Raw genomic sequence first — 72,089 nt, 5'->3', positions numbered from 1 at the left:
TGATCACTTTCACCCAAATCACCTTCCACCTTCACATTCACAACCAGCTCCTCCCTGTTGGTCAGAATCAAGTCTAAAATGGCTGTCCCCCTGGTTACTTCCTCCATTTTCTGAAACAAAGCATTGTCCCCAGTATATTCCAGGAACTTATTGGATAATTTTGTGTTTTGCCATATTCCTTTTTCAACAGATGTCTGGGTAGGTAAAGTCCCCCATTATTATCAGGATTTGTGTTTTGGATATTTCTGTGATTTGTTCTAGAAATGCCTCATCTCCCTCCTCTTCCTGATTTGGTGGTGTCATAAGTATAAAGGGAAAGGTAACAGCCCTCCTGTGTACAATACTGTAGAATCCCTCCTGGCCAGAGACTCCAAAGTCCTTTTGCCTGTAAAGGGTTAAGAAGCTCAGGTAAGCTAGCTGACACCTGACCCAAAGGACCAATAAGGGGACAAGATACTTTCAAATCTTGGTGGGGGGAAGGCTTTTGTTTGTGCTCTTTGTTTTGGTGGTTGTTCGCTCTTGGGACTAAGAGGGACCAGACATCAATCCATGCTCTCCAAATCTTTCTGAACAAGTCTCTCATATTTCAAACTTGTAAGTACAGCCAGGCAAGGCGTATTAGTTTTATCTTTGTTTTCTCAACTTGTAAATGTTCCTTTTGCTAGAGTGTTTACCTCTGTTTGCTGTAACTTTGAACCTAAGGCTAGAGGGGGTTCCTCTGGGCTCTTTAAGTTTGATTACCCTGTAAAGTTATTTTCCATCCTGATTTTACCTTTCTTTCCTTAATTAAAAGCCTTCTTTTTAAGAACCTGATTGATTTTTCCTTGTTCTAAGATCCAAGGGGATTGATCTGGACTCACCAGGAATTGGTGGGGGGAAAGGGAAGGTGGGGGGGAATGATTAATTCCTCCTTGTTTTAAGTTCCAAGGGGTTTTGGATCAGTGTTCACCAGGGAATTGGTGGAAGTCTCTCTCAAGGCTACCCAGGGAAGGGACTTAGCACATTGGGAGTGGTGGCAGCAAAAGCAGATCTAAGCTGGTAGAGAAGCTTAGAGGTTTTCATGCAGTCCCTACATCTGTACCCTAAAGTTCAGAGTGGGGAAGGAACCTTGACAGGTGGTATGTAATAGACCCCTACCAGGACATCACCCCTGTTTTTTCCCCTCTTTTATCTTTACTCAGAGACTTTCAACTGGTCTGCTTCTCACCTCCTTCTGGACCTCAGAACAAGTGTACAATGCAATACTTCCTCTTTTTTTTTCCTGCCTGTCCTTCCTGAACAAGCTATAGGCCTCTATACCAATATTCCAGTCATGAGATTTAACCCATCAAGTATCTGTGATGCCAGTTAAGCTGAGTTATGACTTATGTACTAAAACTCCCAGTTCTTACTGTTTATTCCCCATTATTATCACTCCTTGCATTTGTGTATAGACATCTAAACAAAAAGTGAGAACTCTGTTATTCTCCGACAGATGTTAAGCAGATGCCCCCAGAGATTTCCCTCTTGTTTCTCCTATAATTCGACTGCAATTTTCCACATCTACTTCTCCTCAAATATCTAGTCCTCTATTAAGGTCACCTTTTTTTACCTGATGGCTTTTTTCACCTGCCCCCTCTGAACTTAGTTTTAAGCTCTTCTCATAAGGTTGGTGAGTCAGTGCATGAAGATGTTCTTCTCCTTCTTGGTCAGACGGACCCCATCTCTTCCCAGCAAACCTCCTTCCTGCAATAGCAGCCCATGGTAGAGGAAGTCAAACCCTCCCATAGACCCATCTTCATAACCCTATTATGTGGACATGCCTACCATTGAGTGTGTATTGAGCAGAAAGAACACTCAGTGCAAGAGACGAGGAGACTGAGTTAAACTGCAGATGTCAAGTTCACATACTTCCATTTTCAGTGACTAATCTCTTGAGCCGGTGGGGATGGCCACGGTACAAAAGTATTTCTGTAGATCAGCATGTGATTATTTGTATTGCAGTACAGCCTCATAGTCCCAGTCACAGACCAGGATCCCATTGCGCTAGGACCTGTACAAACATGGAACAAGATGGTCCTTAACTGTCATTAATGAACACATATTAACAGCACAACAAACAGACAAGAGGATAATAAAGCAAGCAAAAAAGCCCCCTTTGACCAGGTACCAGCATATGACTAATAGAATGCTACATATTTAGGGAATGTCAGGGCAGTTCACAGTCTGTCCCTCACGCTCCCAGGTCTCCTGCGCAGGCCCTGGCTGTGCTGCAGGGATGCTGCAGGTCGGACACTTGCTCTGGTGGTGGCCACACGCCCTCTGGCTCTAGGTGTCAGGACCCTTGTTCCCAGGGTCAGTCCCCCCGTCAGGGTTATGATCCCCCTCCACGTCTGGCCTGAAAGGCCTCTTGGCTGGGGGGCATCTCCCTGCGCTGCGCCTGCTGTCCAGGTTCCCCCCTCGCTCCCCACAGTGCTCACTGCTCCAGCTCCAGCCCCAGCACTGATGCTGTTCTGCCTCCAGTTCCCTGGGCTGCTTTTCTGGCCAACCAACCGCCCCCCCCCCCCCCCCCCCCACACACACACACACTGAGTTTCAGTAAGGGGCCAAGAGTAACCTTACACAAAACTGGGGCCGTACCGCCAACCCTGTTGATCTGAGACACAGTCCTTCCAACGTGAGGAGACATTAATGGGATGGAAACGTAGAATCATAGAAGATCAGCGTTGGAAGGGACCTCAGGAGGTCATCTAGTCCAACTCCCTGCTCAAAGCAGAACCAATCCCCAACTAAATCATGCCAGCCAGGGCTTTGTCAAGCCGGGCCTTAAAAACCTCTAAGGATGGAGATTCCACCACGTCCCTAGGGAACCCCTTCCAGTGCTTCACCCCCCTCCTAGTGAAATAGTGTTTCCTAATATCCAACCTAGACCTCCCCCACTTCAACTTGAGACCATTGCTCCTTGTTCTGTCACCTGCCACCACTGAGATCAGACTAGCTCCATCCTCTTTGGAACTCCCTTTCAGGTAGTTGAAGGCTGCTACCAAATCCCCCCTCACTTTTCTCTTCTGCAGACTAAATAAGCCCAGTTCCCTCAGCCTCTCCTTGTAAGTCATGTGCCCCAGCCCCCTAATCATTTTCGTTGCCCTCCACTGGACTCTCTCCAATTTGTCCACATCCTTTCTGTAGTGGGGGGCCTCAAAACTGGACGCAATATTCCAGATGTGGCCTAACCAGTGCCGAATACAGGGGAATAATCACTTCCCTCGATCTGCTGGCAATGCTCCTACGAATGCAGCCCAATATGCTGTTAGCCTTCTTGGCAACAAGGGCACACTGCTGACTCATATCAAGCTTCTCGTCCACTGTAATCCCCAGGTCCTTTTCTGCAGAACTGCTGCTTAGCCAGTCAGTCCCCAGCCTGTAGCAGTGCCTGGGATTCTTCTGTCCTAAGTCCAGGACTCCTAAGTGATTTCCTAGGCACCAAGTGTGAGGCTGACAGGCAAAGAGCCAGCTCTTGTCCTGGCTGCAGGCATTAGCTAAGAACCAATGACCTCAGAGCTGGAGATCAGACAAGGTTAGTTTTGCAGGTTAGTTTTGCTCAAAATAAGGATTAGTCTTATAAGAATGTGTTCAGTGTAGACTCTGTGAAATGCTTGTTTGTTGCTGCTGCATCAATCTCACTGGTAATGTCTGTATCCCAATTCATAAGATAAGTTTCAGTGTTTGCTCTGAAACTGGAAGCCCCCACAGTGAGGAGAGAAACATTACCCGGTGTGAAATACTAGTTTGCCGCAGGAGCTGTCATCTTCTGGCCAACAAAAGAAGGCCCATAGACACCAGACAAACCGTTGTGGAACATCAGAAGACAAAAGACTTTTTTGATTGCTCTGCCCCCCCATCCGCCAAAGAAGGGATGTGCACATGGACTCGTCCCATCACCTTGAACTGTGGGGGAAGGGAATAAAAATCCCTGACAAGAAGAAACGGCACCTTTGTGTCTGTTTGAACTCTGAAGGGCCAGAGACTTGAAACTGAAGCCAGAGATCCCCAGGGGCTGCCTCCTGGGGTGCCTTGAAAGATGCTTTGAATTGACAGATCACGACAATTCTGTCACTCTCAGGAGTTAGATGGTAACTCATTGGTTGTACATGTTCACTTGCTTTGACCTGTAAATGACACTCTTAGTCACCCATTTATATATCTTTTGCATAAGGCGGGAATCCTTTGTCCCTCTGGGTCCCCCCCCCCCCCCTCACCAATGGAAAAGCACTAGGTTAAAGATGGATTCCAGTTCAGGTGACATGATCACATGTCACTGTAAGACCCCAAGCCTTCATTCCTCCCAGCCTGACTCACAGGAAGGCTGCCTGCAAACAGGGGGCTGAGCCCACCTTTTCCCCTAGAGGCAGGGCTGCTGGACAGTTTGTATCGTGGGGGTGCTGAGAGCCGTTGAACCAAACTGTAAACCCCATTTAGGTAAACCCCATATAGGATGGAAACCACTTCAGCCAATAGGGGCTGTGGGAAGCTGCGGCCAGCACATCCCTCACCCTGCACTGCTTCCCGCAGCCTCCTTTGGCCTGCAGCGGCGAACCAGATAAAAGTGAAACGCTTTCCAGTGACTAAAACTGAACCTAGCAAGATACAGTCTTTGTTCAAGATGGCTTTTCTCACTCAAGGTCTTCCAGCAGGATGGTGGCTGTCCCTCCCACCCTCAGTCAGAATCTCCTCTAGAAGCCAAAGTGCTGGCTCCTTTCTTAGGTGAAAGAGATCATTTGGGGCTCTTTGTCCCTCTCTTTTTTAGTCCAGGGAACCTTTGCAATAGATCCTTCTGAAGGTTACACCTCAACATTTAGTCAAGCTGTGAGGAAGGTGACACTGAGCCTGGTGGCGAAGGAAGGGCCACGGATCCTTGGTGTGCGGCTGCTTCTGCTTCCACAGCCCGTCAGTGTGCTTCTTCTTGCTGCTGCTTTTCTGCCTTCCTCTCCTGGGCTCCTGCTTCCCAATTTTGGTGTTCACACTCTTTGGCTTCCTGCTCAGCTAAACAGTTCTGGCGTTCATGCTTCTGTCGTAATTTGTCACTCTCCAATTTGGCGCTCCTGGTTTTGCTTTACTTTTGTTCTGTTTCCTTTACCCAAAATAAACAAACAGAAAATAATAAAATTGTAACCTTTCCTTGGGCTGTTCTCAGTCCCTACACTTGAGAATCATGTAAGTGGTTCTCAACCAGGGGTACGTGTACACTGGAGGTACGCCGTGGTCTTCCAAGGGGTACATCAACTCATCTTTGCCTAGTTTTACATCAGGCTACATAAAAAGCACTAGTGAAGTCAGTACAAACTAAAATTTCATACAATGACTTGTTTATACAGCTCTATATATCATACACTGACATGTAAGTACAATATTTCTATTCCAATTGATTTATCTTATAATTATATGGCAAAAATTAGACAGTCAGCAATTTTTCAGTAATAGTGTGGCTGTGACACTTTTGTATTTTTATGTCTGATTTTGTAAGCAAGTAGTTTTTAAGTGAGGTGAAACTTGGGGTACACAAGACAAATCAGACTCCTGAAAGGGGTCCAGTAGTCTGGAAAGGTTGAGAGCCACTGACTTAAACTATTACCCCAGTGCTTGAGCTGTAAATCTCAGTTCAAATAGCAAGCAGTATGTAAATCCTGCATGACTACACCACTGTCCCAAAAAATTCTTCGTCTGCCCTCTCTGTAGCACTTTTCCATGTAACCTGAATGTAGCATTCATATTTAAAATAATGTTTCAACTATTGATTAGTTCAATAGAAATCATCAAAATTATTTGCGTAAACAGTAGCATGTATTAAAGCAAAGGTGTCATGATAGCTTCAAAGCTGTCGGGATAACATACGAGAGTGAGAACCATTTTGTATATTTCCACAAACATGGTCAAACTGAGCGCTGGCATTTCTATGATGGAGTTTGGGGAATGTAAAAGGAAAGGAGGTGTAGCTATTCTAGCCATATGATAGAGTTTTCCAAACTCTATTAACGCATACCAAGCCACATTGCTGCTGTACGAGTCTCCCTAAACCACTCAGGATGCTAGCTGGTTTAACTTAGTGTAGTATATAGGACTAGGATAGTATTTCTTTAAGTAGTTTGTGAGCACTCTACTGCTTCGAGACAGACTCGAATTTGAAGAAGGACTCAGAGATCCGACCCCATAGTGATAGGATTAGGGCTAGAAGACAAAGAGTTTGTCAGCACTGTAGTGTTATTCACTATTGTCTATATTTTAGAAGCCATCAGAAATCACTGAGAACCGCAGGATAAGTTAAGCTAGACCTTGGATGTTGGCACATAGTTAATAAACATGGTTATTTGGGAGCCAGCTATGCCCGAGCAGTGTCTTCATATGAATTTTGCTGCGTAACACGCAAAACACACAACTTTAATAATGTGTTTTATTATTTTTATTAACACAATGAAACAAATTTAGGTAAATGTTGACATTTTCCTGTTCTTAATTCACCAAACAACAAACTCCTTCATTTGTAACTAGTGTATAATGTCCCCAGACGGGGTGTACCAGACCCGCCGAGGCCCTGTGCTGGAGGCCTTGTGGCCCTGCCACTCCCTGCCCCAGAAAAGGGCAGCAGAGAGGGTCCTTCAAGCTGCCTAGAGTGGCTGTGTGGAACACAGCCAATCAGAAAGGGGATGAAAGGAGCAGCCAATCAGGGCCCAGCAGCATAGTATAAGCATAGGCGTGCGCAGCACATTTCTTTAGGGTGTGCACCCAGGGAGTCCCGCGCCCGTTCTGCCCCCATCCACTCCCTCCTACTTCCTGCCCCCTGACTGCCCCCCTCAGAACCTCCAACCCCCCCTGCTCCTTGTCCCCTGACTACCTCCTCCTGGGACCCCTGCCCCAACTGCCCCCCAGGACCTCACCCCCATCTAAGCCTCCCTGCTCCTTGTCCCCTGACTGCCCCGACCCTTATCCACACCCCTGCCCCCAGACAGGCCTCCGGGACTCCCACACCACTCCCTGCCCCCTGACAGCCCCCCGCCAGAACTCCCGACTCATCCAACCCCCCCCAGTTCCTTGTCCCCTGACCACCCCCTCCAGAGACCCCCCACCCTAACTGCCCCCCCAGGACCCTCCTTGCTCCCCGTCCCCTGACTGCCCTGACCCCTATCCATCCCCCACCCGTGACAGACCCCGGGACTCCCATGCCCCATCCAACCCCCTCTGCTCCCTGACTGCCCCCTCCAGAGACCCCCCCACTCCTAACCACCCCCCTGGGATCCCACCCCCTATCCAACCCACCCTGCTCCCTGTCCCTTGACTGCCCCCACCCCTTATCCAACCAGGGCTGGCTCCAGGTTTTCTGTTGTCCCAAGCGGCAAAAAAAAAAGCGCCGCAGCAGCGCAATCGCGCCGCTCCACTCTTCAGCGGCAATTCGGCAGCAGGTCCTTCGCTCCGAGAGGGACTTGCCGCCAAATTGCCGCTGAAGACCCAGACGTGCCACCCCAATAGCAGCCGGAGTGCCGCCCTTTAGTATCCTCCCCCCACCTGCCTAAGGATCTGGGATGGAGTGGCGGTGGAGGTGGGGGAGGGGGTCTGGGGTGCAGGCTCTGGGATGGAGTTTGGGTGCTGGGTGCAGGCTCCGGGCTGGGGCAGGGGGTCGGTGTACAGGAGGGGGTGAGGGCTGCAGGCTCTGGGAGGAAGTTTGAAAGTGGGAGGGGGTGCAGGCTCTGGGAGGGAGTTTGGGGGCAGGAGGGGGTGTGTGGGAAGGGGGAGGGGGTGCATGCTCTGGGAGGAAGTTTGGGGATAGGAGGGGATGCAGGGGTGAGGGCTGTGGGGTTGAGGATGAGGGGTTCATGATGCAGGAGGGGGCTCAGGGCTGGGCCAGAGGATTAGGGTGGATGAGGGCTGGGGCTGGGGATGAGGGGTTTGGGGCGTTGGAGAGGCTCAGGGTAAGGGCAGCCTGCCCTGCCATTGGGGTTGGGGGGCACTAGGACCCTGGGGCAGCAGACAGCAGTTGAGCAGGAATGTGCTACACCAGCAGCACAAGCAGGCACCGGAGAGGTGCTTTCTTTCAGGCAGGGATGCCCCGGGGTGAGGGTGGGGGGGGAGGCAGGCGAGACCCGGGAAGGCAGGGGAGGGGCCGGCGGCGACGAGGTGGCAGACGAGGTCCGGCCCGGGAAGGCAGGGGAGGGGCCGGCGGCTTGCTGCTGACGGGAGAGTGGAGCCATTTGCCCACCCGTGCATTAGGGTGGGCCCGTGCACACCCCGTGCGCACGCCTATGAGTATAAGATGAGCTGCAGGGCTATTCTGAAATCAGTTCCTTACTAGAGTTGGGGGAGTGCTGTGGGAGCTCTCGGACCTCAGACAGAGCAGTGCTGGTGGAAAGAAGGAGCTCTGGGCTGGTTGCTGCTGAGGAAGGGATGGGGATACTGGGAAGTGGCCCTGGGAATTAGAGCAGTGGTGTGGTGTAGATGAAGGGGCACGACGGACACTGCTATCTGCAGGGGTAGTGAACGGACCAGGGCCTTCCTCACCTGCCATTAGCCACTGGGGGAAGTGGCCTGGATTTTGAGATACCCCAGAAGGGGAACTGAACTCTTTAGTGGCCCAGTAGGAGAGCTGGGGCCTGAAACGCCCTCTGAGGACATTGCCTCCAGGGGGAAGCCCTGGAGTAAGGCCTGCTGTCAGAGTTGAAACCATTACTAGACTATGGGACTGATTAAGGATAAGGACCTAAGCCCAAGAAGGAGCTTTAGGGAGAGGAAGTGCAGGCACTGCATGCACTCAACCAGGGGTGCTCATGAGACATGGGTGCACCCCTCTACACTGAGTGAAAAAGTTATTGCTGGATTTGAAACCCACGGACTATTGCTTGTTGTTGATTTGTACGTACATATTGTGTGTTAAGGGACAAAGTAAACCCAAAATAAAAATGGGGTAACACATTTGTCAGGCCATAAATCAAGGTTCGGCACCAGGAGTGGCATAGCCTTCTCTCTCCATAACACAAGAAGGGTTACGTGGGGTGGCACTTTGTCACCTCCCACCTGGCTGCTCTGTGTTGGAGTATTGCATTAACAGGCAGTTAATAGTCCTTTGGCTTTGCAGCACAGGCCGGCCCGGGCGCTGGTGACCTTGCTGGACACGGGCTCTTGCCCTGAGAGATCTGTAACTCGCCGTGATTTCCATAGGAGCTGGGCCGGGCTCCTGTTGGTGCCAGGCTGGATGGTCGGGGGGCAGGTGTCAGGAGCGGGGCAGGGCCTGAGCGAAGCCAGCCCCGCGGTTAGAGGCAGGGAGCCCTTCACCGGCATTGCTTCGTGCAGCCGCTAGGCGTCCCCGCGCTGCACAGAGCCCCGGCCGCCAAGGTGTAGCGGCACGAAACACAACCCTCCCGTTTTGCAACTGGGTGCGGTTTCTGCCACGCAATGTGACAGTTTGGTAAACAGTTTGTTAACTTGCTACCGCCTGTCCATGGGGTTGCGAATCAGGAGGGATGGGGTATGTGGTCAAAAACAATCCCGATCTGCTTCCTGACCAGAATTTGTGAAAAGGGAGGTAAGGTTTGGGGGTACAGAGAATGCCCCTGAGCCCAAAGTGAGACCAGAGTGGCCCCTTTCATTTTTTCCACTGGCTTCCTCCTTGCTTATTTCCAATGACTTGGCTGCTCATGCACCTGTCACTGGTCCAGGGATGGTTGCAAAACGGGAGGGATGGGGTTTGTGGTCGAAAACACTCACGGTCTGCTTCCTCCTGGCTAATGTGCCAAATTGATCTATTGCATGATTGAGGCATGCTGTTTCACTTTTTTGTGTGTGAATCCGTGAAAAGGGAGGTAAGGTTTGGGGGAACGGAGCATGCCCCTGAGCCCAAGGTGAGACCAGAGTGGCCCCTTTCATTGAATTTGTGAAAAGGGAGGTAGGGTTTGGGGGTACGGAGCATGCCCCTGAGCCCAAGGTGAGACCACTTTCATTTTTTTACTTTACTCTTCCAATTTGCATCATATACATGGACACAAATACAGAGAACAATTTTTTTAAAGTAAAGAACATTTATTATTATAATCTGGTATATACATTAAAAATGTCTTTTGGTTGCATTATGTTTCGAACAAGAGGCATTTAAACAATTTTTTTGGTGGGTGGCGGGGTAAAGAAGTGAACTATGCACATTTTTTGCAGTTGTACTCTTTCTTGTCATCAGTCAGGTAGTCTTGATTGGTTCCTTCTGTAATGCAGGGCATATGTGCCCACCTCTTGCAAGAATCACAGTGTACCTTTGATAAGTAACAATTAAGAAATGAAATCACAGAAGTTATAATGTTACACATACTTTTCATTCACTCATGCTATTCCTTCCACATGTCAGCATTACCTAACGTATGTATGCCTATCAGCATGAAGAAAATGTTTACTGATGTGGATATTTTACAAGAATCATGATCCTTAGGCAGTTTATGGCATTTATTTCTCATATAATTCTATGTTTCTTACCATCGTGCAATCCTCACTTTCCTTTTCACAGTTGACGAGGTTGCAGTATATGCAGTAGTCTTCCACGTTTTCTTAAAAATATATATATCGTTATGAAATGATGAATACATTATGACCAAAACTGAAAATGCAAATCTTCATTTATTAATTAATGTCAACATTTTAATCCAGTCAATGGTTGGAACGTATCTTTTCCTTTTTTGTGACTCATATTTTCTCAAATTTTTAGTTTACTGCCCCTGTATCTAAAAATGCCAATTTCATTTAGCTGGCCGATCAATAGCAATCATCATTCACCTGATTCAAATTTTTGTGTACTTAAGGATATTATTGGTTCATAGTCACCATTACAGAACCAAACCTGTGAGATATCCCACTTTAGGGGTATTAAGATAACTGTCTGCTATGTGACATAATTCCACTCTTCATGTTATCTTCACATGTGCCTAATGAGACAACAGTACATGGTAGAAAGTAATTACCTGACTCCTTCATTAGAAGAATTGCTATATGTCTTCTAAACGCAATATTAGCCTCTTGTGTTGTTTCTACCATACTGATGTCTTTGTGCTGCAAATACGCTTCTGCAAACTAACAACACTGATATTTAGAATAAACATCATAATTACCAGAGGTGAAAGTGGGCCGGTTCAGCATACCGGTAAGACCCAGCCACTTGTACCGGCCCTTACACGGCTGACGTTACACTTCCGCTGTGGTAGTGCTTTATGCTTTAATGTCGCTGCCCCCTTTAGCACCCTCCCCCGCCCCCCCGCATCGGCGGCCCTGCCATAGGGTCCGGCAATGCTGTTCGATGCTCCTGGCAGGGCTGCCGACAGTGGGGGAGCAAAATGTGCCCTGGGTTCTGGCGATTTACAAGGGCCTGGTTCTCCTGGCCACTGCAGCAGCAGCTGTGAGGAAGGGCTGGCTGGTGGAATCTGGCCCCCCAGCACCGCACCTTCCGCTGGAGACCCCATCCCTTCTGGGGGCCACAAGCCCACCCCACACACCTTGGCAAGGACGCTGGTGCAGTGCCCACTGGTAATCTCCGGCATTTACTTTCACCCTGGATAATTACACAAACATAACAAATAATAATGGCAATTTGGTATTCAATACCTTTAAGATGAGTGGTCCGCAGTTGTGGCCATCACTTTGTCTGGGATGATGAACAATTTTACTATTCCAATCAGATGAGGATTTTCTAGTTAATCGTTTGATGAAGTTTCTGAAATTTTTAGAGAGTACATTAGCAGACTGCATAAATAAGCTTTGCTTTCCCTTTTTTCCCCCTCCGGTTTATGGACATAGATAAAAATCCATTCTATCTCTTTTTAATTAATTATGGAAATTACTTATTGCTCACATATATACACACTTGCTTTCATATTATTGTCTCACTCTTAAACAATGTATCACCTGATTTGCTGTGACCCATGTTGATAATAACACATTCTCAATCATGCAACATGCTACTGTTTCGTGTCCACATTCTGTTAAGTCGTTCCCCAGAGTCAAATCACACAAGTTCACTCAAAGTCCATTACTAGGCATATTCAGTACAAGTACATGCTGTTTCAATTTTTATTTGTAGCTAATAGGAAGATATTAGTCTCACAATTGTTACATTCCCTTCAAAAAAAATTTCAATGGAACAGTTAATGTCCACTGTAAAAGTAAGTATCTAATAAATCACCTCCAATTCCTCAGGCATGTTCCTTCATATCTCATCTCATCACACAAGGGGTCAATTATTAACAATTCTTTTTTTTTTCATCGAGGCTATCTGTGAGTTTAAATATATTCACAAATTATATTGGTAATGTGATTATTTCAAACATTTTATAATGATTTATCAAAAATCATTATGCAATGAACATATTTTCGTTTGTAATGTCTCAGTAACACAGAAGAGAAAAGCATATTGTGAAATCATTGATCAATTCATTACAGAATGTATTCTTCCAAGTTACACTCACAACATAACTTGACAGTAGAATTTTATTTTTAACATTCACATTCCACTTTCATTTGCATGCACTGAACTCACTGAAAACCCGCAACACGGGAAATTATATCACTGCTACCATAGTTGGGTTACAAATCTCTTATTTATTATAATATTTATTGACCATAATCCACAACTGCAATACAAAACATCGTACCACAAGAACCCAATGACCTGGTGTGTGGTAAGGAAGCAATAATATATCATTTTGAAGTAATTCACTCTGTATTTATTAAAAAAAAATAATTAGAAATGCAATTATAGTTTCCAGTGAAGCAAACAATGAAATGTACATTATACTGTATTTCCCAGTTTCATTACATGTATTGTTATTAGACTACTCCTCCACATCAAACACACCATTATTTGCTGTTGCACACTGTGTTTAACCCACTGAATGAAATTGTGCTTTGCTCATGCTATGTATGAAAGTGTGTTAGCATTTACCTTCACTTTCATTTGTGGAGCTCTGCCTGAGAGAATGACAGTAGAAACTACTGATGAGATGGCTTGTACCTGTTGACATTCAACGAAGTTATTAATGCATTAATAATTGTGTCACGTTAAGAACATAATGAATTTAATATAGACAGACATGCAAGGGATCCTTAATGTTATAAATCAGATATGTATATATAAGAGAGTTCTATAAAAAAAAATGATTTGTAATCAATGTGCTCTGTCTTACTTAATGTAAAAACCAACTAAGCTGTTCGCTTACTTGTGTTCAATTAATGGACCCACTGAACTGTACAGCAAAACTAATGTGGCCCTCTATTGTATGTCCGATAAGCACCTCCAAATACATTTCAGTAAATGTTTGGCAGCAGTAAATACACAGAAATGTTGCAATTTCAGGTTTATTTTGATATTTCAAGGATATTTGGTCTTCAATATGTTGTGCCACATATTCACGTGATTGTTTACTTACTGAATCTATGTATACTTTCATGAACCATCACAGTAAGTAGCCTACCTTTCCATCTGCTTTCTCGACCACACAGCTCAAATATGCATCAATAACCTACAACACATGATGAAAGAAAAGGCACAATTTCAATAATATTTGATGAGTTAATCCCATTAACAAATACATGTTTAGTGTTACTTAAATGTACCTCATCACTTATCCAGCTTCTCGGTTTCAGGCAATGAAATGAGGAGCCATACAATTTTATGTTTCTCACTTTGGCCTCCAGTCTCTCTGTGTGTTTGTCGGTCATTACAAATTTGACTAGGAAAAACATATTAACACATATTACATGCATGGTAATACAGTTTCCTTTTGCTGTTTTACTACTGTGAATGCCGCCATTTTGTACATGAAAACCTTTAACATAGTTCCATTTATGAAGTACGTTAATCTGTTTAAGAAATGTGCAGTAACCAATTACCTTTCAGAATCCATTGCTTGTTTTCCACGTCCTCCATAAGCACGTCATCAAAAATGTCATCCGCATCACTTGTATCATTCTTTGAAACATCTTGCCCTATATACTCCTCTTCTTCCATTGCTGTGACCTCTATGTTTTTTAATGTGCTGTCTTGAGATACAGTACCAACCACTTTTCTAATTTCTTCTGTGGGTATTTCTGGTTCAGTGTCACCAACTGCAATTTCAGTTCCGATTTTTCCCTCTGATGTGCTTTCAGCAGCTAATGTTGGTGGCTCTTTGAATGGTTTTAAGTGTGCAATACTGAACATGGTTCCTAACTGTTTCCCTGAGATGGTTTCTAATTTCACTCTCTTACCCTCAATGGTCGTAATTTTGTATGGTCCCCGATAGTTAGATTCCAGTACTGCTCCTTTTCTTGTTCTCTTTCTAGCGTTCAGTAAGAGAACAGAGTCACCAACAGCAAAGGTTATTTCCCCATATTTAGAATTCTTTCTTTTAGCATAATGTCTTTGTTGCTTTTCTTGTGCTTTAGAAATGTTACTTAGGGCCAGTGCAATGTCAGCGTCATGTCTCGATTTCATATTGATGCTGTAGTCCTTGCAGAAATCTTCCCCAAGTGTATTCAGATCTGGGATCTTTGTAAAATAATGGAGAAGGGGTTGTATTTGTAAAATGAAGACACAGTTAATGCCATGTGTACATGAAAGGTGCTGGTAATAACATACACTTACCGTGTAATTCTCTGAGACTTCTTCTGGAAACCGTGGGTCTTCACAAAACATTAGTCGAAATGGTGAAATTTTTGTTGTTGCGTGTACTTTAGTCCGCAAAGAAAACAAAATGGGGTCAAATAATTTATCCCAATTACTCCCGTCGTCATCAACCATCTTCCGCAATCCTCTGTAACAAATGCAAATTGATTTGATTAAAAAAAAAAAAAAAGGAACAAGTACAGTCTTGGTTGAAACATATCATACATAATCCAAAAGGTGTAATACATAATGAAAAAGACGTTCAAGGCAACACATTGATTTTGAAGATTTTTTTGTGAATTGCATCTTCTAGCATTGGACACTCTACTTGCCATTAGTTCTGTAATATTCCCACCCATTCACTTACCTTTTTATGGATTTATTAGCGTTTTCAACCAATCCATCTTTCACAAAGATACTTGTTAAACTGAAAGAAAATAAGTTACACCATAAACTTACATATAGACTTGTGTTAAGGAATGTTCCTTTTCGTATTTGCCACTACTTTTATGTGTAATTAGCAACCGGAATAGCCCATGTTTTCATATTTGTTTTGGAAACAAGTAGTTGTGTGTTTCTTTGTTAGATATGAAGACACCAAAAAATAATGTTATAGCAACACTGACAGTGACCAACAGCAGTTTATAAAAAAAAGGTTGGTGATTGTTTGAGATCAATGAGTGACCTGATAGTGAGTTTGACCACATAGTACAAATAACCAGAAAAAAAACAGTCATTACCTTATTATTGAATTCCGAACCCTGATCTGTCAGTATCTGCTCTGGGCATCCACGTCGAACAATCAATTTGTACATGTTCTCTACCACCTCGTATGCTGACTTACTTCTAAGTGGAAAGGCTTCCACCCATCTTGACAGATAATCTATGGCTGTCAGTATATACTGGTATCCATCCTTTGTTACTGGTAATGGTCCTATTAAATCCATTCCCACCAATTCCCAGATCCGAGTGACCTACATACAAGGGTACCAGTTACAGTCATACTACACATGTTTATTACTAAATGTTCTCAATAAACCCATATGTCATAAGCAGAGTACACAGTGTAATATGGTTACAACAGCCATAGAATCAGAATGAAAGCCCACTTTTAAATACAGAAGAGAAAGAAAGAAAAACAAACAAAAAGAAGTACAGGAATGGGTTATGGAAAACAATACAAGAGTAAAGCTGAAGACATATCCCCAGCCAGTGCAAAGGTGCATTAGAGGTAATTGCTGCACTATGCTGTGCCACTTGTACGCATTGGACTCCTTTCAAAATCAAAGCCTCATTGTATTGCAGAAATAACAATGGATAATGATAAACAATAATGTGTCCGATTTCAAAATTCACCTTTATGCTTTTCAAGGTGGTATCCATATTTAATTCCTTTCCCTGTTTCTGGCAAGTAAGACATTGTGCAACCTGTTTTTGATGGAAAAATATGATGACATGAACATTTCGTTATGGAAATAGTATCGCAAGGGAACTGAGTTCACATTTGCACACCAAATATACTTTTATACATTTTGAACTTCTATTTCAATTGTAAATAGCACTCTTCAGGATTTAGTTTCATTACTTTACATACCCAATTGGCAATGTCTCTTGTCATCCCTGGCCAATAGTATTTTGATGTCAGCACATTCCTCGTTTTGAATATTCCTAGATGTCCACCCAATGGACTGTCATGGTAACTTGTAAAGAGTTGTAGGGCTTCTTTCATGGTATGCACAACGACAACCTTTCTTCCTTTTGCTGAATGGAACAATGTCCCCTCTGTTGATCATAGAAGATGGAGCACGGAGGATGATTAAGGTTTATTGGGGCCCTGGGCCAGAGCAATTGTTGGGCCCCTACCCACCCTGTCCGCTGGCTGCATCACATATAGCCCTATCCCTTTAGTCCTCTTCCCCAGGATCTCTGCCATGTTCCACGTAGGCTCCCCAACATTTTGCCTGCCCCACAACTCCTTTGCTCATTTCCCACCCACCCCGCTCTTCCACACAGCCCCAGGACTGGAGAAGCTCTGTCCCTGTGTCACGGCCCCAGGGCTGTACCAAGGTGTGAGAGCACCTCCAGTCCCAGGGCTGTGGCAGGGGTTTGGATGCTGCGGTTCTTTAGGGGACCAGGAGCGGGGTGCTGTGGATTCTCCTGCCCCACCAGGCACTTCTGCTGGAGAGGGGTTCGGGCATAGGGGCTTCCCATGTTGCCACGTGGCTTCTGCCAGGACTGGGGTGGGGGCAACGTGTTGCACTTAAGATATAACCGGTTATTTGCAAAGCCATTCATTAATTATAAGGCATATGCCTATCAAAGACATCTATATACAGTATGGTTCATAATCCCTTGAGTACAAGGATTACATTTCAGTGTATAGTTAGAAATTTTTGCTCATTGAACATATAGTGATTGTTGGTGGTGCTTGCAGCAGACGATAACATACTTAAGAAATGAAGCAAAGTCATGTGGTTTTTTTGGTAAAATTTATACTCATTTCTCATATAACTGCAAAGCACACTGCATTTCTTGCACCACTGGCATTGATAGCAAGGGAGATTTTCTGGAAAATTTCATTAAAACTAGAGATCTCAATTCCGGTCCCATTGAAGGTAAGGTTATAATTCCAAATAATCCCAGTGTTGGGACATCAGGACCATCATTTACAGGCTGAAGTTTCCTGTGTAATGTGTCAGTATTATCTTAAGTAAAGTATTTCTTGCCTTCCAAAGAAAAGTTGACAGCATATCGACGCAGGTTCAGTCTGCCTGCTTTATTCATTCCTTCAGGATATGTGCTACTCCTTAGGTATGCCAAAACATTTGCAATTTTCTCGTCAAAAGATTTCCCTGAGAATTGTTTACAAGAGAAAACAGTTACTTAAGTGCAATGTCAATCAAAAAAGAAAACACAAGCACATTTGCTTGAAGATAATGGGTTCTGAAAACAAATGAATAATTAATAATATATGGGGATATACCTATCTCATAGAACTGGAAGGGACCTTGAGTCCAGTCCCCTGCCTTCACTAGCAGCACCAAGTACTGTACCTGACAGTTTCCCCCCTGCTTTTTTTTTTTCCCCTCTGATCCCTAAATGGCCCCCTTAAGGATTGGGCTCACAACCCTGGGTTTAGCAGACCAATGCTCAAACCACTGAGCTATCCCTCTCCCCCATGGGAACACATGGAAACATTCTACTTACTTTCCATTATGTGTGTTGTAGAGTTAATTTTTTAGTTGGTGCAAGTTTTTGGGAGAAAATAGTTTTCTGAAACTCTGAAGAATCTGAAATAGAGAAACACCTATAATATACACATATCAGTATCACCTCATTCTCAGCTATGCCTTTAATCAATCATTTTACTGTAATTTAACTAATGAATCCTAAAATAATGTTAGTCCATTATCTAACAAATTAGATCCCACCACCTGAATTGTTTTTCACCAGCAAAATTACTTATACATCAGCCAAAGAAAATCAAAAAACCAGACACAGACCACACAGATAAACAATAGAGAAATGGGGAGCAATAAATAAATAAATCACCATGATTAAAGGCATGCAAACCATTTAAGAAATGACTATACAGTTATTTTAAAGATTCTTGATTAAACATGCAGTTAGCCAGGAAGACCATTAGTATTTGTGTACTTTTACCAGATTTGACCATTACTTGGGGTATGCTCAGTTATTGGGGTTATTTGTTTGGGTTTTTTCCCCCTGATAATTCTAATAATGTACTGCTTGTGTATAAAGCTGTTGTAAAGCACCCCTCTTTCACTACTAACAGTATTGCTGTAAAACCTTTATTTTTAAGGCACAACTCTTAACTCCTTTGTGCACAGTTCTACAGGTATTCTAAGCAAGATTCTTAGTAGAAGGTTAACAAATATTCTGTGAGAGAGAGATAGACCTTGCTAAAGGAGCTTGGTCTGAAAAAGAAAGCTTGCTCAGGTCTGTGCCTCAGTTTCCCTACTCCACAGCAACGAATCAACAATTAACATGTGATTATGGTCACATGCTGCCTGCATTTGTTCAACAATTTGTGACCAGCTTTGCACAATACTTTGGAGTACTCTCATTTATTAGGGTTACTCTTCTGGAGGGGGGGGGGGGTTGTGTAATTCTATCAATGTACTGCTATTGTGCCCAATTGAATGAGTCAAACAGCACTTTCAAGCTGACACCCTTATTTGTCCCAGATTTAGCATGTCCCTATCCCCACTCTTACATCACAATTGTACTGGTAGTAACCCACTTGATGAGCAAACCCCAGAGTATTTTTGGGCGCTACAGGGGTCTGTAGCTTAGGAAAAAGAAGCATTGCTGCAGAATAAATGTGGAAGATACAAACAGAAGAGTAAAGTTATTTATGGACTAATAGTGATAACTACTCAAAGGAGAGCCTAAACAAAAAAAGTGACATTATTAAAGGTTAATACCTGAGGTAGAAAAGGAAACAGAGAGGGAAAATGAGGGATCTCACCCACTCCAGGAGGCTTGAACCCGTGAGGCTTCCCAGCTGATGATCGTAGCTCAGAGTCTTGGAGTAGATGAAACCCGTGGAACTCAGGCAGAATTTGGGTCTATGCATGCTGTCACGGACTCACAGATCGTGCCCACTCTTGGCCCCGTGCGGTCCGTGGGGGGTGCCCCTTTCAGTGAGACAACCCTTCTCGGGGGCCCACTCTCTCTCGGGGTCAGGCCCCTCCACCTCCTGGAGCCGCACCTCCCTCAGCCCAGCACACCCCAGTCGCTCTGCATCCAGGTGGGCTCTGCTTGCTCCCCCTCTCCAGCCCAGAGCCCCACTGCTCCCAGCTGTCCCCGCTTCTGTCCATTGTCTTCTCTCCAGGTAAACAGGGTCGTAAACCAGGGCCTCCTCTCCTGCTTCTGTCCTCTGGCTGGAACTGGCTGGTTAGGTCACTGGGTCCTCACTCTGCAGCCCATTGTCCTCCCACTGGCCAGAACCGGCTGCGTCTCCTCAGCTGGGCCTCCGGGTCACCAAGTCGCCGGGGTATCCATTCTCCAGGCCATCGGCTGGGTCCCCAAGTCCTCTCTCCGGTCCTCTGCAAAACACACTCCCTCTCCCCTCACCTTGTTAAACCAGTAACACCCAGGGAAACTGAGTCCCACCCCCTCCGCATGCAAACCATTGAAACTCCACAGAAAACAAGAAACCCCCCACTTCATCACACATGCATCAGAAATATTACTGCAGAGTCAGTATATGGTTTTGTAGAGAAAATTGCTTGAAGGGAGGAGACTAGATTTGTTTGTGGGTAAACTAATGACTCAAGGAATTTCTTTAAGATAGACAATAGGAGCTGGTCACTCCTACCTATGGCTGGTGTTACTTCAGGGTGCTGACAATGAAATTCGTCTGCTTCAGTATTTTGGATATCAATGCAAGTTTCATTACTAGAATTGGTCTAACTGATGAGCTGGGTGTGGATGAGGATAAGGGAGTTGCCAGAAACTTGTCAGCAGGGATATAGGTGTGTCTCACACCTCCATTTAATGCTGTATGCAAGTTTTTTCAAAGATCATTTTTTGTTCAAGCAGTGTGTGTGTGTGTCTTGCAGACTGGATACTGTGCCCTGATTCCCCAAGAAGACCGTTATTATCTGTGACTGCAGAGATCTTAACACAGCATTGAGCATAAAATGAGCTTTAACAATATGTTGTGACTACTTACATTAAAGAAATCCAGTCCACCTTGGTTTAGGAGAGAGACCACTGATTGACCAATAAGAATCGGTTGTTGCAGATCCCCATAGTGCAATTTTTTTTCTTTTCCATTGTCAGTGCAGCTTTTATTTTGGTGAGTTTTGCACACAGATGCAGAAATGTGGACTTGCGCATCCAAAAGTTCTGCAGCCACTGGTTATGAGCCCAAGCCTTCATTGTTTCAGAAGATTTTTTGCCCTTGGGAAGGATGTAAGATGACACCATATAATACACTACACTGAATATTTGTGAATCAGCTTCTACACACAAGTCCAGCGCACAGGCCTTGCTGTCTTTTCACTGCAGTCCTTGATCTTGGTGACAAATCTGTAGAGAATTACTGGAACCATAAACTCCCTGAACATTAAATCTCACCAAATGAGGGTCAATCCATCCTCATCATTATATCTACTCATTATACTCCACACCCGTACATAGCCAGTATATGAACTTCATACCCTCATATCTCAATGCCTGTACTTTGACCCATCAACCTTTTACAACCAATCGGGGATATTGCAGATTATGTATTCCTTATGCCACCTGATTTTAAACCAAACTTTGCACCATCGATAATCTGTACAGTATTCCCTGATAACCAGAAACTTCTATGCTCAAACTCTGTTCCCCCTTTTTTTTTTAACATCATCTTAATAAAAATTTTAAATCTGTTGAAACTGGTCTAGGTCTAGGCGAGAGAATGTCTCAGGGCCGCCTGGGGGGGGGGGGGGGGGGGGCAAGTGGTGCAAGTTGCCCCAGGCCCCAGGGGCCCCGCAGGGGCCGCCATGAATATGTCGGAGGCTCCCCCTGCATCCGTCTTCCCCCATCCCCCGGCGTCTCAGTGCGCCGTGTCCGGGAGCGGCCCTGGTGCGCTGCACCTAAGCAGCTGGTATACATACCATTAAAGCATTTAATGTTTTTAAATAATGTATTTAGTGTATTTTCAAATTATTACAAAGCAAAGCAATTTTTGGGGCCCCTTCCATTAAAAAAAGTTGCAATACTATAGTAACATGTATTTGGAAATGTAAAAAAAAAAATAGTGAACTACATTCAAAAATTAATTTGTAATAATTTGAAAATACACTAAACACATTATTTAAAAACATTAAATGCTTTAATGGTATGTATACATTTGCAATTACATAATGGGCTGTTGCTGGGTGATGGTGATGGTTAGGATGAGGTCGGGGGGGGGGGGTGCCCGGCCCCTTACCATGCTGCTTATCCCCTCTCCTGGAGCCTCAGCGTGCTGCGACCAGGAGCGGCCCCGGACAGCGTTGGAGCCACGGCGCTGCAGTGCGCCAGGGCCGCTCCCGGATGCGGCACGCTGAGGCACCGGGGGAAGATGGAGGCGGGGGCAGCCTCCGACATATTCGTGGGGGCCCCTGCAGAAAATTGCCCCACTTGCCCCCCCCCTCTGGATGGCCCTGGACCTTCAACACTTGTATAGGATAGAGAGGAGCTGCGGTGATTAAGCTTTGACAGGCTAGGAATTGGAGGCCTGTGCCTTTAAGACCCCAGTCCCAGGAACCCGCCCTCTGCTCCGAGGCTGACATGCAGCGTCCTGTGAGAAGAACAAAAACAGCCTCTGCCCCCCCATACCCCTAGATTAGCGAGCACAGTGGGTGGCTCATCCCACGGGGTCACTGTCCCCCCCTCCCCCTCCCTAAACGGGGGTTTTGTACCCGCAAGGGGTCTGGCAGTGTCTCCCCCCCCCCCCCCCCCCCCCGCTTAACCCCGGCTTTCACCCCCCACCACCGATTTTTCCCCTTCAGCCCCTCTTCTGCCGCTAGCTACAGTAGCTTGAACCCCCCAGGCCAGTAAAATTCTGCCCCCTGCTCAGACCTTGACAGCCCCCCGCAGCGATTTGCCCCCCTTAATCCTTTTAAACCCCCCCAAAGAGGAGGCAGCAAATCGTAAGTAGAAGTAAGGGCAGAGAGAGGGCAGTGGCTACAACGAAGGTTACTGGGCATGCTCAGTTCGGGTGAGCATGCTCAGTACACCCAAGGTAGGGAAACGGGAGACGAGACCCTGTCAGCAACCAGGCGGCCCGGCCCCGGCCTTTAGCCCTAGATCAGTGAAGGGAGGAATTTGCGCGCCGCGTAAAATGCACGCAGGGGGCTGCAGGTGCTGGCGGGGGGCTGCCCCGGGGCCTGCAGTGGGGGGAGGCGGGGTGTTTCCGGGCTCCTTGGCTGTAGTAATTGGGAGGCCCCAGCTGTGTCTGGGTCAGGGATCTCGCCGCTGGCAGCCACTGCGGCAGTGTACTTTCACAAGCTGTGCTCACATCTTGTTATTCCTTTGGGGATATTTTCCCATGTAACTTTGCACGCAACAGCGCAGGGCCAGCTCAGAGTAGACGACCACCTTAATGGCCTGCGTTTGCTGTAACCAGTGGCTCAAGTGCACCAAGGACAGGAGTTTTATGTTGGCTATTGGAGTACAGGGTGGCTGCAATTTGAACTGCTACTGGGCGGGGGAGGGGGACTCGAACATTTTGTAGCTTCTGCAAACTGACTTTATGCCACAAATTAGGGGGCCCCTGTATGCCTACTTTTCTTCACAGAAGCTCCCCATGTGCCCCCTCCCATTACCCTCTATTTGAGAAGCTCTCTGCACCTCCCTCCAACCCAAGGCCCCCCCTCTCTCCAGGGCCGGCTCTAACTTTTTTGCCGCCCCAAGCAGCAAAAAAAAGCGCGCCCTGCCGTAACACCCCCCCCCAGTGCTGCCCCACCCTGCCGAAACACCTCCCCACTGAGCGCCGCGCTGCCAAACCCCCCCACCGAGCGCCGCGCCGCCGAACAGCCCCTGCCGCGCTGCCAAACACCCCCCACCGAGCTGCTGAACCCCCCTGCGTGGAGCGCCGCCGAACAGCCCCGAGCGCCACACTGCTGAACACCCTCACCCCCTGCGGAGCGCTGCCGAAACCCCCCTGCAGAGTGCCGCGCTGCCGAACCCCTCCCCGTGGAGCACTGCGCCGCTGAACACCCCCCGCCGAGTGCTGCGCCGCGCTGCCCCCCGCCACCCCAAGATTGGCCGCCCCTTACCAGGTGCCGCCCCAAGCACGTGCTTGGTTGGCTGGTGCCTAGAGCCGGCCCTGCCTCTCTCCTGCCACACCTCAGTCCCCACATGCCAGTGGCTCTGCACATACCTTCATTCCCACTTCCTCCCATTCCCTGCTTATGTTTATGAAAGATTGTAATTTGGAGAAGCTTCCTCATGGACTGTGTTGTGAGTATGCGAATTTGGAGGCAGGAGCTGGGAACACCACATGGCTGTGTGCAGCATTTAACGAGAGACGCTCCTCAGTTTGTTTTATTAAAGTTTTATTCCTTTCTCATTTACTGGTTTGTTATTTAATGAACTTCAAGATCGTTACATGGTGTTAGAAGTGCTGAATGAGAAGGAAACAGCAGTCATTTTGAAGTTAACTCCTGTGTTTGCAACTGAAAGCAAAGACAAAGCGAGGCACCAGAGAAACACATGGAGTATCAGGCACAGAGGCTTTTGCGTATATGTGGTAAGCACAATAGTAACTTGACTAATTTAAGAGGGTAAAAAAGCCAAAAATGGATATGTTGCAACCTAAGTTCCCTGTAAGCTGCGCGGCCGCACAGCAGGCTATCAAGGGCTGCGCAGGCAGGGAGAGGATCCCCTCCGCCAGCCCAACCCCGCCCCGCCCCGCCGGAAATGCCGCGGCCCAGGAGAGGTGCCTCTCCCCCAGCCATGCCGGAGCTGCCACAGCTTCGGTGAGGTGCCTCTCATCTGGCCCTGAGCTGCTCCAGTGAGAGGGCTGGGGGGAGTCCTCTCTCCCCTTTGCAGCCCCAGGGCAGCCTGCACCCCAAACCCCTCATCCCAGAGCCCGCACCCCCCTGCACCTCAATCCTCTGCCCCAGCCCTGAGCCCCCTCCCACACTCCGAACTCCTTGGCCCCACCCCCACCACACATCACCTCCATATTGGTGTATATAACAAAATTCATTCCTCACATGGATGTAAAAAAATAGAGGGAACACTGGTTGCAACCTCCATCCAGTCTGCAATTGTCAGGCAATGTTGCAGAGAACTGGAAAAAATTCAGAGATTTTAACTGTATTTAGTAGCCATAGGGGCAGAGAAGAAAAATGATATAGTAAAAGCAATCTTTTTGCATGTTGTTAGGGAGGAAGCATTGGATATTTATAACAATTTTTAAGTTTGAAGGTGAAAGCATGAAGTAAAATACTGACTAAATTTGAGGAACATTGCATGCCAAAAAGGAATGAAACCTTTGAGAGAGAGAATTTTTTTACATGCATGCAAAAAACTGATAACACCATAGAGCAATAATTAATCACAGAATTAAGAAAACTCAGTAAAATCTGTGATTTTGGTGAGCTGACAGAGTCTCTGGTCAGAGATAGAATCATTTGTGGCATTAAAGACAATGTGTTAAGAGACAGACTGCTCCATGAAGGATACTTAACTTTAGAAAAAGCTTTCCAAATATGCAGGGCAGAAGAAACTGTGAAGGCACAAGCCAAAGAGCTGAATTCACTAGAAGGGGTTATCCATGTATTAAGTACAAAAGAATATAGCAGAATAGGTTAAATCAAAGAATGGAACCACTCTCTATGAAAACCACTGCTAAGGGGAAGACTGGGTACAGATGGCCATGTGGAAGGTGTGGATCACAACATCGCCCTGAACTGTGTTGCCTATGGGAAACTCTGTCATAAATGTGGGAGAAATAATCATTTTTCAAAATGCTGCAGATCCCAAATGTAGAAAAGTCAAGTACATTCAGTTAAAGACAATCTGCTTGAGGAGTTTTTCATAGTGTACTGGGATCCACCAAGCCTGATGAGAGGGACTGGATACTGCCTATGACATTGAATGGAACAATTCTTCCACTGAAACTGGACACACAAGCTCAGGTTAATATTCCGTCAGAACAAGATTATAAGACACTGAAAATAAGACCAACACTGGGACCAACAACAACAACAAAAAAGTAACTGGTTATTGTGGAATAAATATACCAATGAAAGGGAGATGCACTGCTAGCATCAACCAGAAAAATACCATTTACAGGCTTCCTTTCATTGTAGGGTCAAAGGAGGTGACACCACTTTAGGCCTGGCTTTGTGTGAAAAACTCAGTCTGGTAACATGGGTGCTCTCACAAGAAGATCATATTGAACCTGGCTACGAGGCACTCTTTTGGGAATATCATGACTGGTTTCAAGGGTTGGGTTGCTTGCAGGGTGAACATACAATCCGGCTAAACAAGCAGGTCTCTCCAGTTATCCATCCATGTAAAAACGTGCCATTTGCACCATGATAAACTCAAGGCTGAGCTTGCAAGGATGGAGGCACTGCAAGTAATACAAAAAATTGAGGGGCCAACAGAATGAGTGAGCTCCCTAGTCATCATGAAGAAAAGTAATGGCCAGCTACAGATATGCTTAGATCCCAGAGATCTCAACAAGGCTATAAAAAGAGAACATTCCAAACTACCAAGCAGACAAGAGATTATGGCTCAATTTGCAAATGTTCAATATTTCTGTAAATTTGATGCATCGTCAGGGTTTTGGCCACTAAAATTAACTGAAGACAGCTCAAACTATGCAAATTTAATACCCATTTGGAAGATACTGATTTTTATGCTTACCCTTCAGCATAGCTTCAGCACCATATTAATGGTGTTGACACTTCAATGGATGGCATCATCATCTGTGGCTCAACAAAAGAGGAGCATGATTGTAGATTTAGGAAGTCCTGGATGCAACCAGAGCAGCAGCTTTGAGAAAACTCCTAGATAATAAAAATGAATGGCATTTGGGTGCCGAACAGGAGGAATCATGGGAAAATTTAAAACAACTGATACAAGAGCCAGTGTTGAAGTTCTATGCACCAGGAAGGCCTATTAAAATTTCAGCAGATACTTCAGTCTGGATTAGATGCAGTGATTTTACAGAAGCATGAGGATTGTTGGCAACCAGTGGCATATCTATCCAAACCACTGATTGAGGCAGAAACCAGATACACACAGATTGAGAAGGAGCGACTGAGACACACTTTAAATAGAATATCCAGTAACCCAAAACTTAAGGCCTTTTCCACAAAGCTGGGAATCCTGGGTTCAAGTCCCTGCTCTAAATCAGGCAGAATGGGGATTAGAACGTGGGTCTCCCATGGCCTGTACAAATGCTCAAGGGAACTGCTGCCTCCTCTTTGTTGGTTATTTATTTATTTATTTTGCAAGAAGGACTGACCTGGCTTAGGTGCCTACTGCCAGGAAGGGGTTCATAGCTGTGAATACCAAGCTGAGCAAGCTGCCTCCCTCTGACTGAGACTAATCCCTTTTGTGGGGCAGGGTTTAGTCCATGCTGCTCAGTATGCTAGTTTCTGTGAATCCCTCTTTTGAGGCACCCTGGATGGGGAACTAACTTGGGGCTGTGAATTCATTTGGACAGCAGCACCTAAGGGTACGTCTATACTTACCTCCGGGTCCGGTGGTAAGCAATCGATCTTCTGGGATCGATTTATTGCGTCTTGTCTAGACGTGATAAATCGATCCCGGATCGATCCCGGAAGTGCTCGCCGTCGACGCCGGTACTCCTGCTCTGCGAGAGGAGTACGCGCAGTCGACGGGGGAGCCTGCCTGCTGCGTCTGGACCCGCGGTAAGTTCGAACTAAGGTACTTCGACTTCAGCTACGTTATTCACGTAGCTGAAGTTGCGTATCTTAGTTCGAAGTGGGGGGTTAGTGTGGACCAGCCCTAAGTGTTGCAACATCTAAATCTCCCTTGTGCATCTAGTCCTTAATTCTTTATTCTTCTGTGACAGATAAAGGTAGTACCATGCAGTTTGCTCTATGTATGTAGCCTTGGTAACAGTCAAAAAATGATCACATCACTGTCTGCATTGCACAGATATTAGAGTTGACACTTTTTATAAAAGGGGGTAGAGTTTGGCCCTATGTCCTTGGACAAGTTCCCTCTGTGATGTTGATGTCAGCTCTGATCAAAACCGTAGGCTCAACTGAAAACTGACAAACTCACAGTTGGAAGTCAAGTCAATTCATTTGTGTAGTAGCAGATCAAAAGACTGTTAAATGTGTGTGAATGTGTTTGGTGTTTAAACTTCATAAAATTAATGAGATTTTGCATGCACTGTTTTCACTTATCTGTATTGTGCTAGTAAATATAACACCCTCCTCCCCCCTCCTGTTTAGTGTGCTTGTGTTCTCCCTACCTCAGCTATGGCTTTATTTCATTGGTGTTGTATGCAGACAGTTCGCACAGCACTTTGGGATTCTTCAGCATAAAAAATATCTTACATTTTACGGTGGTTACAGTTCATTCCAACAAAACAGATCTGAGCAAAGACACCCTGAATCCAGAACATTTTTAATACAAGAAAAATCAGTGCAGACTCATTCAAGGAATAAAGGATTGGGTGGGCGTAGGGAAAGATAAGTGTAAATGACAATTTTTGCAGTCTGGCCACATATATGCCTAACACTAGTGTAATGGAAGTTTTTGGTGCCAATTCCACCTCTGAAAATGAGTTCCCAAAATGGGATTTTGTTTTTTGTGGGATTTGTTTTGGATGGGTGGGTGAATATGAAAATTGTTGCTGAACTTGATACCATAAATTTTAAATTCAAACAGCATGGCTTTCTCTCACACATTTGGTGCACAGAATAGCTTGACTCATCCCAGAATTCTGCTGAAAAGAGATCCAGATTGAATATATAAAATATTCATAAACTGCAGTTTCATACACGTAACTAGTCACTTCCTTGCTACTGCCTGAGTTCAGAAAAAAATGATCATATCACTGAATTGAACAAAGGACCATAGGTAGTATTAATTATATATAAATCACATTACATATAAACAAGGTAAGCATTTAGGATAAAAATCACATATTTTTCTTATTGTATATTTAATAAAGATCTTAAATTCAATCAGTAAAAAGTTCATACTAAACTGTGAAGTTGTCAACTTGCAAAATAAAGTCATACAGACATGATCTTGAATAGCCAACAATTCAAAATTATACCTTTGAGGAACCTAGAGCCAGGAGGCAAGCCCAAGGATCTGGGCTGCATACTGGATAGTGTGTGTGTGGGATATCACTGTATATGAGTGACGTAGAAGTGTTCTCCTACCTTCCCCCAGGCCTCAATTGCAATTCCAGGACTGGAGCACACCATGTGGCTAGTGCCACTCCATAGAAGACTGTCACCTGATTCATTGGTTCAAAACCCCAATCTCCTCCCCCACCACTGCATGCATTAGGAGACCATATGGAGTGGAGCTTCATGGAGGCACAGGGCTCCCACATCCTTCCCCTATTTGTAGCAGTGGTTCTGTGGGGCCAGAGCCTGCTGTGGTTATTGGGCTGTTCATATAAAAGCTCTATCCATCCCAATCTAGTATTCATGTACTCGAATAGCAACACCACTGCCTACTTTGGCAGTGCACAACCTTGGAATAATAGTGTTATCCTGCAATCTGATAAGCATAAGACCGATGCGTTCTCCTGAAAAGCAAAGGCTCAGCATGCTTTTAAACAAATACTGATATCTATTTCATTTGCTACTGTCGCCCTGCTAGGCACAGCTAGGCTACAATCTTCCAAGAATTAGAGGTATGCCAGAAGCTCAAGCAATGATGCTGAATCGCCAAAAGAAGCTTCCCAAAGCTCAGATATTTAGAAGATCTGGTATGGCTGATGATGCAGGATTTTCCCTATTTTGATTCTTTTAATGCCATAGAAAGAGACTCATTACAGTGCTAATTATTATTTCCACTGGAATAACAGATTTAAGATTCATCCCATCGCATGAACAGCTGATACTTTCCGAATAAGTCGCTCAGTCAATGGTGAATTTGGTCTCAACCCATCACGTTCTGCCAGGAGGCATCTGAAGGAGGTAAGAGATGGGGGAAGTGAAAAAAAGAGGCCATAAACCCAGTGCTTAAAACTATAGCAAGCAGGCTTTTTTGTTTCCTGATTTAGTAAGTCATGTGTCGTCTGAAAATAAAAAGCTTGCTGCAGCAAAAAGACTGGTAGATGCTCACGTTTCAGTCCCTGGCATTTAAAAGAGTTGAAAATAAAAATCAGTATAGAAAACAGCACAGCTACATTTTTAAATGCCCATATTGTGTGCCTTGACCACAAATATCACAATGCAGGACATGGACAAATAAGAGAGTGATGTTCCCTTTCCCATTTCTAACCCTCCAACTAATTTTCCCTATTTTCACAGCCACATGGTTCTGAAAATCACACAGCAAAAGAACTGTGTGAGAAAATAATCTTGCTCTCCTCCCTTCAAGATCCTAAAAGCTCCCTTGTTCCAGCTCACCCTCTACCACTAACCATCCACTTCTGTTCTGATATCTCACCTCATAATCATAATTCTTAACCATAACAAACATTTTAAATAAGATGTCTCATACATAGACTACCCGCTCACATTACTTTAAATATTTCTTCCCCAGTTATTTGTATTTTGTCTAATTGTGATTGTAAAGTTTTCTGACAGGGAGATATAATAAGAAAATGAATAAAATGAGCAAGGATCTCGTCATATCTGGGAGGCTGGAATGATTTTCATTACTTAGAAGCTAGGGGTCTGATTCTCCACTCATTTACACTTGTGTTAATCAGGACTAACTCCAGTAAAGTCACTGGAGCTACTCTAGTGTAATAGAATTTGGTCTTAAGCTTCAATCCTTTCAGCTGCCCTACACAGGTAGACTCCTCCAAAAACTTGAATGGGCCTCAGTATGGGCACGTGAGTCTGCTCGCCTGCTCATGTGAGCAACTCTTGTGATTTCTACTAACACAAGCCTGGCACAATGGAAAGCTGAAATATGGCACTAGAGTAAGTTAGATCCCAAATAAACTGCATGTGGCATCATTATAGTATTCAGCTACTCATATATGTTTTATTTTATAATCTATTAAGTATATTGTTCCATATGTAAATACAATGGTGCCATACTGGAAGAGAAAGTCTTTTATAGCTAAACTTGTAGACTGCTAATAAATTGGTCAAATCAACCAGCCAAGTTTGTGTAGCTGAACAAACTAAATATTTGATAATTTCTGTAAATTGTGACCTAAGATTAAATCTAAAACTATGCAGCTTTGTATGTACTTACTTGCATATCATTTTACTTGTAATTTACAATGTTTAAAAACAGTTGCAATTTGTGCTTTCATAAATTGTATTTCTATTTAATACATATCATGGAATCCAGAAGTTCTGATTTTTAGCAAGTGGTACTTACCTAGCCAGTTTTTGATAGGCTTTTGATTTACAATTTAAAGCAGCATGAATCAATAGCTGGCTGAAAACATCTCTCTGAAAATATGAGTCACAAATGAAATAAGTTAATATTTGGTAATAAATGCTGCAAGTGACAATTGCTTAGATTCTGATTGGTTAAAATTATCCAGGAGAGAATTTCTTCTACAAACAGTATTAAGCCGCTGAGACATAGTACTTCTTATTTGTACATTTGAATGTTAGTGGTAACACGAAAGCCTAACAGATGCTACTCAAAGACAAACAAGCCTTACCCAAATGCAATTTAATAAAATAACATTCAAGCCCCTTACCTGAGCATTGCTGCCTCCTATCTGCAGGAGTTCGTAGCGAACTGGATAAAGTAATTCTACTGTCTTGTCATAATTTCCATTGTCAAACTCTACCAAAGCCTGGCAAAGTGGCAACCCCAATTCTGGAGCCAAACTAAGCTCATGGTCTTCACCAGGTGCTCTGCAGAACAGGAAAGGAGTTAACTGCCAATGAGCAGAAGATCAGACTGCAACACTTGTACTCCTTTTAGTGCTGTTCTGTCACCTCCTGTTGGAGCAACTTAATTCCATTGAGTTCAAGGAATAGTGATACACGGAACAAAACACCTCACCCATTAGTTACATTTTGCTAAACAAATCCTTATTTGTTGTAATTTTAAAAAATCCTGAAATCTCGCATATTTTAATTAGACAAGTGAAGACATCCATTCCATAGTAATGTTACCCCATTTGACCTGAGTAGTTAGCCAATCATTGGAGCCTTGCAGGTTGTTTCCATTAGGAGGAGAAACTGATGATAAAGTCAGATATTTCTTTGAGGGAAACCTGTACAGAATGTACAGAAAGCCCTGTTTCCGCAAACACAGTAGGAAACAAACATACAACAGGAGGCATTGCTCAATATTCCAAGCCTCTTTTTTCAGCCAACACTCTACCCAATAGCTCTCTCAAATGTCAGGGTCACACTACAAGCGATGCTTTGGATGTCTTTGGATTTGTGTTGCCTTCTCTGTCTGCCTGTCTCTCTCTCTCTCACACACACAGGCACACAGACAGAGAGCCCTCTCCATCAAAACCCCCATACCCACATAGCTCATCTCCTGGCCTTGCATGTAGCCTATGTTTTGGGTGGTGGCGTCTATTGTTTTTCAGCTATCTTATTCCCAAAGGAGCTTAACTGCTTCTTCTGTTTATCTTGAATGAAAGACAGCTATTACTTCCACCAGCTCAAACAATTTTCACCCAATCCCATAATACATCTACAGTAGAGAATTGTGTTTTTTTGCCCAGTGATCCACCCAAGAAAGAGGAATCAAGTCAGCAGGTTAATGTCCCAGTGCAACAGATTATGAATCCAGTTTGTCATCATTTCCCAGTATACAACACAAGCAAACAAATTTAAGTTCTTTCTGTCTTTGGAATATAGATTTTTCTTTATAATTTAGTACACATAGCTGCTATAAATTACAGCAATTTCTTAGCTCTAGATGTATTATTATATCACAATTAGAAATCTTTATAACTAGATAGACAAAAAACACAATGGAAATAGAGTGCTAAACTTACATTACTGTATTCAGTTGAGGAGTTTGCAAAAAATAGCTGACTGTTAGGACTCCTAAACTAATTGGAATGTAAGCTGTTTGGGCCAGGGACCATCTTTTTGTTATGTGACTGTACAGCACCTAGCACAATAGGGTCCTGGTCCAGGACTAGGGCTATGCTAATACAAATACAAATGATAATAAAGTGGCACACTAAGTTTATGCAATGTCAAAAGGAAAAAAGTAAATATCCAATGTACAACTGCAAGCATAGTATTTACAAATACACCTCTTCCTCGATATAACGCTGTCCTCAGGAGCCAAAAAATCTTACCGTGTTATAGGTGAAACCGCATTATATCGAACTTACTTTGATCCACCGGAGTGCGCAGCCCCGCCCCCCACCGGAGCACTGCTTTACCGTGTTATATCCGAATTCGTGGTATATCGGGTCGTGTTATATCGGGGTAGAGGTGTATATCTAAAACTTCCAACTCATCCCATAACTATAACAATCTTTGAAAAAGCAAGCAATGAGTATATGTGCCTACTTCCCAACAATGGCCTGTTTTTAAGGGCTTCTCTACACTGGCACTTTACAGCGCTGCAACTTTCTCGCTCAGGGGTGTGAAAAAACACCCCCCTGAGCGCAACAAGTTTCAGCGCTGTAAAGCGCCAGTGTAGACAGCGCCCCAGCGCTGGGAGCTATGCCCCTTGTGGAGGTGGTATTTGCAGCATTTTAACATTGCCAGTGTAGACTAGTCCTAAGACATTTCACGTTAATCATCAAAACCTGGAGGACAACAGCAGCAATATAAATAACTAAATTGTTCTTAAAGATGGGATCTTCAGAAGTGATCAGCTTTGGCCTAAATCTATTCTCCTATTGGAGTCAATAGTGTAGTTCCCATTACTTCACCCAGTTTAAGGTTTTCTAATTAAGAGGCTATAAAAACATGATTTATAACTGAGTTTAAGGTGCAGACTTTTTTTTTTTAAATGGCTATTTACAGAATTATGGTTGGTGCTAGCACAAAAAAATCTTTCTGTATTTATACATTTCACAACCCTCATCTCTCACAAGGAAACCACAAATATGGGACACTGAATTTAGTTTCTTCAGTTAATCTGAAAAGACTAGTGCAGCTAAATATTCCAATAAGAGGAATCAGTCCTTCAGTTCATGAAAACATAAGTGTGATACCCACCAGAGTACACTATTATATGGATTTGTTTGTTTGTTGTTGTTTTTTCTTTAACTTTCAGCCTCAAAATGTATAGGGTAGAAAAATAAAAATAATGAAAATAAAGGGCTGGAGGATTAGAATTGTATGGCTATTCTTTAAACAAACAATTTCTAATATAGGTAACGTAATTTTTATATTCTTGATGTGTGTAAACAGTCCTATTACCCACATATTGGCTTAGTAAACATGAAGTTTAATTTTATATTTAGTTTTTCAAATATTCATATTCATATCAACATCTGTTTTCTAAAGTAATTTTACTATATTTATGTTTTATAATGCTTCAAACAACTATTATAATGCAGAGCAGTTACAACAACGTTACAATAAAAATGTAAAGGTAGGTGTGAACAAGCAGGTGAAAGCACTGTGCAGAGGTTGGCAATACTAAGTATAAATTCATTAAATATTCCACAAAGTTTCCATCTATCAATGTTGAAATTCTATAGCACATATAGTATGTATCTAGAAGGAAAAAAAGGCTGTTACCATCTGACAGTAGCAAGCAAACCAGAGATTACTGTTTGGTAGCTTTACATTTCTTACATTTTCTTCTTGATCTCTCAAAGCCTAAGTGGATCATTTGCACATGCACCAGTGCTGTTCTGCTCTTTTATGCAAAACAATACCCATCGCACTTGATACTAAGATTCCATTTATAAATAGTTTCTAAAAATTGTTAATTGGTTAATAGGTGTCAGTCTCTTAGAAGATTGTTAGAGAGAGTCCAACAGATCAACATATTGCTTGTAACCATGGCTTATAATCATCTAGAACAGTGGTTCTCAACCAGGGGTCCAAGGCCCCATAGGGGGCCGCGAGCAGGTTTCAGGGGGTCCGCCAAGCAGGGCCAGAATTAGACTTACTGGGGCCCAGAGCAGAAAGCCGAAGCCCCACTGCATGAAGCTGAAGCCCGGGGCCCAGAACCCTGCCACCCAGGGCTGAAGCTGAAGCCTGAGCAATGTAGCTTTGTGGGGGCCCCGTGGCGTGGGGTCCCAAGGAACTGCCCTGCTTGCTATCCCCTAACGCTGGCCCTGGCTTTTGTATGCAGAAAAGCAGTTAATGTGGCACTGGTGGGCTGTGGAGTTTTTACTGCATGTTGGTGGGGGGCCTCAGAAAGAAAATGGTTGAGAACCCTGATCTAGCACACCTTCTGTTGTACTTATAACAATCTTTAACACATACTGCTCGTGTCTAACATCTATCGATCATATATTACACCTTTACACACCATTTATAAATGGAAGCTTAAGATAAAGCATTACCACAGTAACCTTGCTGCCCTATTTCGTTTGGTTTTAAATGCCCCTGCTGTCATCTTTCCAATGCTATGTATACACTATTTTTAATGAAGATTTGTTTTAGCAGAATATGATGATCATTACTCTTCTGAAAACTGAAAGATAAATCACAGGCCCTTTCTTTTGTAAGTGAAAAAAGGTGTCATTGTAGGTAGCTGCCTCTTTCCCAACCTGTCTATTTCAGGATGTTCTGTGGCACCTTTATGCCACAAATGTCTTACATATAGCCCTTACGGGTCAGAAAGAGAAAGCAATGACTGACTCAGACTGTACTCTGAAGAAAGAAGGGAAATCAGTTTCACCCACAGAAAAGTTGTGTACATAAAACAAAAGCAGGAAAAATGTAAGAGTGGAATGCCATTCTTATACCGCCTGTCATGATGGTCAATATAAAAATAAGAGCAAGAAATTTATATTTTAGACATAAACAAGGATGTGACAAACATTCTATTTTGCTGAAATACCAAAATATTCAAATTTGTATAGATGAACCAAGTTGTGCCAAAATTATTTTCACAGTGCTTTCAGCTCAATTTCATGTTAAAATGATAATTCATTGTACGCTTATAGACATTTTATAGATATCTTGTAATGAACATTGATTAAAATTGGTGCATCAGAGCAAAAGGGGCCTTTACGGGTAGTTGGCTTATGTTGTGAAGTTTTCTTAATGCTGTAGAAGAAAAATTCCACCTTTCTGATATGAAGAGTCACATCTCTAAAGTACACCCACTGTAAGGGAAAAAAGTGTCTACAGGGTAAGGTGCCACAAGCACTCAAACTCACAGTACCTACAATACTCAGACAATTATGCTGCTATCTGACAAGATTAAATACCCAATCTAGACATTAAATGCCCAGTTTAGATACACTTAAAATCAAAAGTAATAAGATTTGCTAATCTTAACTTCAGAAACACTACCCTGCTGAAACCAGAATTCTGGGTAGGACATCCTAAATCAGAGAAAAATAAATTATGGTACTTAGCAAACTGGAAGAAATTAATTATTATACTAATATGCCTTGTGATGAAAACAAATATTTATTCAGAACAACATTTGAATTCACTTGCTTACTTGGCAAGTTCCTGAAGAGTTGTTAAGAGCTCACTGGTGGTTTTGTGGTCTTTGACCCCAAGCAAAGACATGAGAATGTGGACATCATTGAAAAGCCAAACATGATCTTTGGTGTGCTTCTTTGCAAGAGGGATAACTTCATTCCATCTGTCTCCCACCTTTACACCTAGGAGTAATATACATGATTTCAAATAAAAACTCCACATGCAAAACCATGTCTCTTGGCATATACTCCCAGTTTAATTCAGCATCATAAGATTTGATTACTAGTTTAAGGAACCACCTCTGGACCTGTGTCAAATCTCTTTATTGAGTATCTCCAAATATACCATCTGTAACTGATATCCTGGATCCCATTAGATAGGGATCAGGCCTAATAATAAGATAAATCAGAGGCGGATTATGGGTTTGTAGGGCCCTGGGCCAGAGAAAGTGGGGGCCCCTCCCCACCCCTTCTGCCTACAGTCCTCCTGCTCCCACCCCCAGCGCTCCTGTGGGGAGCTGGGTCAGGACGCGGGGGCTTCTCCCGCCCACCCGGTGCTGCTGCTGGGGAACAGGGTCAGGGCGTGGAGGCTTCTCCCGCTCTACCTGCCTGGCGCTCCAGCCGGGGAGTGGGGTCGGGATGCAGGGGCTTCCCCCCGCTCCTCGGCAGAAGCGCCAGGCAGGTGGGGAGAGCAGGGCAAGCCCCCGCGCCCCAACCCCGCTCCACAGCAGTAGTGTCGGGCAGGCGGAGTGGGTCAGGGCAGCGCCCATTTTTCTGGGGGCCTCACAATTTGCCAGGGCCCCTGGGCACAGTGGCCCAGTGGCTAATCCGCCACTGGGATAAATGACGTCCTCCTGAACACAGATGAGGGAAGATAATGCCCAAAGTCATTATTCTGGATCTGTGTGGGACATATTATTACTAAAGCAGATGGCAGATGAGTGCACCATGACTAGCTGCAGCAGAGCTCTGTGAAAATTATTATTTACAACTGTGATGATGCGGGGACAGTCTGTCTTATGAATTCTGGTTGATATTATGAAGTTGTATCATTAATTGCTGTATCAAGGAAAACCTCTGTATGTGTATCCACCATGAGCGGGCAGAGTTGTGTTATGTCTTCCCCACACCCAGGACAATGGGAAATACTTAATGTTAACTGAGGTGCTTTGAGCAGGCAATAGATATGCCTAGGTAGTTTGCACAAGGTGGGAAAAGATATTTCTTTCTTGGGGGTGGGGGAGATTGGAGCACCGGAAATTTGCCAAAAAGCAGAACAAAGAAAGCCAGGTGTTGGAAAGGTGGCATATAAATAGGGAATGCTTGCTGTGAGACACACTGTATCAGGCGGTGTTGGGTAGTAAGAGAGGAAGGGCATGGAGCAACCAAGAACACAGAAGGCAAGCTGGGCTGAAAGACTCCATGAGGAGCAGCAACCCAGAAGCCTGATGGGGCAGAGAAGGGCAAGTAGGGTTTACTATGAGCAGATCTGTGTATTTCTCATGCTATGAAACAAAGACTCTTAATGTGTTAGCAACCTATGCAAAGGTCTGTATGTGTTACATGCTTTACAACCATTATAGGCCCTGACCCTGAGAGAGTTAAACTGTAAGCCAGAGGGCTCTTATCTTTGGTGGGATTCTGGGACTGGGTGTGTGTAGGTTGTTGGGATACCAGAGGGAAAAGGGGGTCAGCACTGGTCCTGGGGACTAAGGCATAGGGTTACCATATGTCCAGGTTATTATGGACATTGCCTCTATTTTGAGACTCTGTCTTCTGTCTGGGCAGATTTTTCAAATAACAGGAAATGTCTGGGATTTTTGCAGAGCAGATATTGCAGCTCAGAAAGCGCCCTGATTGGTCCGCTTCCAGATTGGTCCCTCCCCTGTATCCTCAGCTGATTGGACCATTCCCCTGCAGCCACAGCTTCTGGATCCTGCCCACCCAGACCCCGGTTCCCAGCCCTGGGGAGAGGGTCCTGCAGGAAAGTGCTGACTGATCACAGAATCATAGAATATCAGGGTTGGAAGGGACCTCAGGAGGTCATCTAGTCCAACCCCCTGCTCAAAGCAGGACCAATCCCCAACTAAATCATCCCAGCCAGGGCTTTGTCAAGCCTGACCTTAAAAACCTCTAAGGAAGGAGATTCCACCACCTCCCTAGGTAACCCATTCCAGTGCTTCAGCACCCTCCTAGTGAAAAAGCTTTTCCTAATATCCAATCTAAACCTCCCTCACTGCAACTTGAGACCATTACTTCTTGTTCTGTCATCTGCTACCACCGAGAACAGTCTAGATCCATCCTCTTTGGAACCCCGTTTCAGGTAGTTGAAAGCAGCTATCAAATCCCCCCTCATTCTTCTCTTCTGCAGACTAAACAATCTCAGTTCCCTCAGCCTCTCCTCACAAGTCATGTGCTCCAGCCCCCTAATCATTTTTGTTGCCCTCCGCTGAACTCTTTCCAATTTTTCCACATCCTTCTTGTAGTGTAGGGCCCAAAACTGGACACAGTACTCCAGATGAGGCCTCACCAATGTCGAATAGAGGGGAATGATCACGTCCCTCGATCTGCTGGCAATGCCCCTACTTATACAGCCCAAAATGCCGTTAGCCTTCTTGGCAACAAGGGCATACTGTTGACTCATATCCAGCTTCTCGTCCCCTGTAACCCCTAGGTCCTTTTCTGCAGAACTGCTGCCTAGCCATTCGGTCCCTAGTCTGTAGCAGTGCATGGGATTCTTCCGTCCTAAGTGCAGGACTCTGCACTTGTCCTTGTTGAACCTCATCAGATTTCTTTTGGCCCAATCCTCTAATTTGTCTAGGTCCCCCTGTATCCTATCCCTACCCTCCAGTGTATCTACCACTCCTCCCAGTTTATTGTCATCTGCAAACTTGGATGGTTGTCAGTCACTGGGGTCCTGGGCTTGCGCAAGTCACCATGACAGGGAGTGACACTGCCCCCCATCTCCAGTGAGCGCCCGCACCACAGGTACCCCCTCCATCACCCTTAACTGTATCCCCTTCCCTGCCCTCCCCGGCAGTATCTTCTTTTGGGGAACCTGAAATATGGTAACCCTACAGTAAGGCAGGTGAGCTGATGAGCTCTATTTCCATGAAAGGATAACAGACTGAGAATCAGCACCAGGATATGTACCAGACACACCAAGGGAGGAAACACCACTGCAGCCTATTGAGACCCAGGGAAGCTTAAAAACACCCAGGAATCCTGACAGCAGTCTAGTGAGGGTATGTCTACACATGCACAGGTCTACACATATACATGTCTACCCTTCACCCTCGCTGGGTCCCAGAGCTCAGGCTCTAGCCTGAGACCAACTGTCTACACAGGAATTTTCAGCCTGCGGCCCGAGCCCAAGTCAGCTGTCCCGAGCCAGCCTTGGATTTTTTATCCCTGTGTAGATGTACCCTGAATGACCAAAAAGAGGTGCTTGATTGGATCTGTGACAAACAACTTAGGAGGTAAGCATTTTTTTTCTGGAACTCTCGCTTCATCTTTGCGTTAGAAAGTTAAAGAAAAGCCGGATGGCTGTTTACATAGTCCCATGGAACTGTTGGAATGATTGGTACTATATGTACATTGACTCCTTATTTCATCAATATCAAGATTAAGAACTAAACATTAATGTTGGCTTGATATTTACTAAAAGAGAAGTTAATGGCTTTTTAACAGCTTATGCATTTGATCTTTTAACATTAGGTTGAAAAAATTAGATCTCTGGGGACAAGGGAAGTGAAACTTACCAAAAAAAAGAAAAATGTGACCTTTATTAATTTGGTTGAATGGAATATTGTAGTTGCAGGAAAATAATAAACTGTAGGGAGAAATAAAGGTAATGTTCATTAGTATATACTTAAAATTCACCTCTGAAGAACAGCATCTCTTTGAAGATCTCTTCTCTAGCATAACCCACTGCTCGGACTCGCTCTGTATATTTACCTAAATCTTCACCTGTTGCATTTTGGAGGACGAGCCTTTTACCTTACTCTTTTAAGAAGAATGAGTAGACTGAAGCAGAAACTAACAGTTCTTTTACCTTCCAACTGAAGCCGGTACAACATGGAGCAGTTATCTAGCACAGCTAACATACTTCTGTTTGACAGGCATGCAGGAGCAATCTATAATCAGAAAGCATTCTTATGTTGCATTACCCATATTTAAGTGGAAGTTAACCTGAAGATAAACTTACTTTGACAGTACAAAATTAATTCTATCCTCTTACTCTTCCAGATATAACTATTTTTTAACAACCCAAATTGCAACTTTCAGAAATACAGCAATCTAAAAATAATATTCATATTATTTTATCTGTGGTGTTTTTCCATTTATAAAATCAAATATAGTATGCGTGAAAACTACCTTTTCTACAATCTCTGATCTCCCCCAAATGGACCATAAGTACCTCTATTACTTTGCAACAATCACTAGGGTAGAACGAGATATTTTTGTAAAGTTTCACACCAAAACAGGCATGAAGAGATCTGTTATACAGATTCCTGGTTAATTTGCTGTGGATTATTTTAGAAAGATTCTTCCAAAGTTCAGATAGCAAAAAATTTTATAAGTCACCTAGAAAGGAAAAGACATGACTAAGGAAGAAGCCTAACTAGTAATTAGATTAAAATCAGATCTCGTAGATTAATTACCAATCATGACAGCTTAGATTTATAGAAAAACTATTTTACATAATGTTAAACTTTCAAAGATTATCTTTTTTCCCCCCTGTCCCGCCAAGGCATCTACATAGCAACTATGGCAGCCTGACTAAAGATAACAGGATATGAAAGTGGTATCAATAAAAATAATTGGAAAACACTAAAAATATTTAAATAAAAAGTGGTATAAACAACATTAAATATGATGGTGTGAGATAAAGGGGTTTTTGGCATGGGTTTAGGATGACCTCTGTAACTTCATTTGTGATTTTGCCAGTTGAGTTGAATAGTCACTCTAAAATGCCAATTAAACATTTCAAAATAAAACCAGAAAATAGTATCACACCTTTATATATTTTACATCAAATACAAAATGAGGCATGTGCACATCATTTCATTTGAACAATGTATTTTCACTACACCAGAAATGGTTTATACTCACATGATTGTCATAAATTGTCAAAGCAGCCTCATAATCACCCTGTAAAACCAAAGGAGGATTGTGTCATGACCTTTAGGATACAGTGTCCGTAAGTGACTGCTAGAGTTCAGTAATAGCAAATTTTAGAAGAATATCAGTGATCCCATCAATAAATGTCCATGTGCAACATACCCAGATTAGATATGGGAGAGGTGAACAAGTGGGCTACCTGATTATTATTTATTATGTGTATTATAGAGTCTAAGAAGAGAGTACCTCAAGTACATAAAAAGCAATTATACATAAAAATAAAATAAACTCTAGAGTTATTTTGTGGCTTTCATCCAAAACTTAATCAAAGAACTCTGAATAAATTTAAAGGAAAATTCAACGTGGATTAATACTAAATTTACCACACAAAATTATCATGGAAATCTCATTTCAGTGGATGTGCAAAACAAATGCAACATATAGTTCATGTTAACACATGGGTATTGGGAGGGGAGCCGTAGGAAGAAAAGTAACTTGGAGAAGGTTTCAATAAAGTAAGGAAGGGGTTTGCTTTATCTTACCCTCTCCAGTTAGGGTGTAACATGAAGTTTTGTATTAATTAACTGCTAAATTGGGGCAAATTACACTCTTTGTCATTAACATGTATTGCCTCACCAACTCATACTGCTTTGCCACTTACATACCACCATTTATTTCCCTGCTAATTTTTGCCCCCAACACGTTAAGTGCTAAGTATTATTCAATCCAAAGAAAATATATATTGCAGCCCAATAGGTTCAGGATAACATACACATATTTGTAAAGAGTTTAAATAGATCTTAAATATTTTTAAGACTAGGGGGAAATTAACAGCATAAAATCTCTCATTTCTTTAACATAGTGGCCCTATTGGTCTCTCTCATGTAATTTTTGCAAACTCCAGACTCTTACATTCTACGTGTAGGAAAAAATTGTACACCTCTACCCTGATATAACGCGACCCGATATAGCCAAACACCACAAATTATACTGCAGTATTTCATAAAAACATCCAAATAGAAAGAAGGGAGGAAAGCAGACCATACCCTTTTTGTCAGGTCTGCCTGTTAATATGAGAATATTAATCCAACTGGAGCAGATAGTATATAGATGTAGAAGTGTGCTCATACCTTTTCAATAAAATACAAAGCCCAGTGCCAGTAATTATGGCAAGCAAGCATGTCACAGTCCTGAGAAGAGAGAGAAAATATTTTACTTCCAATTTAAACTCTGATTTAAACAGATCCAGGGCATCCAAATCTGAGGGCCTAATAAATCAGTAGATATTAGAGCCAAGAAGCTTAAACTGTTGTTCCACTCTGAAAACTGACAACAGCACATTCTTACTCAATAGACTTGCTCTTTGTGGATATGTAGAGAGAGACAAATATGGAACCTCACAATTCAAGTTCTATAGAGCAACTTTTCAGAGCAGAACTGCATTTTGAATCAGACTCTACCTCATTCAATGGCACCTTTATTGGAAAACCTCTACACAGACTGGACTAACTTCACGCCTGCCTTTCCAGCCATAGGCTGACAGCATAAGGTCAAATACTCCTCTCCGTTACACCAATGGCAGATTAGCCACTGGGCCCATGGGGCCTGTGCCCAGGGGTCCCCACCAACTGGGGAGCCCCTGGAAATAATCCGCTGCCCGGCAGCAGAAGCCCAGAGCCCCAGCCACCGGGCAGGCGGGGCGGGGCGGGGGAAGACCCCGCACCCTGACACCACTCCATGGCTTCTCCCCGCCAGGCGGGGAGAAGCCCCACCCACAGCCCCCCCTGACCTCATCCCCGGCCAAAGCTGCGGGATAGGGGAAGCCCCACCCGTCCCCCCCGCAGAAGCTGCAGGGCAGCAGGGGAAGCCCCAGCACCCGGATCCCAGCTGTGGCCCTGGTACTGGAGGAGCTCTCACTCCCCATTGCAGCCCGGGGCTGTGGCAAGGGGACAGAGCTTCTCCAGTCTTGGGGCCTCAGTGAGGGGCAGAGGGGAGAAAGGAGCAAAAGGGGTTGTGGGGCTGCAGTGGGGAGGTGAAATGGGGGGGACCCTCGGTGGAACAGGGGCAGGCCCCACCCCCAGGGAAGGGGCAGAAAGGGGTGGAGCTGTGGGCAAGGCCACAGGCAGAAGGGATGGGGAGGGACCCCCCACTTGCTCTGGCCCAGGGCTCGGGAAACCTTAATCTGCCTCTGATTACGCTGGCACAAATCCACTGAAGACAACAGGATTGCACCAGTGTAACAAACAGGAATCTGAATCCACAATATATTGGTGGCAACTCAGATAAGTACAATAATCACAGACTCTAAAACTACCTATTCCTGCCCAATGGAGAAGTTAAAATTAATCTTATCTCTAAAGGAACAGAGTGCTCATTTTAGTGGTAACTACTTCAGTACAAACCTCCGAGATGTGAGAGAGTTCTCCGTATGTCAGCATTTTATGTTGTTTACATACGCCAGTGGTTTATCGTAACTTGTTTAATATTAAACTACAACAAGGACTCTACTGACTCAGGTGGTTAAATGTTAGACATAAAAGTGACATTAGCAAGTTTGGCCTATACAGTAATCTGTTCCAAATGTCACGCAAATAAGATTATTGGTCCCTTCCCTATGAATAAAATGTAGCTTCTTAGTGCTGCATAGGCTAACCTACAAGAAATGTCTAGGGGAAGGGTGTGGCCTAAGTGCACCCCTCAAAGGGATTTAGGCACCTAAATCCAGACCAGTGAAAGGTGCCTCCTTCAGCTTGGGAATCACAAGCATGAACCCTTTCCTGGAGTTAGTGCCTAAGTCCTTTCTTGCAAAAAGCTGTTCTACTTTGTACAAATAATTAAAGTCACTGGGCCAGAGAAACAGTCATTCTCACTCTATAGCCCAGTGGTTAGGGCACTCACCTGGGATGTGGAAGACCTACGTTCTAATGAGTAATTATTTATATAAAGTGGAACAGCTTCAACAGGAGAGACTGAGAGAGACCCACCCCATAATATCCCATAGCCCAGCAGTTAGGACCCATTCCTGGGAGGTGGCAGACCTGGGTCCAAATTCCAGGTAAAGTGGGGATTCCAACCAAGGTCTCCTAGATGAATGCTCTCACCACTGGGGTAAAGGCTGTAAGAAGGTGGCAGCACCTTCCCGCACAGGCTGCATTTTATGCAAAGCCCAATCCAGTAGGCATGCTCTGAGCAAGCCTGCTGAATTGGGCCCTGCAGATGAGATAGGTAGGGCAGCCCTAGTCTGAGGATCCTGCTGGCTCTTAGGTGTGAGCTAGGTGTCCAGTCATCGGAACACAGTGGGCCGTGAATATGCCCAACAATAGAAATGTAGGTTCCTAGGGGACATTACTGCAGAAACTTAGGCACCATGGGACTTTAGGTATCTACAAGGTTAGGCAGCAGCTGAGAGAGCACTCAGGTGCTTTTGAAAATTTCACCCACATTTTCTATTTATAGTTCATTACAGTTTTGTTTGTTAGTTTTGGTGCCGTGTTTTTGTTTGTTTTGTTGCTGTTGTCCTCAAAGTTGATCAGCAAAGGGAAAAAAAAAAATCTCTCTCTGAAATGTGATATGCCTGAACCTTCAGGGAGTGCTCAGAAAGCTCTCCGTCAATAATACTAATCTTGATATTGAAGATTTCTAATTTTTAAAAACAAGCAGAAAACAACCCCAAACCTCTTTAGGCCTTCTTGATACAGCTCTGCTCCCTGAGTAGTGGAACTGTCAATTGCAAGGATAAAGCGCATTCCTACAGCAGACAGACCTTTCTTGGAGCAAACTCGTGTGGGTTGTAAGAACCACCACAAACTTCACCACCTTCTGTTCCAAGTGCAAGGTGCATTTCTTTGATACCTTTCCTTCACTATTAAATACATTGCATACAGCAGACAAAAGTTAAAAATCTACACACAATTTTCTGCCTGAGGAGAAAGAAAGAAGGAAAAGACCCACATGACAGATACTGGTTATGTTATTTAGTTCTCAATCTTTCAGACTACTGTACCCCTTTCAGGAGTCTGATTGGTCTTGCATACCCCCAAGTTAAAATCTACTTGCTTACAAAATCAGGCAGAAAAATATAAAAGTGTCACAGCACGCTATTACTGAAAAATTGCTTACTTTCTCATTTTTACCATATCATTATCAAAATCAATTGGAATATAAATATTGTACTTAAATTTCAGTGTATAGGATACAGAGCACTTTAAACAAGTCAATGTCTGTATGAAATTTTAGTTTGTACTGACTTCCCTAGCACTTTTTATGTAGCCTGTTGTAAAACCAGACAAACATCTAGATGAGTTGATGTATCCTCGGGAAGACCTCTGTGTACCCCCAAGGGTACACATACCCCTGGTTGAGAACCACTGATTTAGTGCATTACTGGACCATGCTCAGATGGATATGATATAAGAACATGAACAGAAAAGGGCACAAGCACCATTTTCCTTTCCTTTCCAGTCAATCTTTTAACATCCTCCCCTCCCCAAAAGCAAACACAAGTTGAGGTCTTTTACAATCTTGCTTTGATTGTGTCTCCCTACAATTCATTCTATGTTCACTAATCTTTTCATGAAGTAGTTTTGTCAAGTCCCTCAATTTATTCTTAAATTGCTGATCTTAGGCTTAGTAGAAAGCTCATAAATTTCACTTTATTGCCTGCATATCAGAGCAAAGGGCCCATAGCCACAGCAGATAAAAGCATCCTATGCACATATATATTGCTCATGATCCAAATCACAAGTGGCATGTAAAATGTTTTATCTACTGGCCACCTCCCTTTGGGTATGTCAAGCCCGTGCTTGAGCCAGGGCTCAAGCCTAACAATCCTTGCACCTACACTGCAATTGCACTAACCCAGGGTCCCAGGACCCTGCAAGACTGGAGGATCCAAGCTTGAGTTCAGCCAGTAACCAGGGTCTGAGCACTATTGCCTCACAGTGTAGACACAGCCCTGCTTGACTCAGGTCCCAAGAGTCAGCCAGAAGTATCCCAATTTCATGGGACAACTTCCTTAGTCCTCTCTATCCTAACAACCTGCAATTCACTCTATTGAAAATGGAAGCCACCACTCCCTCTTTGCAAATGGCAACAGCTCACGTCAGCATTAACCCATTCTCTTCGGATCACTGATCTGCAAGCACACTATCAGAGAACCTCCTGGGTTTGCAATGGAGAGCAAACTGATGAAGCCTTTTGCAAAATGAGCTGCTTCCTGGTAATGTGTGTGTGTGTGTGTGGGGGGGGGGAAATAGGGACGACAAAGCTTTCCCCACAGTGCACCATGGTCCTAGGGCTAGAGTGGCCACATTTTGGGGTGGGGAGGGGCAGCATTAGGGACTCTGGATATGGTTACTTTGACTCGGGTCTGCACTCTACTGTGTGGAAGGCAGAGCCTTAGGGTTAAAATATAATGTAGATGCTCAAGCCCAGGGTTCCCTAGCATGGGTCACCTGACTAAAGCCCCACTAACCATGGGCTTACATTGCAGCGTAGACATACTCAAAATGTCTAACAAAATGTCTAACAACAAAATTGTGCTTATGAATTGTGAAATATTTTTATATGTAAGATCACATGCTAGTTAAAGATGCCTTCAGAACTTACCTCAATATTTCGAGGTAAAATATGAGAACTAATAGAATTTTGGGTGAAATCTTGGATACACTGTAGTCAATAGAAAAACTTTTATTGACTTCTGTGGGACCAGTATTTCACCCATTTGCTTTAAAAGTTTTTATTTAGGTCATTAAAACAGAAACTTCGGGAAATGAGTTTGGAGTTGTTGGGGTTTTTTTGTTTTAATTGTGTATCACTAATCTCAGCTATAAACACTGAGGGGAATTTTTGGATGACTAATACCCAGGGTGGATTTCTGAAATATGGAACTGTTGTTACATTTTCTGCCTGTTGCTTCCAAAGTGGCGTGAATGGAGATTCCATCTTGAAGCAGTAGTTTCCTATTATTTGTGAAAGTCTACAAATTTCATTAGGAAACAGATCTGATTAAAAGTATGTGCTACATAAAGAGGAATCACTAGTATTTAGTGGAAGGAGGAAAAAACCCACAGTCAGCCACATCAGAGGAACTGTTAAGGAAATTTACCTTCCAGTTGTTTTCAGTTTGCTTCATAAATGTCAACCCATTCTTCAGGTCTGCTTTCATTTCATTTATGTGTGCTATGGTATGGACAGACCATGCATCTGACTGGTTTATAGCTAAGGCCTGGTAGTGGGAAAAGAGAAAATAGCATGATGCATACCGGGTAGATTACAAATAACTGTACATACTATTGCGAGTATAAAAACTGAAGAATTTCTCATACATGATGGGTATTAAGTATATCTCTGCTTATAACTTCAATCATATCCTGGGAGACTGGTTTCAACAGAAAGAAGAAAAAAATGTTTGCTGGATGAGTTCATTTGCTAGCATCTATTGAACAGATACCAGTTGCAAAGTAGTTTCAGAATGAAGGCCTGAACCAAGACCACCAAATTACACTTCATTTCACAAACTTTCCTTATCCTTCAGGCTCAGAAGAGTCATATGGCATGGGCAAAGCCATGATTTATGCCCATCTCATACCCTCCATATGGGGAGCATATGAGTTGATCACTTGCTGTAAAAGAAAATAATAATATGGTTCCTTGCAGATAACCACTTTTCCTATAACAAGAACATGCTCTGCTAAGTTCTGAATATCAGACAGCTGCATCTTTACTATTCCAGCAATTCTCTATTCATCTGTAAATCCCCCCCACATCGCCCACAAATTTCATTTGCTGTCAATTTAATGTAAAATAAGAGATTTAAGTTCTATTACTTTCAGCAATCTGGCACATATAAGCAGTTTGGCAAAAACATACGAAGATGCCAATAGATTCCATTTGTGCTATAATTCATGTAACTTTCCTATTTTACTGGAACCCTTGGTCATGTGGTTATGTTGCCAGCTTTTCATTACCACTACAAATGAGATCATACTTATAAAGAATGAATGACATATACCTAATTTACCAAGGCATTATGCAGAGTGCGCATCAGATTAACCTATTGCACTTCTGATATTTTACTAGGGGGCTGTTACCATTCCTAAGATTTGATGGCAAACGGACACAAGTCTCAAATGCATTTCTCAATGACAAGTTTCCATTTTATTCTCTCCAGCTTGCATAGCAAGATTCTGTCTGTCCTTCACTCTCATCCTTCCCTCCCCCCTCCGATCATGAATTTAAAAAGCCAGCAAAAACTAAGGAAAAGGGGGAAATCCCCTATTCTTAGGTCTCAAAGGCCCATAACCTACCATGAGGATGTGGCACATGAACGGTTATGAATTTGAGAACAGTTGCTTACTTTTGTTTAATTTATTTTAAATTGTCATTTATCTTCTCTCTCAAAGGAACATCTGAATACTAAATAAGATTAAAAACTTAAAAACCTTTTAGCACCAATAGTGTCCTGTTTACCTCATTAGCAAGCTTTTCAGCACGATCAAAATAATTAGTTTCCATCAGTCCAAAGGAGTATATGCCTTTCACATAGCTAAACAAAAGGAAAACCTCATTTAGAATTAGGAGGATAAAGCTAGTATTGCAAAGCACATTAAAAAAATTCAATACAAAATAATTCTTCCACTGCACATATTAATACCGAATAGTGGAAAAAGGGGAAAGTACACAGAATCTGATTTTTTTCCTACAAAAAATTAGCATATTAAGGAAATGCCCAACTTTTTCTTTCCCAACATACCTGGAATGGGAAGATATATGTATTCATGTTTTGTGCTAACTACAAAAAAAAAAATCACACAGAACTTTGTGAGATGCAGAGTATTTTAAAGAAATCAAGTACAGTATGTTTACAATATTCAGTGCATATATTTCCAAAGTATAATATTGTAGATATTGTATCATTTTCCCAATTTAATATATTTTGAAGTGAAAAGATTTTACAGAGAGGCGAAAAAGGGTACTTTATGTCTGGGTAATGTAGCAGTTTTCTTTCCCACTGTTCTACTGAAGCTCTGCAAAGTATAATAAAATAGATACCAGTGCTTATTCCCAGACAAAAAGGAATCATTAAGATGCATTTAATTAATTACTTGCACTCATGATATCAGAATACTGTAGTTAGTCAGAGCAAAAGCTTGAAATTCTTAAGTTTATATTGGACATCTCAAAAAGTCATAATTTGCTGTTCTTCAGAGAATCCTAACTCTGCCTACTATGCTGTGTGTTATCCACATGACATTGTTGGGTTCCCATGCTAGATACATCAAATACTGTCAAAGTTTTGTCAGCTCTTTGTCCACTTTCTGGAGTGTACTCACTGCAACTAAATGCGGTGGGTCTTTGTGCAGGCAGCAGGAAAAAGGGGACAGGGCTCCTTTAAGGTCCCTGCTGTACTTGGGTTATGAGGAAGGGGAAACAGGAACAGACTTACCCGACTGGAGAAAACGGAGGAACAGGAACTGGCCAGATTTGGGGGAGTGGGGTGCACGAACCCACCGGAGAAGGGGAAGGTATTTATACCCTGTGTATTCCAGAAGGATCTCTCTCTCTCCTCAGTCACTGTCCAGCAGCACTCACCCTCCCATCTACGGGAGCAGACTTTTTATGATTTGCTGTGGACATTGAACTTGTTGCTTTTTCTCTTTTGGGGCTGGGAAGGAATTATACCCTCATTGCCAGATTGGCTGAGGCGTGGTGGGTTTTTTCTCCTGCCTCACAGCAGGTCAAAGACCCGGTGGGACAGGAAGAAGTCAAATGTCAAATTTAGTAGGTAGCAGATGTGGCAGGAGTCCAGTGCAGGTACTTGTTACAGAGGGGATACCTGGTAAACAGGAGTTGGAAGTGGACCTAAGGGAAGGCATAGCTCAGGAAGCTGGGTAAGGGGTACTTGGGGCTCCTAAGGTCTGGAATAGAAGGGAGACAACACCCCCTTTTTTCCAACTCCTCTTAACCCTCAGGGAAGGTAGTAGGGTCCCAGCAATAGACTGGGAAGGGAGAAGGCTGACAGCTACCCTCCCAAATAGGCAGAAACAATTAACAATGGCCTGAACAATTTATTGCCATGTATTCCCAGATATGTAAAGCGAATAAAATTGTGGCCTAATTAAACCACATCCATAGCACCTTGTCTTTCTTCCTGCATTGCTGAGGTAACAAAGTAAATTTGTTTTGGAGGAAGAGATACAGTATGCTGGTCACAAGGTTGTATTCATACAGCTTATAGTGTCAGGGAAGGAGCTGGTTGCATATGGATGCTTTGTACATCTACCTCTGTATGTCAACCTGTATGTCACTTATAAATTTATCTCTGCACTCAGCTCTAAATTTCTTTTATAATTCAAAGTTAAAATCCTTTCATGAGTTTAACGCTAGTAGCCTTTTTTGCCTTTCAAGAGTTTGAATTTTTTGTTTAAAAAAACCCAAAACCTGTTCTAATGCATGTTTGATAAGTAACTGATATGTCAACATATTTAGATTATCTTGCATTAATTCCAGAAGACCAAACTGGATCATCCTGCAGCATTTCATGAAGCACTAGAAGTGTTAGATGGGTGCAGCACAGCAGCCCTCTTCCTGAGAGAGCTGGGTCAGCATGCACACTTAGTTATTAAGTTGGGCAGCAAGCAGGCTGAACTAGATTTCCTCGTTGCACAACCCTTTTTAGGAAAATCCCAATTCTTATTTCAGAACAACGGTTTGGCAGTCCAAATTAAAACCGGGGCCCACGGCTGCATTTTCCTCTCCCAGTTCTGCTTCCTTCTTGTAAAGTCTTGCAACTTAGCTGTACATTCTTTTGAGTAAAGACCATGGATACAAAACTGGCCCAACAGAAGTCAATGGGAGTTTTGCCATTGACTTTATTAGGACAGGATTTCACCCCATGTCTTCATATATCATTTGTGACATTTTTGAGTACTATAAATTAATCAACATCATCAATGACCCATTCAGATAAAATCTAGTTAAAAACAACTGACCAGTGGGTCAATAGGAATGCAAAAAAAAGTTCATTCTTATACGCATATTTTTAAAGCCAAGGGTGGTTAGTTGGCACTCCCTTATCTGTCCTCAGGCAGTGATTGCAGGAATAATCGGGAAAAGTTTGCAACAGCCTCACACATTGCTGACCAGAAGCTTCTGAACTTATGCAAACCAGAGGTGGCGATCCACAGACATCTGAAGATCAACTCTTGCATACCTACTAAGAGGAATATCAGGTGTCCAGTAAGGATAAACACGGGCCACAGAGTCTCGCATCTGTGTTTGACATCCCATGTAAAAGTAAGTGGCCTGGGCAAATTTGAGCGCTAGTATGTCAGTTGGATGGTCCCGTAGAATTTGATCCCATACATCACAAGCTTTGGGAAAACGCCTAGAGAGAAGAAAAAAAATATTAATCATTGACAGAGTCAGCAAGACCTAACTGTCTCAGTCTAATATTTCTAAACTTATACTACTCCAGCAAGTGTAAGTGAAAAATCTAACAAGAAGTGACAATTTCCTAGCTTGCAGGAATTTTTCTTAATTTATAATATACACGATTGTTATACTGTCTTCACGGAGTACTTTCTACACAATCATGTATATGGCATTCTTTGTTACTAGTAATGCACTGTAACAGAAGGGAAAATGAATTACCTTTTGGCCCTGATCTTGCATGTTGAGCCACATGGGAAGATCCTCACACCTGCAGAGAGACTCACGGAAGTTCATTTAGTTCCTCACAGGTGCAGGGGTCCCGCCATGCAAACTGAACTTGCGGGGTCAGAGCTTTAGTGATTTCATTCCTAACCTTTGTTATCAAATATTAGCATTAAAAGTATTTTCATATTGACAGAAAGCAAATAACCAAAACGAATAGCGTGCAATATTTTTGACAGGATATGCAAACTCAATATATTTCTGTAAATGCTCAAATCCCCAAAGTCCTAATTTTCTGGGAGTGCTTCCAACTATGTATCATCTCTCCTTTTTAGAGGAAACAGAGCTTGTGGTGCAGGGGGGCTATAAAAAGAAGAATAGGAAAAGACTGCTGCAGCCCCAGCTCCATGGGATGCTATGCTCAAGTTTCAGCATAACCAAAGATTTACCCCCTTGAGTGGTTTTAGTTTTAAAAATAATTTAGTCCATTATTGGAATAATGGTAGGTTTTAAAATACAGAATGCTTAAAACTAATTAAGTTTAGTATGCTGGCACCATAACAATAATTTTTATTATGATATTGCTTGTTAATTAGCACAGTGATGCATACAGTCACTCAAGAGGACTGAAAGATGCCAAGACAACAATAAAAATGAAAATGAAATAGCAACATGCAACTACACTATACACATTTTGAATGATAAAACCCTCTCCACCTCTTCTCCTCTAAAAACCAACCGCTTACCCACTGGCAAACATGTCAAGTGCAGAAACGTGTAGCTTCTCCCTCTCAGTCAGTGGTTGCGATTCTGAAAGTGCCATCATCTTTTTCATCGCACTGTCCAGCTTTTTGTCTAACCTCACTGAAGTTCCAGTGCCAATCAGAACCAAGCCATTAGCAATCACGTGTCCCATCGCTGAAGAAAGCAGCATGGATAAACATTAGACACTAAGAGTTGCAAGTAATTTAACAGGTGCAGAAGCTCTAGGCTAAACTATAGAGAGAAGTTTAAATGAGAGCCAGAGGCAGTAGATGGCAGTAGTGCTAGAGACTGGTTAGGATCCCAATGGAAAGCCCAGGCAACTTAAGGTACATCTACACTGCAACGTAAGCCCAGACTCAGGATTGAGCCCAACCCCCCTTCCATCTGCACACAAATCTCTCAGACTCAGGTTTGTACTTAGGATCCTAGGAGCCTGCAGGGGTGAAGGGTTCAAACCCAAGTCAAGCCAAGACCCAGGATTCAAACTCTTGCTTTGTAATGTAAATGCAGCCTCTTGACTTGGGTCCTGTGAGTCCACCAAAAGTATCCCACAATCCTCTTGGCCAACTTCCTTTGTCTTTTCTATCCCAAAAATCTCCAACTGACTGCAGGGAAATGGAAGTAACCCCTCTAAGTTAAGTGCAGCAGCTGGGTGTCAGCCTTTAACACTTCCACTGTCTTCTGAACACAAAGCTGCAAACACACCATCAGAGAGCCTTCTGTATTTGCTGACCAGGAGAAGCCTTTTGCAAAGCACGCTGCTTCATGGTCACAGGTACGCAGCCAGATTTTGGTAAATCCCTGGTGCGAGGCCAGCAAAACAGTGGACTTTAGTAAAAGTACAAGGAATGACCATACATACCAGCAAATAGAGAAGAAGCTGGCAGTGTTGCAAATTTACCAAACCAGTGATCACTGCAGGGAGCAGATTAAGAGGTTCAAGACTGAGTACAGGAAAACCAGGGATCACACCTCAGGCAACATGCCTGTTTTATGAGGAGTTTGACCAGGTGCTGGGCACTGTGCTGAGCACAGAGCCAGCAGTGGTTCATGATGAAGTGGTCAGCTGGGATGGCACCCTGCTGACCCCAGAATCCAGCATGGTGACTAATGGGAGCCAGCAGCAAGCGCCGAGTGAGGCCAGCAAAGTGACTCTGTTGCTGAAACTGTTCCCAAAGGAGGCTTTTGGGCAGAGCACCAGCAGCACATCCTGGGGCCATACTTGGATGACCTGTTTGATGCACCTCTGAGGAACAGTCCACTGTGGAGCCTGCAGCAGCCACAGAAGGGACAGAAGCCTGCACTGAGCTATGTGAGACAATAACCCTCTATGTTTTGTCCTGTTCCAGACCCCTTGACCTCCATTCACTGCAGTACCTCCATAGCTTGCCCACAGTGCAGCAGAAGCCTGGGCCGACGTACCTTCACAGACCATTCCAAGTGGAAGCATTTCTGTGATGAACTTATGGTTAAAGTTCTAAACAGGGACAACAAGCAGGTCCAGTACCAAAGACAGAGGGACTTATGGCTAGAGGAAAAGTATGGTAAGCGGCAAGAGGAAAGGCTCAGGCTTGTTGCATATCTTGAGGACAGGGTTTCAGCATGAGACCAAGCACTTGCTTCACAGTTCCTGGAATAGGAACAGCAGCTAAGGGAGGAGGACAGAGCTCAGCAGAAAAAACTGTCTGAACAGCGTATATCGCTAATGGCTGCAAGAGTATCGGGTCCTGCTGCAATACCTGCACTATGGCATGAGTCCCATGCATGGTACCCTGTGATGCAGTCCAAAAAGAGCTTGAAAAACTCCATGGCTGGGTGGCCCATGCAAACTTGCCCCATGCAGCTCTCCATATTTTCCCATGCAGCACTCCCCACCCCCAGCACAAAGGGCACGGCAAACAGGGAAAGGAGGATGGGTAGCGAGGGCAGGGAGTAGCGGACACGCAATGGTAGGGGGCTTCAGTCTTGTACATGGTTTCACTTTTTGTGTAAGGTTCTGTTACTGGAGTTTTGGTGTGGTAATGGCAGCTGGCCTGCCTGGCAATGGGCGAATGTTGTACTTTTCTAATACATGCTTATAAATAAAGCTTTTTATTTAATCAATATAGTTTATTGCTATCACTGCATCACATCATACTATGTGTATTTAAAATAATAAAGGTAAACACATGATCAGGGACAATTAGGAATTAGCATGCAAACACTATTACATCAATTTGAGGTTCACCACTTTCCCCACCATTCATTTTTTCCCTGTCAAGTGGTCACTTTCTTTCATTAATCCTATCATACTCATCAGCCAGCAGGAGGAGATTGCATAGCAAGCATTGTCTCCTCCAGTCCCTAAGCACATCACCATCCTCAATATGACTGAGATCCAAATCCAAGCATGTACCCCCAAGTTACTATTCATTTTAGTAATTACATTTCATAGTTCATTTGAAGTACATTTTTTCAGCCCATTTCTCATGTTTGCCTTTTAAAAGAGATTGTCCTAAAGGGAAGAAAAAGGGCTATCTTGTAGAACATAAATAAAAACAATCAGTATATTTTCAGGACCCAGCCCTTATGCTTCTGCATGTGATACTCCTGGGAGAATTCTGCGCCATATTCATACCTTCCACAGATTTCTTGGCTCCCCCGCAGAAAAATGGGGGAGCCAAGAAATCTGTGGGGGACACATGCCCCTTCCACAGCAGCCCGGGCGCATCTGCTGTGGAGCGACTTAAGGGGGTGGGGCTGGGCACACGCCTGCGTGGGAAGGAGTGAGAGAGACTCACTCTGTCCCTCTCTTCTCTGTTGCTGCATCCGGAGCTTGGAGCCATAGGACTGTGTGAAGCAGGCTCTGTCCCTGAGGCAGAGCAGAAATGTAACAACTAAGCAGGCAAGGTGCTAATGTTCCCATTGTTAGTTAATTGTTCCCATTCTTAGTCAATTGAGGCTCCTTCACCTTGACAGAGTGGTGTAAAGGAGCCTTATTGTAAATGACAGTAACAGAATCCTCAGCTAGGAAGAGCTATGTGCTTTCTTGCTTTTTCTCCTGTGCCAGAGAGGCACAATGGGGTTAGATTACAAATCAGGATCTATTTTATTTATCCATTAAAAAAAAATGCAGGACAATGATTAGCAAACCTGTACGGCTTTCATGTGTGAAAGTCTGAGCAGTTTAAAGCAACATTCTACTTTACAGAACACCAAACACCGGTAATGTAATTTAAATGAAAATCCACGATTATAACTGGAATGCAGGGTATTGGTTAACAAGTATTTGTAACTTAACTTCCATGTGTTTAGGAAATGCTGAATAGTTATTGTGATTTTTTTTCTGTATGGTAGTTTAAATAAATTACCAAAATAAGTGAAACTGGCATGATTATATTGCATTATTTTGACAAATAAAATATGCAGAATTTTGCATTTTTGGCACAGAATTCCACCAGGAGTAATATGAAATAAGTTAACCATATAAAATTATTGTACTGTATGTTCAGCCTCAGTGATAACCATTAAAAAGGTATACTTACTAAAAGTTGGATCTGCTGCTAGTAACTTGGAGAGACATCCTTCAATGCCTCCTAGACTCTTATCATTGGTCCATGTGACATACTATAATAAAGAGTGAAATTGACTAGAAATTAGGAGAAATTAAGTTTCTTTTCATTGTCCCAATTGAGTGAATTCAAAAGTAACAAGATAAATGGTAACGGTGAGACTAAGTTTTTTCAGATGTAATTATCTAACATGTCATCAATAAATGAGGGAATCTGTTTCTTAAAAATACATTGTTTAACCTGACTCTCTCCACTTAATTAATAAAAAGGGTAAACAATTCAAAAACCAACTGCCACAAACACTATTTTTATGCTTGTCAGTCCCTTCAATGCACGTTTTATCAAAACTCTTCCCTACCTGAGTCAGCGTAGCATCAAACAGTTTGCAGGCCTCATTACTAGTGGTGGATAGGACAAGTCCAGCATCCTGCCAGGCCTACATAAAAAACAAGATGTGAGTGTTGTCATAGCTATGTTGGTCCCAGAATATTAGCACCTTTTCCAGACTGAAGAAGAGCTCTGTGTAGTTCAAAAGCTTGTCTCTCTCACCAACAGAAGTTGGTCTTAAAAACATATCACCTCACCCACCTTACCTCTCTAAACAAGATGTGAGACTGTTTACTGAATACACTGATTTTCCAGATGTCATGTAAGCTGAGGTATAAGAATTGAAAGAAGGTTACCGGGAATTTAGTTTCATCTACTTACAAAAGTGTACAGGACAACTTGAGAAGCTATGTGAGCCTTTTATTCCACTACAATTATATTTGAGGAGTCCTCTTAATGGGGATAGAAAGGACGGAATGGTAGTGGTGGAAGAAAGACAAGGCAAATTGCACAATACTGTGGAGGATCCAGATATGCTATGGGTCTTGTAATTTTAGGATCAGTCTCTCTTTAACCTTCAATTGTATACTAGTCCCATCTCTTCAGATATACCCCTTTCAAAATGCTTATGTGGCAAAATAAAATCCTTGCTTTGCTTCCTATCAAACCAATACCACCAGTGATACTAGGGGCCCAAATTATCTGCTGGCGTAAATCCACGGAAGTCAACTGAGTTATGCCAGCAAAATATTTGACCTAAGGATTAATTTATAGAACTAGTAGGGACATTTGATAAGGCTAAAATATAACAAACAAACACTGAAAGAATTATGCGGTGCACAATTTTACACACAGATTATATAACAGCCTCATTCTATAAACTCCATGGCAAACAACTCATTGCGATAACAGAGGTTTCAGATCCACCAGGGTGATTTATAAGCAGGAAAATTAACATAAGACCTTTTATTAGCTAGATGAGGTGATGTATGTTTTACACAATAGGGTGGTTGGCTGTGGTGAACTGGTCATGAATGTCCTTAGTGGTATTCCTGAACAATCCCAATAGTCAAATGAAAAATCTAATGATAATTCCTAATTTGCCATCAGATTGCCCATGCAACCTTAATTCTGCTCCCTTGTGCATATACATACAGTCTTTAATTACATAATATTTCTTTTCCACGGGATGGATGCACAAAGAAGTGGGATGGAGGTTGGATGGGAAACCTTAAATCTCATTTCCTAACTTTGAAGTGCTTGACTTTGCCTCCTAAATGACATTTTTTAACTTTGTATCCAAAAAGCTATCTAAATACACAGACCACTTCCCACACTCTCTTTCTATACTGGTATCACTAGCGCTATTTAGACTACAAGCTTCTATGGGCAGAGACTCAAGTTAACACATATATATGCACTGTATAATGCTAGGCACACTTTAAGAGCTACACAAATAACTACAGTCAAACTCAATTTTTCTTCCATTACATAGAATTTACAGAAAATACAGATGGAAAGACCTGGAGCCATTTAATAGATTCTCCTGCTAATGGAAGAATATTCCTTATATATTTTGCAGTTTTTTACCTAGCCTCATTTTACAGTCTAAAATATTTTCTGATTCTAACCATGAACTCAAGTGTGGAAATTTGAAGCAACTGGCAGAGACATCTATTTTAATTAACAATTTCAGGGTTTCCTCAGTGTGATTGGATTAAAGATCACATGCAAGTAATTTAAGTAAATTGAGTGCTCAAATTATAGGTCTAAAAAGACCATACTGGAATCCAAATTTACATCTTTTGTTTAGTATTTGTACTATGTACAGAAATATGGCAAAAAACCATCAGCAATAAAGAAAGGAAAAGAGGTAGGTAGGCTGTATAACTCTGTATACATGTTGATAGTAAGACTTTGCCTGCACTAGCCTTATTTCTGAAAAATATTCCACTGCTTCTGATGCTAACTCCACATAGGGTGACCAGACAGCAAATGTGAAAAATCGGGATGGGGTGGGGGTTAATAGGAGCTTATATAAGAAAAAGACCCAAAAATCGGGACATCTGGTCACCCTAACTCCACAGGTGGTACCAAGCATTGGAATACTGGAGTAGAAAAGGTGCCCTTGGCAGACAGCATTATATCTATCCTGTTATGTAGACCTCTTTGTGCTTTGCCTGCACTGTGTTAGCAATGGCAGGAAGCTTTTTAGAAAGCAGGATGGTGTGGACAGTGCTTATGGGGAGAAGCAGAGACCAGCAGAACTGCTATAAGTTGTATTGCCAGCTATAAACTCTGTATGGAGCAATAGTGCAAATAGGGAAAGGGGGTCTGAGCCTCCTCTCCCTTTCCAGCTTTCCACTATATGCTGAAAACTTTAGCCTGTTTCACTCTCCCCCATTTCCCATTATAGATATTGTGCTTGATCATTAACATTCCTCCCCACCCCAAAGCCAGCTGGACAGGACACAAATGAAATTTTTCACCCAAATGTCTCAAAACATTTCACACACACAAGTAGCAATACAGCATCCCTGTGATTGTTTGCACTGTTGTAGCCATGGTGGCCCCAGAATATTAGCCAGACAAGGTGGCTGAGGTAATATCTTTTATTGGACCAACTTCTACTGATGAAACATACAAGCTTTTGAGCTACAGAATAGAAATTGTATGGCGGGCCATGAATGCTCACAAAATTGGGGTTGAGGTGCAGGAGGGGGTGAGGGCTCTGGTGGGGGGTGCAGGCTCTGGGCTGGGGCTGGGGATGAGGAGTTTGGGGTACAGGAGGGTGCTCTGGGCTGGGGCCGAGGGGTTCAGAGGGTGGGAGGAGGCTCAGGGCTGGGGCAGGGGGTTGGGGCATGGGGAGAGGCTCAGGGGTGCAGGCTCCGAGCGGCGCTTACCGCAAGCGGCTCCCAGAAGCAGCAGCATGTCCCTTCTCTGGCTCCTACCTGGAAGCGCGGCCAGGCGGCTCTGCGCGCTGCCCCATCTGCAGGCACCGTCCCTGCAGTTCCCATTGGAGCACCGGATGGGGCCATTGGAGTGCATAGGAGCCAGAGCGGGGCCATGCCACAGCTTCTGGGAGCCGCGTGGAGCGGCCCCTGACCCTGCGCCCTAGCTGGAGCACCGGAGTGGGGCAAACGCCAGATCCCGCTCTCCAGTGGGAGCTCGTGGGCCGGATCTGGCCGGCGGGCTGTAGTTTGTCCACCCCTGATGTAGCGGGACAGCTTGCCTCTTTCACCACCAGAGGTCGGTCCACTGAATAATATTACTTCACCCCCCTTGGGTGTCTGGCATCCCTGTGAGACAGATGCACTGTATGTTATCCCCCACTTTAAGCCAGGGAGCCTGAGGCAGGGAGAGGTGAAGTGCTTGCAAAAGGCAGGCTGGGGCAGAATTGGGGATGGGGCCCAGGAGCCATGGGGTAAGTCACCACCACAAAACCCTCTGTGATTGTGGAAAGCAAACGGCCGCTTGTATTCATGGTATTTAAGAACAGTCGGGACAATCGCCTGTCGGGAGGCTCAAGGTTCACTTGGCGCTGCCCGCGCCTGGAACCGGACTAAGCCGCCGCTCCAGGTCCCGTCCAGCCCCATGTCACGGTGGGTGCGGGGGCAGGTTGTTGTTTTTTGTTGGGGGGGCGACGGGCGACCAACCAGCCTGCCCCACGAACTGCACCTGGTAGGAAGAGACCCCCCCCCCCCAGCCCATCGCAGCGCGCGGGCCCCAGGGCGGCGGCGGCTCCCCCCTCACCTTGCAGTCTCTCAGCGGCACCATGTTCCCGGCCCCTTCTCTGCCCCTCGGGGTGCGCCGGGCCCGCCCCCAGCAGGGAGACGCCTCCCCCAGCAGGGAGACGCCTCCCCGGGCGGGGCACGGGTGGATCGGGCTCCGCTGAGCGGGTAGCGGCCCCTGGAGGTCAGAGCGCCGCGCCCCCAGCCGGCTGCGGGAGAGCCCGGCCCGGCCCTGAGGCCCAGACCAGGGAAGGGAGGAATTTGAGCGCCACATAAAACGCGGGGGCGGGGATAGGGCCGCACCGGGGGGGGGCAATGGGGAGATCGGGGGCTCCCGGCCGTGCCGGGGCGCGGGGAATTCCGGGCTGCGCAGCTGCTGCTCCGTGGCAGTTGGAGCCGTTGGGAGATGTCTGTTCCCGGGCCAGGGGCCGCCCCTGGACCCCGCCACCGCCATGCCTCCGCTGCTGCTCCGCAGCCTCCTCCTGCAGCTCCTGGGCTACTGCGGCCCCCCGCGCCGGGCGGCTGCGGGCCCCCCGCGCTTCCAGCTCCCGCCACTGCGGGTCACCTGCTCGGACCCGCACGGACGCGTCTATCGGCGTCAGGACAACGAGGTTTGGGCCTCGTGCCTGTGGGATGGTCCCATCGAGCTGCGCTATACGCGGGCCCCGGGAGCAGTGTCAGGAGCCCAGGAGGGAGAGACACAACTGCCGCCCCCACCGCGCTGCCGCTGGTACCGGGACTCGGCCTGGGTGCAGGACACGTCTCGCTGGTCAGGCAGGGCAGTGCTGGGACCAGGCCTGGCTAGGGGGGTCCCAGCTCCACCCTGGGCCTCAGGCCGCATCACGGTGCAGTGTGAGTCGGCCTCGTGTGCCGTGCCTACGTGTCTGCACCGCAACCTGAGCATCGAGGTCTCCGGGCAGGATGTGCGGCTCTTCCTGCTTTGGCCCCCGCAACCCCCCATCCTGGAGTGGCAGCCCGTGCAGCTGGGCTGGTGTGCACGCCTCAAGAGCTCAGGCTGGCGCTACCGCTTCAGCAGCCGCGGGGGCAGCCCTGCTGCACTCCTCATTCCTAGCAACCAGCACCACAAGCTGCTCCCACCCGCTGCCTACCCAAGAGCTGAATTGCACCAGGTCTGTGCCTCCTACTACAGCTACCGCCTGACCGTGCACTATACCCGCCGTGGTCTCTACATTGCCTCAATCAGCATGGAGCAGGGGCCTCAGATCAGCCTCAGCCTCACCCTGAGGGTGGAGCCGGCTCTGCTGCATGTCCTCAGTGCCCACTCTAAGCTGTTTAGCCTTCCTTACCAACCCCTCAGCCTCTCCTGGAGCCTACAGCCCCTTGGCCCCAGGACACTGGCATATAGACTGCTGGACATGCAGGGGACGGAGGGCTGGTCAGCCTCCTATAATCCTTATGCTTTGCGGAGCAACTTCTGTGCTGACTCCATGCCCCGGCAGGCTAGTGAAATGGCGCTGGCCAACATCTACTTCCATGTTGATGGAGAGTGGTTTGGGGATCTAGCAGGGGAGCTGAGTTTCTCCAATGCTACGCTGGGCCTGACAGTGAACAGTGAAACTCCCACCTACCTCACCCTTAATGCCCAGAAGACCAAGACTGGCACTTACATTTTTAGCCGCAACCATGGACTTTATTACACCACCCAAGCAAACAATGCCAGTGCCCCTGATGATGGCTTCAACACCCATTATATATTCTTCCAGCAGCAGAGCCTTTCCTTCTTGCTCACGATTGAGTTTGTGAGGTTGCAATGGTACAAGTTCAACATGCACTTGTATCTGAACCGGAAAGGAGCCCTGTTTAGGTCTCTAGTGGACAGAGATATAGAAGTCCACATTTTCAACAGTGGTCCTTCTTTTTTGCGGAGTTTGATCTACATTGTGTGGTTTATTCCTGTGCAACATCCGATGCTGCAGTGTGAGTGGACCTTCAACCTGCAGCTGTTTGGGTCAAGAAAAGAGTACCTCATCCAGAACAATACTTATACTTATGATGATCATGTCAGAAATGCAGCCCACTTTGTCCGTCGCTCTGTTTTACCTTTTAATCCTGCCCTATACACAGGGTTTGTGGCAAAAGTGAATTGTACCAGAAGTGGACTTACACCTGCTGTTTTAAAAGTCACAGTCAACACTTATGCTTCAAAGGTCATGGAGTCACTGGTGTCTTGTCAGAAAAAACCTTGTTTCATAGATCGTTTGAGAATCCAGAAGCCTGATCTTGTTTACCCCATCCTACGTACTAAAAAAGGGTTACAACTTATCCTGTATGCCAAATTGCAAGTTAACTGCACAGATCTTGTACGTACAGAAGCAATCTGGAAAATCTATGGTGTTCAGAATGTCACGACTATTCCAGACTGGACAAAACCTTTAAATCCACCCCTCATCTGGAGAAGACAGATGCTCATTTTACCAATTCCCAGCTTTAGTTTAGATTATGGCTTGTATCTGTTTAATTTCTCTGTTAAAATAATTGCATCTGAGGGTGTTTTGGAAGGCTCAGATACAGTTTTTGTTCAGATAGAGAAGAGTGACCTGGTGGCAGTCATTGCTGGAGGCACCTTCCGGACAGTGGGGTTTTCTGATCATTGGACTCTGGATGGATCTACTTCCTCTGATCCTGATTCAGTGGACCGATTAGAGGGGCTCACATTTACGTGGTATTGTACAAAACGTGTATCAGATTATGCAAACATGACAGTGAGTACAAATGGGACCTGTCATCCAAACCAGGTAGATTTGAAATGGATAAAGTTTTCTGGTCCTACTCAGACTGTTTTGCCAGAAACCCTTCAAGGAAATACTATGTACCATTTTCGTTTGGTCATTCAAAAGGATAACAGAAAGAGTTATGCTGACCAAACCATAAGCGTGAGGCCTGGATCTCCACCTGTTCTGAATGTTATATGCATTGAAAATTGTGGTAAATTTGTAATTCCAACAGATAGATTTACATTGTCTGGAAAATGCCTAAACTGTAGAATGACTAGTCGACCAGTTTATCACTGGTCACTTTTTTCAGGAAGTTTCACTGAAGTTAAATTTGATTGGGCTTCCAAAACTTCAACAGGGAAGTCTAGTGCATACCTGTCTATACATGCTTTAACTTTTATGAATATTGCAGACCAGTCATACACTCTTCTCCTAAAAATAACCACTTGGGGTGGTAGGTCATCAACCTCCAGGCACTCATTTTATGTAAATTCTCCACCTAGGATTGGAAAGTGTACTGTCAATCCAACCAGGGGTGTTGCATTCCTGACAAAATTCATTGTTCAGTGTAGTGGATTTTCAGATAAAAATTTACCTCTTACATATAAAGTAATAGCAGCCTCAGATTTATTGAAAAGCAGTAGAATAACTTCTTTAGAGGAGAATACATTGGGGACAATAGTGTATTTTGGCTATCAGCCTAAAACTCCTGCATCTTTTCTCCCCATTGGTGTACCATCTAAGAAGTATACTTTGACAATCTATGTTCAAGTGTATGATTCCCTTGGGGCATTTTCCCAAGTAACTTTACACACAACAGTGCAGGATCCAGCCAAAAGTAGACCGCCAGATATTATGCTTAACGAACTGCTTGCTTTAACCAGTGGATCAAGTGCACCAATGACAGCTTTGCTTCAAATTAGAGATTATTTAAATGTAGGCTATTTGGTTTATATGGTTGCCTCAATTTTAAATGATATTAAAACTGCACCAACTATCCAGGTGTCTAAGGCTGAATTTAGGGAAAGCCTTCTTAATCAGTCTTTGAATATTCCTACTGCCAACGTAATGGAAGTAAATCAAGTAGTTGCTTGTATTTCGGAATTAACACAGGAAGTCACTGAAGTAAATAGAGCGTCACAACAGCTTGCCATTCAAAAATTGAAAGAAGTGAGTGAAGCACTAAAAAGGTTCAGGGATAAAAGCCTTGGGTCTGAACAAGCAGAGCTTCTGAGCACTGGTATATTAACAGGCCTGTCCAATGTCCTGAAAGCTTCTCTTTTAGACCTCAGCAATGTCAATGTGCATGCAGTTAAACAAACCTTCTCCGTCATGGAGACTTTAGCAGAAATAGTTTTACAAGGCAAAGTCCCTGGAGAAAATGAAACTGTAATGGAGGCCAAAAGCTGGAACATTAATTTAAAGAAAGATGAAAAGTGGGATGTCACAAATACTTTCTCCGCCAAAAAAGACTGCAAGAATTGCTTTTATCCAACACTGAAGCAGGGGGATCATTCGGAATTGCCAATAGATGCTGTGATTTCTACTGTATTTTATGAGTTTGAAGAGAACCCCTTCCCTTGGTTGGCATATAGGTCAGATATTGTAACAACAGTCACTGGGTTCAAAATGACAGGAACCAAGGTGAATGGTGACATAATAGGGATCATGCCTGCAATAGCAGAAGTGATTATTGCTAGAAAAGACAAGAAGTCTGCCACTTTTAAATTGACAATAGGGCCTGATAAAACCCTCCCAAAAACAACTGGAGGATTTAGTTTTGCAGTGGACAGAAACTCCAAGGATGTATTTATCCAGATTTTGACTAAATTAAAAGTTTCTTTCAAGGTATTTATATACTTAGGTGTTAATGTCACCCACACCTCTCCTATAGCTTCTTTTTTTGCTTCTCACAATGAGCCTGCAGTTGCAAGTGGGAATAAGTCAAATAACATAGATTGTGCGATTAAGGCACCTTATGTTATCTGTCTCCCACAGTCACTGCTGAGGGCCACAGCCCCAGGCAGCGGGACAGATAAATGGAACATCTCCATTATCTTGCAATCACAATCTATTGTAAGGTCCAGAAACAACAGATTGGTGAGCATATCCCTTTTTAATGCTGCCTGCTTAGACCTAGATGGAGTGCAGAGTCAGTGGAAAGAAGGTACATGCGTTCTTGGCCCTCTTACTAGCTGGCAAAGGATACATTGCATCTGCAAGGTGAAGCAGCGCACCAAGAGAACAGCAAGCCACACCATACCCAGTTCCCCCAAATTCAATATCAAGTTCTTGGCCTCCAAAGTATTTGTGATCCCCAACCCAGTGGATCTGGAAAAATCCCTTTTAGCAAAAATACACAAAAACACAGTGACCCTCTTAACAGTGCTTTTCATTTTTTTAGTCTATTTTCTCCTGGCTCTCTGGGCCCTGAGAAAAGACCGGACTGATAAAGTTAGCAGGGACAAAGTTATAGTCCTGCAAGACAATGACCCCTTTGATAAAGTGTGCTACTTGGTCACTTTATACACAGGCAGTCGCTTGGGAGCTGGAACCACAGCAGATGTTTTTCTCCAACTCATAGGCCAAAATGGCACCAGTGACGTGCATCACTTACTGAACCCGAATTATCCGTCATTCATTCGAGGAGGCATTGATACTTTTCTGCTAACTACCAAGAATGATTTAGGAGACATTTATTCCCTTAGGGTCTGGCACAATAACGGAGGTTCTTCTCCTGACTGGTTCTTAAGTAGAGTAAAAGTTGAAAATATGTATACTAAAGAATTCTGGCTGTTTATTTGCAGGAAATGGCTTGCTCTTGATAAGGACGATCGCTTACTAGAAAGGTCATTTGTTGTTACACACCCAAGAGTACCTTTGGCCAAAATGGACTATTTTTTTATAAATATTGCCAATGACCTTGTAGATAGTCACATATGGTTATCTGTTTTTGCTCAGGTTGTCACTGGCTCTTTCAACAGACTCCAAAGATTATCTTGCTGTTTAGCAGTACTATTGTGTACCCTGCTTATTAACATTATGTTCTTTAATGCCGATAAGAATAAAGAAGTTGTTTCAATACACTTACGATATTTGATATCAGTAATAATAGGAATTGAAAGTGCTTTGGTTACCATCCCTGTGCAAATGATTATAACTGCCTTGTTTAAGTATTCACAGAAGGAGCCTTCTCCACGTAGTGCAGCTCAGAATCACCCAAAGGAAAGTTCACCCTTCATGTCTGGAAACCTTAGGAACTGGAAGGAACGCCTGCAAAAATGGTACCTTGCAGAAGCTTCTACACAATCTGTGAGTAGCAATTCTCTAGAGAACTGTTCCAATGCTAATGATTCGCATCGTTTGCAATATTTTGGTAAGAAAAGAAAACAAAGAACACCAAAAATGTGGAGTAATTGCACAATCTCTGAGGGTGCTGCAAATGCAATTGCAGCAGAGGAGGAAAATGCAGCTGATACTTCAACTGCAGAGGCTAAAGCGCAACAGACCCAACCGCCAAACTCCAATTTCAGTAATAATTATGCAGAAGAAAAGGATGCCAGCATTCAGAAAGAAAGAAAACCACTAAACATCCCCTTCATGCTCTTTCGCAAAAGGCCACAGATAACTTTTTGTTGGTGGTGTGTCTATGTCTCTTGGATATTGGTCATAGTTGTAGCAGGGGTGTCATCATTTTTCATCGTATTATATGGTCTGTCCTATGGCTACAAAACATCATTAGAGTGGCTTTTAGCATCAACAACCTCATTTTTTGAGAGTGTGTTTCTTCTTCAAACCCTAAAAATCATTCTTTTCTCAGCCCTGAGTACAATTTATCCAAAGTACTGTGAAAACATCCCATGGTCAACCAGGGAAAATTTCCTTGAGATTAGGTTGGATGAAGTTACTATGGATGCAGATGAGATGAGAGAGATGCACTATGAAATTATCAGACTCAGAGGCACCAAGCAGTATCAGCCCTTAGAAGAGGATGAAATGACAATCATGAGGAAAAGAGAGAAAATTAAAAGCAAAGTTTTCATCTTCCTAAAGGACATTGTCAGTCACTTTGTCTTTTTAATCCTAGTATTAAATATTGCCTATTCCACAGAAAACACCAACAGCTTTTACTACAATCAAGTTATTCATAAACAATTCTCTCTCAAGCTCTCCAACGTGGATAAACTAGAACACATTTACTTGTGGGTGAATAATGTCTTTTTGCCTTTGATCCACAATAACCACCAACCAACTTTTCTTTCTGACAGCTGGTCCAAAATCCTAGGTTTGCCAAGGATGAGACAAGTAAGGGCAAAAAGTACTGAGAAAAAATGTTTCCATCCTCACAGCTTTGTAAATAAATTTGTGATCAGTAAAAGCCATTGTCTTCATAAATATGGCAGTGACCCTGAAGAGAGAGGAGACTATGTTGGGTCCTGGACAAAGGTTGCCAACAGATCTGTTACTAGTGACACCGGCAACTATGTAGGGTTTACGTACCAGTCAAACAGAAATCAGTGGGTGTATTACTCATATGGAGAATTATACACATATGGACCAGGGGGATACACTTTTTACTTCTTCCCTGCAGAACAGCAGCCTAATTCAACAAAAAGGCTGGATGTTTTACAAAATAGCAATTGGCTTGATGAAGAGACATGGGCTGTGATTATTGAACTAACTACATTTAATCCAGATGTACATTTATTTTGCAGCATCTCGGTCATATTTGAAGTTTCTCATTTTGGGCTCATAAACACAAGCTTGTCAGTACATTCTTTCACGCTCCCAATTTTCCAGCAGCAAAGCAGAACACAAATTTTTGTGTTTATAACTGTTCTTGCTTTTCTCCTCATTTATATCATGGATGAAATTCACATCATACGCCAAGAAAGGACAAAGTATATTAAAAATGTTTCCAACTTAATCAATTTTGGTCTAAAGTCAGTGTTTTTCTTTTTTGTTTTTCTGCAAGTCATCAAATTTAAGATGGGGGCTGATATAGTAAAGTTTTACTTACTTAATCCAAATGATTTCATTCCTTTCCATACAGTTTCTCATGTAGATCAGACCTTGAGGATAATTATGGGCTTTTTGGCATTTCTCATAGTTTTGAAAACTCTCAGGTATTCCAGATTCTTTTATGATGTGCGCCTGGCACAAAGATCCATCTTGGCAGCTCTTCCTGGAATCTGTTCTATGGCACTTGTTGTGGCAGTGTACTTTTTTGTATACATGGCTTTTGGCTACCTAGTGTTTGGCCAACATGAATGGAATTATAATAATATGATTCATTCAGCTCAGACTGTCTTCTCCTATTGTGTTTCAGCTTTTAAGGACACTGCTTTTACATCCAACCGGTTGCTGGGTGGTCTTTTCCTAGCCTCCTTTATGCTGGTGATGATCTGTGTCTTGATCAATTTATTTCAAGCTGTGATTATGTCTGCCTATGAGGATATGAAACAACCTGTATATGAAGAACCATCTGATGAAGCAGAGGTGATTACTTTTCTAGTTCATAAGATCAGAAGGATATGGTATTTTATCACCTGTAGGACACCATCAGCAAGTGATCCAGATCTTTTAAATAGTGTACTGTATGGGCAAGCTCAGAGGTATAGCCACCGACACTTAGGGCTAAAGACCAAAAAAATAAATGGCAAGAAAATGGTTTATCTTGTCATATGAGTAATGCAGGTTTTTATGTGCAATAAGAACGATTTTTTAAAAAACAGTATAATAATTTATCCTCTAATATTTCCCAAATCAGTGCTCATAAATACTCTGAGTTAACTTGTGACATTAGGGAATTCTCAACATACAGCCACTCACTATTGGTCCTCCTCAGATTTACCTCAGAATCCTTTGAGACAGTTTCCATAGTATTTTAAATTAGGCATCAGTTCCTATAACATTTCATAGGCAGCAGGTCAGGACTCAGTTCAATAGTTTATGGGGTCACCCTTGCCTCGGACAACAAGCCAGCTGAAAACGGCTGAGCAAATCCACTATAATGGAAAACTAGAAATGGACAGGGAGCAGGTTCATGGCATGTATACCCCTGCCCAGAAACTGCCGGTAAAGCTTCCTCATGAATCATAACCTAAAGGATGAGAAATGTTACATTGAAAGAAAAGAGAGGACAATTTATAATAATTTGATTTGGCAAGCAAAAAAACTGTTTCAAAACTACATTTCCCTAACAAAGACAATTTAAATACAATACTATAAGGTTCTTAAAAGAATCAGCAAATACCTTTGACCTATACAATTTGCTGTGTATTCAGACTGTGCATTTAGTGGAATTCTGATATATTTTGCTACTTTGTTTGCATGTTGGCCAATATGTTAAGTTTTACTAAGTAATGAATGTCAGATAAATGGGTACAGGCGAGAAGAAAGGACTTGTTTTATCACATCAAGCATTATTAAATACGTAGACCTTTGTTAGAAAAAATATATTTTCTATCCCTGTAAATTGTTTGCTGTACAAAACTGATGTACAACAGATCCCCTCTCCCTCAATTCTAATTGTATGTGTTTTCATTGTATGTTCAACTTTTGCATGGAAACATTCTCCTTAGTTGAGTCCCTGTTTAGCTAATAAACTCCAGGTTCCCCCTTCTGTTCAGAAAAGTGGTGTTTTACTATACTAAGCTTCGGACATTATTGTATATTCGTAGTCTATTTTTGATGTGAGTCAATTATACAGTATTGTGGGAACAAGTTTGTGTTTTAAATGTGTATCTTATCATAAACATTCAGGAATAAACCAATCTTTAAACATCTCCTTAGAACACGTGGCTATTTCTTATCAATATAACTGCATACATATACCAAATTCTGTCAGTAATTGGCATTGAATACAGTTTCAAATGTCTTCCTTTGAATTGATAGTTTGATAGATCTTCTGGATGCATCTACAGCAAATGCATATATATGTAACTCAATCTAGAGGCATGACTGCAGCATTCTCTCTTTCCTCCTCAGGGGTGTGGGTTCTGGGTTCACCTATCAGGCCGCCTCGTGCCTCCACCGAAGGAAACTCCTTCTAGTGCAGAGAACATAGAAGGCCTGCCCCTTGTAAAATATTCATCACCCAATCTCATACACAGGAGTGTTAGAGCACCAAAAAAAACCCTATCAATTCCCAGAGTGATAAAACAGTAACAGGGACTTTATTAGGTATTGGAAATTCAGGATAGGGGACAATGGAAAAAACAGATTGGGATAATAAAAGACAAAATTAATAATACATAAATTCTACCCCCCATCCAACATTTACAGCCAATATATACCATACTGCTCCCTCCCAGCACGTGCCTAGGCAAATAGTGATTTTAGGCGCAGTCTGTGATGGGTGGTGTAGCACTGAAATCAGTAACCATCTTAAAAGACAATATCAAACTAAATAAACAAGGGTGTTCTTATAAGTATCCACACCAAGGATGGTTGGATCATCCTTGTGACTCTCCGGATTCAAAAGTGCAGTTAAGCTGGCTCTTGGTTGCCTCACTGTGACTCCTCAGTCTCCTGGGTTTCTGGTCGCTGCTATGACACTGTTCAATGATCCAGAAATTTCATAAGAGCTCAAAGTTTCCCCTTCAGTAGGAATGTGGAGGATAGAAGGGTCCTCCCCAGGTGAATAGCTCCTTTTCTTTCTACACTCCAAACACAAGCAACAGAGGGGTAGCCGTGTTAGTCTGAATCTGTAAAAAGCAACAGAGGTTCCTGTGGCACCTTTAAGACTAACAGAAGTATTGGAGCATAAGCTTGTGTCTGATGAAGTGGGCATTCACCCACGAAAGCTTATGCTCCAATACTTCTGTTAGTCTTAAAGGTGCCACAGGACCCTCTGTTGCTTCTTACTCCAAACACAGTGCACTGAAAGTGAAGTCAGACCGTTTATTCTGAGTCCTGGCTCATGATTGCTCCCAGTAGTGTTGCCAACTGTGTTCTGTTTCTGTCCTGGACCCTAGGCAATCTGGAAAACAGAGTCCTTAGCCTCTGCCACCATTACTGCTGTAGTTCAGGGGTGAGTCCCTTAGAGGCTGAGTGTGGTATTTCAGGAGCAACCCCTCAAAAAACAGCACACGCTCCCCTACATCAGAAAACTTGGGGCTGGTCTACACTGGGGGGGGGGATCGATCCAAGATACGCAACTTCAGCTACGCGAATAGCGTAGCTGAAGTCGAAGTATCTTGGATCGAATTACCTGGGGTCCACATGGCGCGGGATCGACAGCCATGGCTCCCCCGTCGACTGTGCTACTGCCGCTCGCTCTGGTGGAGTTCCAGAGTCGACGGTGAGCGCGTTCGGGGATCGATATATCGCGTCTTAACGAGACGCGATATATCGATCCCGGATAAATCGATTGCTACCCGCTGATACAGCGGGTAGTGAAGACGTACCCTTGAGGTCCCCATCAAGATCTTAATTAAAAACATTTAAAATAATACATAATAAAACATCAATACAGACAAACACAATGTCTTACTAAAACCCAAGGACAACATAGGTCTTTCCAATACTGGACAGTACACTCCTGATACCCACTTACGAAGTATCTGAAGAAGCCCTTTGGAGGAGACACTAGCAGAATCCTAGGTTAACTTTACAGTAGGTTTCACCTTTCATCCAGAGTGTCTGGATACAGCTGGATTTTCAGCAGCAGTAAGTCATGCATTCCTCATCTCAGGCTCCATGTATGGGTCTGCAACTTCTCCCTCAGTGGGGCTCTTCCTCTATAACCATAGTCATATCTTCTGGATTTTGTGGTGGAAAGAACGGTTCTTCCAAAGGGTTTAACTAATCTATAGTGGTAGCAGGATTAGACCGATCAGATATGGAGATTTTGTTGAAACTGGGACTTTAGTTTCATCATAAAACTTGGCCCTTACGAACATCATCAGGCTGATATGCTCATAAACCATTTCCCCACACAGGAAACGATACCCACTATCAGTATATGAAACAACTGATTCTTCAGCTGTAGCTGAATACACTATATCAGGAGATGATACAGTAACACTCTCTTGTCTTTATTTCTTCTCCTAGTGACAGGAATTCTTTTGACAGATGTTTTTGGTACAGGGTTACTGCTTGGGGTAAGTTGTCTAACAGGTAGCAGATGGTTCCTGTGCAGAGTCGTGATAGATTCTCTCCCATCCTCAGAGCAAACTTTATAAACAGGTAGGTCCAGTAACTTTTGTACAATGAAAGAGGTGTCAGCCTTCCATCAATCTGCAATTTTATGTTTTCCTGGGAGTCCAAAATTCCTTATTAAGATCCGATTCCCTGGTTGCAGGGCATGATCTCTTATTTGGGAATCATAGCAGGCCTTGTTAGATTCTC

General features: G+C 43.7%; 2 protein-coding genes across 2 annotated transcripts; one reads left to right on the top strand and one right to left on the bottom strand.

The window, feature by feature from the left end:
* Nucleotides 1-29,195: 29,195 nt before the first annotated feature.
* Nucleotides 29,196-60,073, bottom strand: LOC135895184 (tetratricopeptide repeat protein 38-like). Its single transcript, XM_065423256.1, has 14 exons — nt 60,023-60,073; nt 56,301-56,378; nt 55,916-55,997; nt 52,373-52,544; nt 51,184-51,357; nt 48,441-48,516; nt 47,077-47,196; nt 42,101-42,160; nt 40,962-41,000; nt 39,901-39,982; nt 35,864-36,029; nt 30,996-31,155; nt 30,665-30,738; nt 29,196-29,289 (listed from the first exon to the last, which is right to left on the bottom strand). The coding sequence occupies exons 1-14, from the start codon at nt 60,044-60,046 to the stop codon at nt 29,196-29,198; spliced, it is 1,401 nt and encodes a 466-aa protein (XP_065279328.1). The 5' UTR covers nt 60,047-60,073.
* Nucleotides 60,074-60,406: 333 nt separating this feature from the next.
* PKDREJ (polycystin family receptor for egg jelly) lies at nt 60,407-68,423 on the top strand. The gene is given in 2 exon segments (XM_065406016.1): nt 60,407-60,439; nt 60,441-68,423. Coding segments are annotated over 2 exon segments (8,016 nt in total).
* The last annotated feature ends 3,666 nt before the right edge of the window (nt 68,424-72,089 follow it).

Source organism: Emys orbicularis, chromosome 1 (genome assembly GCF_028017835.1).
Source record: "Emys orbicularis isolate rEmyOrb1 chromosome 1, rEmyOrb1.hap1, whole genome shotgun sequence".
NCBI classification, from domain to species: Eukaryota; Metazoa; Chordata; order Testudines; family Emydidae; genus Emys; species Emys orbicularis.
The sequence above is the reverse complement of the archived record's forward strand: the minus strand, read 5'-3'. Positions and strand labels throughout refer to the sequence as shown.

Bases quoted from the DNA above. Each gene is read 5' to 3' on its own strand.
- LOC135895184 (XM_065423256.1), bottom strand. From the start codon at position 60,046: ATGGTGCCGCTGAGAGACTGCAAG. The intron at 51,358-52,372 runs GTAAGCGGTTGG...TCTTCTCTCTAG, and splicing joins CTTGACATGTTTGCCAGTGG to GCGTTTTCCCAAAGCTTGTG. The intron at 41,001-42,100 runs GTATGAGCACAC...TTGGTTTTACAG, and splicing joins CTTTGTATTTTATTGAAAAG to GGTGATTATGAGGCTGCTTT.